We start from the raw sequence: 72,089 nt of genomic DNA on the forward strand, positions 1-72,089 counted from the left end.
GCGTTTGACAATCTATAATCAAATGATCAATATCAGCCAGCAGCGATACCGAATTAATGCAGTCCACAACTGTCAGCGCATCAGATTGGACAAGAATCCTATCCACCTTGACGTACCAACATGTATACAAAATTTTATTACTAATGAAATGAAGTAAGTTTAGCAAATATCTCATAGAACGGCAAGTTAACTTGTCTAATAGAATGACAAGTTTAGCAAATATCTCATAGAACGACAAGTTAACTTGTCTAATGTCACATTTAAGTTAAGTTTTTAAGGCAGCAGCCCTTTTAGTACACATGTCATATCAATCGTTAATCCATAAATATTTAGAAACAAGTATGTTTTTAGTGATTGCAATAGTGACACATGCAATTTCTTGTATACCAAAGTAACAAAATTAATTAAAATTAAAATGGAGAAAAAAAACAGATAATCTTTAAGTGTATTAAGTATAATAAAGCATAAATTCCCAACATATTAACACAATTTGATTCAAAGATTACTAAGAACAACTAGTCTTTTCAAGGTGTAACCTTTATGTTCACCTCATACATGTTGTTAGAATGATCAAGCTAATAAAATTTGAAGTATCACTTACTACATGATGTTAGTGTATAATTAATTTAAAAAAGCCTTAATGTAACAAATATTTAAGATGACTTTTGCATATGTGAACTTTGTTTGTTCTCATTACATATCATTTGTACGTCCATTAAGATCTACAAACTACATTATATTTTTAGTGATTGTGATAACGATATATATAACTTCTTGTATATTAACGAAATTAATTAAAATTAATAAAATGGACAATACATTGCCAAATAATCTTTAGTTATTAAGTACATTTATGCCTTGTTAACATAAGATTAATTTATAAAATTATTTTATGCTATTAGGAAGATCCTAAAGTCCCACATTGGTTGAAGATAGAGCATTGAAAGAGTATATATAGAGGGACACTCCTCACCTTACTAACCGGTTTTGTATGGATGAGTTTGGTCAAACTCTAATATGGTATCAGAGCCTATCGATCGGACTATGGGCCGCCCACCGTTAATATCCACACACCAAGCCCAAAAGAATGCCGGGCGTGAGAGGGTGTATTAGGAAGATCCTAAAGTCCCACATTGGTTGGAGATAGAGCATTGAAAGAGTATATATAGAGGGACACTCCTCACCTTACTAACCAGTTTTGTATGGATGAGTTAGGTCAAACTCTAATATATGCTTAAAATATTTGAGATGACTTTCGTTGGACTTTTTGTAGCACAACACTCTAACCAACTAAACTAATAGGTCACACTATATTCTCTTTTGGTACATATTTTACATCAATCCTAAACCCATAAATATCTAGAAACAACTACCTTTAAAGTGATTACAATAGCTAAGGGTATAATCATCTCCATCAATTTGGTTTGGTTTGATTTTTAGTAATTTTTTAAATGGAACCAAACCAAACTAATTGATTTGATTCAATTTGGTTTGGTTGACCGGGTTACACTATTTTTTCAAACATTATATCCATTAGTGTATTTTCCACTATCGTATTTTTTGGTGTATTTTATGATATTATTTTAAAATAATATATTTTATGTAATTTATTTCATGCTCTAGTTTTTCAAACAAATTACAAGTTGTTCTTAATCTATATGAAACAGTGACATAATTTTTATTGCATAATGAAATAAGTTTACTATCAAATATAAAAGTTGGCACATGACATCAGAAGGTTGGGAAGGAATTTGAAAGCTTAGCAAATAAAACATCACAATAACAACAAAAAGTTTTAATATATATAAATTAACATGTTTCACACCATACACACATCAAAATCATTTTGTAACAAAACTAGAAAGAATTTTGTTGAAGAAGAAGAAACAAAAAAGGTTTAAAAAAATAAAAAACTAACGAAGAGAACTTGAACACAAAGAAGATGACAATAACATATCATAACGACTTTAGAGAGAGCAACATCAGTGGCGAGCGGAAAGAGCATCATAATTTTTGTGACTTATGGTTTCTACTTTACATGTTTTTGGAGTTTGGTTCTATATGTGTGTTTTTCTAAAAGGAAAGAAATATAAACAAAGATAGAGAATGGTTTAAATGATACAAAATTTGGGCTTAATAATGGATTAAATAAAATATTTAAAGCGTTATTATAGTCTTTAGTTCGAATCATCGGTTTGGTGGTTCCTAAAAATAAAAACCCAGAACTGGTTTGGTTTGATTTTGGAACCTAGCCGGAAACAATAAGTTTTTTTCAGTTTGGTTTGGTTTAGATTGTCAGTTTAATTGGTTTTTTCTGATCCGCTTACACTACTACAATAATGACAATTGCAATTTTTTGTATACACAATACGCAATAGCTTCTCACAATTTGAATCAAAGAATGCATACTATCACAAAATAATATTTTAGAAAACACCTTGATGTTACGAACATTTCATATTACTTTAGTAGATGAAAACTCTTTTGGTTCACATTGCAAATTATTCATAAAGTAAAATATGGCACATGCAGGTCTCGAACCTGCGACCTTTGCATTATTAGCATAATGCTCTAATTAGTGTTTTAAACCTGGATCGATCATTGCCCGATCAAGCAATTGGGTCACTGAGTTACTAGTCAAACCTGCGACTTTCTTATTATTAGCATGATGCTCTGACCAACTAAGTTAATGGTCCACATGTAAACATGGTGTTTAGTTTATTAATCACAGTGTTAGTAAACAAAACATCATTTCATAAATATGGATTCATTTAAAAATCATGGACAATTAATTTTGGGGCAAAAATTCTCAATAGCTTAACTCAATTTAAATCAAACAATACAAAGAGCAGTGTGACATTTTAACTTGTCTAATATCACATTTAAGTTATGTTTTGAAGGTAGGAACCTTTTGGTACACATTTCATATCAGCCATTAATCCATAAATCTTTAGAAACAACTACTTTTTAGTGATTGCAATAGTGACACATGTAATTTCTTGCATACCATAGTAACATAATTAAGTAAAATTAGTAAAATGGAGAAAAAAATCAAATAATCCTTAAGTATAATAAGTACAATGTAGCAAATATTTTAGATAATGTTTGTGTAAATTAAAAATGGCCCATGCAGGTCTCGAACCTGCGACCTTCGCGTTATTAGCACGACGCTCTAACCAACTGAGCTAATGGGCCATACATTGTCATACAAGTAATCAACTTATTTAAGCACGGTGTTACTAAACCAAACTAAATTTCATAAATATGAATCAATAGAAAAATCATAATTTGCTAGCACTGGTGCAGAAATTATCAATAGCTTAACACAGTTTGAATAAAAAAATACAAAAAGCGATTAATGGCGTAAACATGCGACATTTTGGTCCACCGTATGCATGTTGTTAGAATGAGCAAACTAATTAAGCGCATATCATTGCAAGCTATATGTTGTCAAAATAAGATTTGTTTGAGGAATTTAACAAATACCTCGTGCTATAGAAGAATTAACATGTCAAGAATCACATTTAAGTTGAATTTTGTACTTGTGATCCCTTTTGTGACACATTCACACAAATCCAAAATCCATAAAGCTCTAGAAATAACTACCTTTAATGTGATTACAGTAGTGAAAAATGCAATTTCTTATATACCAAATGCTCAATAACTTCACACAACTTAACTCAAAGAATGCACAGTATCACAAACTAATGTTTTAGAAAACACCTTGATGTTACAAACATTTCAAATCACTTTCGTAAATGCAAACTAAAGCGTTATATTTGTAAAGGATCTGACAAGGGTGGGAGCTTTGCAGCTCCCAGGAGGGGTGACGACCATATGTCGCCCTTTAGGAGGCATCGCCTCGCCTCATGGACCTTCCACTCACCCAAATAGGGGAAACATGGAAAATATGTTTCTCGAGAGAAGTCAAAGTCTGTATTTGTGAGGGCGGTGATCCTTCCCAAGGAAACCCTAGGCCTAAAGACCTCTATAAATACCTTACCCTAGCAGGATAAAGTAGGCATCATAACTTAGATACTCAAACCTATACACTATACTTGCATACAGAGCCTTTCACATCACGTAAGAAAGTCCTATAAAATCACCATAAAGTAGTAACACCACCATACAAGGCTTCTTGCCGTCGAAAGCAAGCCCTTACCATCCTAAATTGTTATAAACCTACTAATGCATATGAGTATCCACTACCCTTGTAGGGATACCATGCACACTTGTATTTTTTGACTAGTACCGTAGCATCCATCGTGGCCCCTAGTAAAACTAACATAGACCACACCTCTTTCATTCTCGTTGATAAGTGTCAAAATGTCGTTATTTTGAGTATATATTTGTGGCACTTATCGATTCTATTATTTTGGTTTTTATAATGAAATCCCAACTTTTGTGTAAATATTTGTATACTTAAGTTTTGATTCGTTTAATGTATCATTTGATAATTTTTCTTTTGTTTTATAGGTATGTTGAAGGCGCGGCTTCGAATACGCAGTTTTGAAGCAATAAGGAGAAAATTTTGCAAAAGCTCGCTAAGCCAAGTTGTAGCACGCTTAGAGATTCAATAATAGAGGCAACACATTCTTCATAAGCTCGCTTAGCGCGATTAACTTGCTAAGCAAAATCTCTTTTACTGTACTAGATATTTAGTGTAATAAAGTGTAGCTCGCTTAGCCAGACTAACTCACTTAGCGAGCCTGTAAAGATTTTGTTTATATGTTCTTAATTTGTAACATATTAAGTTATGGTTTTTGGGGTTTTTTATCCAAACTCCATCAACTTCATTCTTTGGTAGATTAGGTTAGAAAACAACTATGAAATTTGCATTTGGTTGATTGAAGATGGATTGATCGTTGATCGGAGCTGACAAACCGGGAGATTTTCAATTTATTTCTCTTCTTCTTTGTGTATTTACTTGTAGTTGGGTTTTGTTTATGTATTTACTTTGAACTCATGTATATTTGTCGCCTATGGTGTTTTACAAGTCTGTCTTGATTGTTGTCTGGGATTTTTGCTCTGTGCTAGGGTTTTGGGTTGTTATAGACATATATTGCTCGAATCCTTATCTAAGGTGATTATCTGTTAGTTTATGAACTCTAGAGATAAATTTAGAGCTAACGATCTTTATGGGTGTCAAAGCTTAATGTTCTGTGTTAGTTGTGTTAGTTGAGAGATCATCGATACAGTTGATATGAATGTTTGTTGTGTTGTTGAGGTTGGCTGAGAGATCGTCGTCGAGATGATATAGTAGTTCTCTCTCCTTTGGGTTAGAAGTGACTTAGGATGTGAGCGATGTTGGATGACATTGATGAGTATTGTAGGTTGAGTGTAACTGGTCGATGAGTTTAAGTTTGTGAGAAGTAGATTATATGCATGTTTGATAAGTCTTTTTGTTTCCAAGAATGAATTCTTTTTGTGTTGATATTTACTTTTTTGTTTTCATACTTTAATCCATTCAAATTCGAGCTCGAAAACATCAAAATCGTTGAATGACATTCTAACAACCATATTTGCGGACACGATAAATTCCTGGATAAATATTTCTAAATTTTTTGTTGCTTGCCGCTATTCCGCTTCAATAAAATGGTGCCGTTGTCGGGGATGGTTAGGGAAAGAGTTAGTTAGAGAATAAGCTCATTGTGAATTTTGACTTTCAGTTGTAGTTTTGGGTCTCATTGCCTTTCTCGTTGGAGTTGTTGCTCTTTTTTTTAATTTCATCATTGTATTGTACTTATAATACCTCCACTAGTATCGTGTCACTTTGAATTTGTTTCTAGTTTCCACTTTCCACCAAAAAGCCCTACTATCACTTACAGTAGTAATATAATTTGTAGGAGACCTGACTGAAAAATTTACTTTGTTGATCCTTTAATAGGGGTACATGTTGAAGTGTACATAATTTTGATTCACATTTGGAAAACATTTTAAAAATGGGTTTCTTTTTAGCTTTCAAAGAAGTTTTCCCGATTCTGTCAATTTGTTAATTTTACAAGAAATCATGTTTTGGGAAATCCTGTTATCTTCTTTATTTTCTTTTCCTGATACATAACCAAGAATGCTTTATTCTTGGTTATCTTTAATGACAAAAAGAAACTATCAAGGCTGGTAATGATGCATTGTCAAGTCCAAAACCAAAAACATTAAACAGAGGTTTGTATTGTAATTTTTCTTCCTACTTATGATCCAATTGGATACTACTCTAAATTATTGGTTTTCTTTTATTTAAAGTTTTTAAAATTATGTTGTTATGGAAATTTATCTTGTACTAAATTCATGAAGAGATGTTCAATTTGTGTTCTATGGTATTTTTTTTATTTACTAATTTTACTATTGTCAATGTTTACAAATATCAACACTGAAAAGAAGAGAACCAATTATACTAAATTAATATAGAGATGTTCAATTTTTGTTCTACAATAATTTTTTATTTACTAATTTTACTATTGTCAATGTTTGCAAGTATCGGCACTGAAAAAAAGAGATCCAATTGAATCTATTAACCTTTGGTTTTGAGTTGTTTCTTGTCATGTCACTTATGTTATGGAATTACAATACTTCCATCAATACAATGTCCCTTTAAATTAATTTCCACTACAATACATGAAGTTGAGCTGTTTATTCTATATGAAATTCTAACAAATTCAAATAAAGATTTAGGACACATGAAATTTTTGACAAAAAAAGTGTGGTAAGGTACTGCTAATTACTATTAGGACATATGAATTTACATTTTTTTTTGACAGATATGAATTTACATTTGAGAGTTGCATAAAGGATACACATTATGACAAACTAAACTTTAAAATACTTGACAATTTATTAGTAGATTTTGGATCCACATATTTAGTAGCAAGAGTGAAAATATCACTCTGTTTACTGCAATCGAGTAATACATAAGTCAAATTACTTGTTTCGTATTTATGATTGTGTTTCATGATTGGACCATGAACAATGCCAATACAATCTTGTTTTAAAATTTCCAATTAGTATGTCCAACATAAAATTGCCTCTTATCCATTTGTCTAAGAATTTGACACACATTCCTCTAGTAACCTGGTAGCATTTATGTAAAAACCCGAACTTGATAGATTTGTGAATAAACTCAAGCTCATGTTCACTTCTATATTACCTAAATTACATCACTTTGACCACTATAACCCTATATGTGAAACCTTTAAGATAGTTCACTAGAAGAGACCTCACAATTGTTCTATATAATCTACTTCATATGTCTTGGCTGATGCGTGTAATGAATTTATAGTCTAAAAAGTTCCTTGCAGAATCAGTTTTACTACATAATTCTAATTCTGGAGTTTTGGGACATAGTTTATTGTTTGCAATTAAACTAAGAAAGATGTATTGGTCATAAGATAATAGGTTGATTAAATTGAATTGGGACTGAACAGGTAACTTCATTTATTTTATCAAAGTTATACTTGTTCTTCTGCATAGTAATTCGATCTTGCGAAGCTTAATAGGGTATTTATAAGGTAAGAAAATAAAATTACACTTATGGTCCCTAAATTACAAAAAAAAATGTTAATACTCGTGCCCACAAAATCTCGCAAAAAATGGGGCGGAACAGAGCGGTCATATTAGAGAGTGCAGGCCTAAACACTTGGTCTGTTCTGCACTAAAGTGCGAGTTTAATGGGCATGCCCAACATGTCAGACTAGTTTTGCAACCCATAGTTTTACGTAAGAATCAACAACATGCTTGTTAGCCAAATCACCCAAGAAACATATGACACCAACACTTTCTACCATAGTTAAAACACCCTAACATCACAACACCAAAATATCTAACAAACATATGGATACCAAACACTAGAACAATCAATTCATCATTTCTCCAACAAAGCATTCACACCAATATCGCCATTCAATCGATCAAGCCGTTCACCAATAACTTCATCAACCCAAACAACTCAATCCAACAACAACGACATGGGCAACGAACTTAGTTACGACAACACGTCAATGCAGACACAAGACTATGTGAAATTACAATAACTTATTAGAGAATCTGGTGATGGTGATGTTTCAGGGACCTGGGATTAAACACCTGAGGTGAATCAACAAAAGACCTGTACGAGAAAGGGTACATAAGGGGTGGGAAACCTGTGATATATGTGATCAAACAAGTAATCGTCATTAGTGTAAAAAATATTCTCGTATATAATCTGTTTTAAATTAAATATTATTAACTTTTATTCAATTTTTTAAATTAATTAATTGGATTAAAATAAAATAAAAAGTATACAACACATAAGAGCCAGATGAATTGACGTCTTTTTTTAAAAGCATTACATAAGCGTCAATTGGATTGATTTGACCTTTAAGAGGCGTCAATTCAATTGGCTTGGTCTTGACCTCTAATTTGTTCAATGTAGACGCCAATCCAATTGGCTTGTGCTCTACGTTGCAATTTTTTTTTTGAAATATGAGTAGTTTTAAAATTAATGGAGAAAAATGATTATTTAAAATAATTGTTGAAAACCATGGTTATTTTGAAAAAAAAATCATCATTTATAACTTTTATTTTTCTCACAGTTTCATTTGTTAGGTTAACATAAATTATTTATCTAACTTATTGATGCACCACTCTAGTTTATAACTTTTATTTTTCTCACAGTTTCATTTATAACTTTTATTTTTCTCTGAGTTTTGTTCTTCAATTTTTTTCCAAGAGCCCACTTTTTTTGTAATCTACATTGAATCATGAACTTCATTTTTAATGGATTTAAATCATTAATAATCATTTTAATTGTTGTATTTTCAGGTGTTTGTCTTGGCTAGTGACATTTTGAAGAATGTGGAGTATGATGCACTTTGCATTGTTTTCAATAAATTTCATTCACTTGTGCAATTTAAACCAACAGTTGTTCAATAAATCCATTTATTTTCAATTGGTTGGTCTTTTCATCTTATTAGGAGCATTATTGGTTTTATCATTAACTTGGTATGACTTGCTAGCCTGATTTAGAAATTTATTCCCTGTCTTCAAGGGGTTTTAATGACACTTATGAGATGCATAAGCTCTAGATCAATAATGCAGCCTCGGATTTTCCTTGCTCCACAAATTATTGAAACCAATTTTCTTTTTAAGCTAATGTCACGATTCTGGTATATTATTTTCTTTGTTCGGAAATCCGAAAATCTGTTTCTACGAATATAGTGGTATTATTTAATTCTTATGTTTGTTTCATGGTTTGAAAACTAATTTTCAAATATGATGTATTATCGGGAATAAAAAACTTTCATTTTGGTATACTTTTATCCTAAAAGTAATGAGTGGATATAAAAAATTAAATAGCAACTTGTATATTTAACTTTTACAAATAATCTTAGAAATGCAGTGAATATTAACCAACTACATTTTATGAAAGTTTTTGTGATTAAGATAATATTTGTATTTGTGATTAAGATGATATTTGTATTTGTGATTAAGAGGAGACAATATTTGAAAATTAATTTTGAAGAAAAATACAATTGGGTTTATTTTGCGCGAGTCTGTTTTTTTTTTAATAGAAGTCACTATAAATGTAAAATGACACTCATTCAAATTTAGTTAAACTTTTAATTTCACGGGTCACTAACACCATAATACTTAATTTTTTTGAAGTGACCAAACCTTATCAAATGATCTAAGATATGAATGAATTACCCGTGTTGACGTATCTTTTTAGTAAAACTTTTTTTTAAATGGTTAATTTCATACTACTAATATCTTATTAGTAAAATGAGTTTTTTAAATGGTTAATTTTCATTTTATACATGCAATTTGGTCAAATATTTTTACTTCACATTTTTCGTATCGTTCATAAAATACTGCACTACAAATAATGCACCCGGGCGACAGCACGGGTCTCTGACTAGTTCATATCTAAAGATATAGAGTTTGGTTTGTTAGTTGAGTTGTAATTGAGCATTTAATATTTTGATTATTATATTAATTACTAGGATTAGTGATTGAGAAAAAATGAGAGAGATTATCATATTTAGGGAGTCCTAAATAGAATGACACGTGTAGAATTAAGAAGAGAGCATTGAACAAGAGTTGTTCATCTAAAACACTTTGTACTGATTCTATTGAGCGTTGTTAATTTCCTTTCTTTGGTTGAAATTCCTCAGACGTAGATTCCTTTCTTTGTTAATTTCCTTTCTTTGTTAATTTCCATCATATTTCAGTTGAGTTTTATAGATGTGATTCCTTTTTATACACATTTACATCAATAATAAATCCATAATTCTCTAGAAACAATTAGGATTAGAATTAACAAATAATATCACTATTATGAATAGAGGTGAGTGTAGTTTGACTTAGGGGTGTGCAAAAAAATCGGTTATCCTTAACCAATTTGATATCCAAATTATTCCACTTTTTAAAACCCAATTCAAATGCTAAAATATAAAATTGAGTATCCATTTTATTATCCAAATATAAACCAGTACCCATAATAATAATAATGTGGTTTAGTTATTGGATACCCACATTTCATTATGTATTAAATTTATATATTTGTTTTTTTTCTTCATGATTCATCATATAAATATGAAAGTTAAATTTCTCTAATAACATATTAGTAAGTTATGAGTTTAAAATATAACTTTAATTTTACTGTCTAAAATTAATTTCTATACTTTACATTCCTATGTTTAATGATTAACTTTTCTAAATCAAAATGAACAACTTTAATTTAAAAAAACTAAACTTTACAACATAAACAAAATCGCGGTGCTACAATAATTTTGTTAAACGTAACATAATTATTATATAGAATTTGTTACGTTTAAAAAAAATGGTTTTCCAATAAAAATCAGTTTTGTTAAACGTAACATAAACTAATTTTGTTAAACAGATAAAATCAGCTATAAATTTTTTGTTATAAACCATTTTAAAATTAGTTATAAACGTAACGAAATGGTTTTCCAATAAAAATGATAAAATAATTAAACTGATATTAAAATTGAATTTTTTTATTAAACTTTTTAAAAACTGGTTTCTTTAAAAAAAATGGTTTTGAGAGAAACCGGTTTTATTCCGTTTTTTTTTAAAGCCGATTTTTTATGAAAAATCGGTTTAGAACTGAACCGATCTACATGTAAACCAGTTATAAAAAAATAAACCAGTTTTAAAGAAATGGTTTTAAGATCCAAACCAAACCATATATATGATTTAATTTGGTTTGATTATTGATCCATGCACACCCTTAGTTTGACTTAGACAGGCCATAATCACAAACTTAACGATGTACTTTAACCCAATAGCTTAAGGTTTGGGAATTGCTTATTCACTAATTGGGCTCAAAATAAAAACTTTAAAAAGTCAGCTCCATGTAGGATGGTCCTGTGTACCTTATAAATAATCTCAAAATGTGTGTTGGATATGAAAATCAGTCAGGTAACTTTACTCAATACTAGCATTTAATCCTTTGAGGAAGCTGCTCCTGGATAGTTTTGTATTCTAATGTTTTGGGTAATGGGTAAGTTTCTGCATTAAGTCGCTGAGCACTTTGCAGTGATTGTTTATGACTCTTAAAACAATGTGCCTCTTTACCAAGGCAAAACTCATTTATGGCATCACTGAATGAAGTTTTATTATACAGTAATAAAAAATGGGTCATGCTAACATGTGCCCTAAGGACACATGTTAAGGATACTAAAATTCGAAAAAGTAAGTGTAATAAAGTCTAATTTAAATTTTCAAAACATTGAATACACGTTAGCTTTTCCCATAAAAAATACTACCAAACATGTTGCCTCTTTCCAAAGGCATATATTTCATTTATGGCATCACTTAAAAGAAGTTTTTTTAGTATACAGATTTGAGCACAATTGTTTTTTTTTTTTTTTCCTTGATTCATTCTCAATCTTCTCAACTACATCAATCAACAAATTGAAAAGAAAACTTTCCAATTTGGACATAGACTAAAACACAACACATTTTTTTTATCAAGCATTGAAAAAATATTCATGTTTGCCTCAAGTGTGTAAAGTCATCTACATAACAATTACAGATACACAGTTGCCAACAAGTGAAATGCCAAACAGTTCCAGCATTCTGATTCTTAACACATTGCAACACCATGAGATAGTCCTATGATGGCCAGTTCGGAATATTCGCTGTAGCTTCATTAACCATTTTTACAAGGGTCACCTAGAAAACGAAAGCCAACTTGTAAAACTCTCTACATAGTAATCTCAATTCTTAAATTTCACAATCATTCTTAACAAGAAAAGCTCGAGGGAAACAAAAAGTAAAGGGAATTCGAAAAAATAACCGAACTAACACAAAGGGAGATGAAACATACCACACTTTCTGGAACACCGGGTGGTGGCAATGTCAGATTTTTGGGAGGAGCAACACCATCGTAGGATCTTTTATCAAACCTCCATTCTCCAATCTTCCCATAGGTCAGTTCGCCCTGAATATTTTAAGCTATTAGATTAAAAAGAGGCTTACATGTAGTGTTGCTTTATTAAGAATTTAATTATAGATGAGTACCTTCATATTATAGTCGCAGCCATAAGTGTAGTGAATTATGTACTTGTTGCCAAGTTCTTTGTCCCATGGAGGCTAACAAATAATAAACAAAGAAAATGTTTGTAAATTTGAAGACCATGTAAGCCTGTCTTCAAATACATTATTGTTCAAACACTATTCTATGGGATTTCTATAGAACACAGAATGCAAATCATGTTATAAACCGGGCCAAAATGCTTCTTAAGCATCTATGAAGCACTGACAGCAACAAGACACTGACATGTCAACACCGATAACAATTAGGAAAAATCAAAGTAATTGAATGTAATCACACCTTCAATATGAAGTATCTGTACTACATAGTTAATCACTTATTGTGATATATAGGTTTAAATAAATTCTTCCAAAAAAGGCTTCTAGAATAATCTCCACTCACCGTACTTACTATACTTACACCAAGGCCCTTGCAGGCCACTGAAATCCGTTGACTAAATGGATGTACAAGACTAACTGTGTTTTACTTAATGTCTTGCGTTATGAACTGATTATGAACTGATGATCCTAGAATAGTAGTTCTTAATTGGAGAGTGTTGTAAGCTTTAATCAAAAGTTCTCACTGCTATCATATATTGCTTATTGCTACATGAGAACGGTTCTTGGCTGGCCAAAATAGTCTTACATTATTTGGGAATCGAGGCTAAGGTAGTTTATATATGGGAATCGAGGCTAAGGTAGTTTATATGCAACACTTACACTCCTCAACCCAACGAGGCACCTTTTCTAAAGGACAATACCACGCAGCCGCAGTGGCGCGGATTTGAGGTCAACCGGAACAAGAACCTTACTAACACACAAAAATATACTAAAAAGAGAACCTTATTGAACCTGAATCATAAAGTCTTTGTGTAATATGTTACGAACATCATGAAGAGCAGATGCAACGGCGTAAGCATACCTAAACCAATGATACAAAATAGCATAAAAAGTCAATCAAGTTTTTGTGAGGCTAAGAAAGGATAATACGAATTCGAGAAGAGAAAGAAAATCACATTTCAAGCACCCATCCAAAAGCTTTATCAGTTTCCGGATCTTTTTTCATCGCCAACGAAACATTCATCCAAGTAGGAGCAATCTTCTTAAGCGATTCCTATCATATTCGCAAATCAAATTAAACTTTTTTCCTCAAATCAACAATATCCATAATCACCACAAGAAACTAAACAACACATACCTTGCCAACAATAACTGGTGAATTCCCAATTGGATCTATATTAGTCACAGGTCCATTTTCCTCGGAGTAGTACTTCCTTAGCACATTCTCGTATTTCTTAGGCTCAATATAAAAGAAAGGGAACGCAGCTCCCATTCCATTTCTGGCTAAATTCGGTATAGGTTTCATAATTATATGATCCGGCTCCGACATCAATATGTAACTGATATTACAAAACAAAACACATTAATAAAAGTCAAAACCAAAATCCTAGAAAAGCAAATGAAATTTAAAGTCAAACATATCATACTCTTCTTTGATATCTGCCTGTTGAAGCCATTGTACAAATGCCCATGGTCTATTAAGAACTATGTAACCCTGCCATACACAACACTCATATTTAACAATTTCTTCCCTAAAAACAAGTTCATCCTATGAAACACAGACACCAGAAACACGACACCTGACACCGACGCTAACACAGTGGTAATAATTTGAAATAAAAGAATAAATTGAACATAATCGTAAGTGTTAATGTCGGTTTCGAACACATTGATACAGAGTTACAAACACAACTTTTTCCAGTGGTGTTAGTGCTACATAGAGTTAAACATGCATCATATATACAACAAAATAATCAAAAAATCAAATTGAACCAAACCCAGAAAACAGATTCAAACCAATGAAAACAAAGAACAAAAACCAAAACCTGATCCATTCCAGAAGGCAAAGGCTGAGCAACAAAAGTAGGGATCTCATCCATAAACTGATCAGCTTTCCCAGAATGCAAAATCCTGGTAAATCCACCCATATCAGAATCTGAATCTTCCTTAAACTTCTTGAACCAATAATACATAACCCTACACTGCCAAGTATTGTAAACAGAATCAGAAGCAGTAACAGCAGTATGAAACAATCTCTTAGAAGATTTTTGTTTCTCCAATGGCATCTTGATTATTGGGTCAATGGTGATTGAAGGACGACGTGAAGGACCACCAGGAAATTCTTGTTTCAAAGGAGCATTTCCTGAGATGATTATGTTGTATGTTATGAGTGTGACTGAAAATGTTATGAGGATTGTGAAGAACATGTTTCCACAACCCATTTTTTTGGTTCTTTGTTGTTCTTCTTCTTCTAGTTTTGATTCATGAGAAGAAGAAGAAAGAAGATGATGAATTATGAGGCGGCTATGTGTTTTCTAACTGCTATATTGTCTGTATCCAGATGTTGAAAGTGGAAACTCTTAAAAAGTCTTCTACACTTTCTTTTTATATTAATGTTTTCATTAAGACTAATTAATAAAAAACATGCAATTTGTGTTTTTTTTTATGGGTCTAGTTTGTCATTGTTTTTTGTTTTGAATAATAATGTTTTTTTTTCTTGTCATGTTTAATTGGATAGGTTAACTTGAGTATATGTCATGATTGATGTTTTTAAAAACCATGATTAAATAAGTTATTGGTCCTTATAAATATTGCGGTTTTTATTTTTAGTCTCTCTTTATCTTTAGGCAAGGTTTTTGATTAAAAAATCTTTGCCAAAGTTTCAGAGGAACTAAAAATGAAACTATAATATTTATAGAGATCAAAAACTTATTTAATCCTAAAATAGTGAACACTATATTTAGATAATATTTATATTTTTAGATCTCTTTGATTGAATTTATTTTGTAATTAGTTTTCTTTTTCTTTTTTTCTTTTTTATCTCAGGAGGTGAGAAAAGATGAATAATGAGGATATTAATATTCAGTTTAAATATGTTGTGTATATAAAATAGCCATTGGAATTAGAGAAAGAAATTTAGGAAAAGAAAGAAGACAATATTAGTGTCACTAGCATTTAGAGAAAGAAATTTAGGAAAAGAAAGAAGAAAATATTAGTGTTAGCTATTTATATGCTATGTTAATAATTTGAGTGAGTATTGATTTGTACTAAATTATATAATTTTGATAATTTAGATTGATTTGTGCTAGAACTAGATTTTATCAGAAAGTATGAATTTAGACTTTGTTGTGGTAGTTCTGAGTTTCAGATGTGGTGGATAAGGGGTTGACCTGCAAGTTTAGCACTTTAACGTTTAAATTAGTATGAGAGTGAAAAGTTGTGTTTGAATGAGAAATGATTTGAATAACTATGAATTGGCGTGCTTTCTTTTTTAAATAGGGGAAATAGTTGGTAATTGCACGCATGTGAAATAATGCGAAATGCGACCAATTGTTGGATAAATAGGGGCGGATAACATGACATTCACGTGAGGGATTGTCTGCTACGTGCAGAGAAAAGGTATATATATTCTACGTTTAGTAACTTGCTGCTTCATCATTAGGCATTCGTCTTCTAGGCTATGCGTATGGCCCAAAACAATTTCTCCTCTCCCAAACTCTTGCTTCTTCTTTGCAAGGCGAGGGTTTGCGACACACAACATCACTCGTCCATAAGATCCGTGGAGGTGGAAGTCCTAGAAGGGACGTTTTCGTTCTTGGGATAGGCACATTAAATGACTTTCTAATAAGACATAATATAATGTTGGGAGTGACTCACAAGTCTGTTAGATAGTAATGGTGTTTCTCCTTTATTAGAGTACTCAAGTGCTTTAGAACCGTTTCTGAGAAGATCTCAAATGTTGGTGGTGTGAGGCAGATTGTACAGTCCTCGATGCCTAAATAGAGTATAAAAAGTTTTTTGTGATGGGAAACTAACACACAATAACAGACCAATACGCGGCGGAAATACTGGTATATTATTCAAAGAAACTAATCTTATTTTTAAGACACGACTAAGTTATTTAAAATTCAAAGGAAATTATCATTCTATTTTGTGGTTAACGTTTGACAAGCGTAAATCCATTGGTAAGCCTTAGGTTTGGTGTTCCCGATAAACACAAAATTATTGATAAAAACCAAAGAATTTCATATAGATTTAATGGCTTATAAATAAGAACTTTACTTTCCAAGAATAATATTGGTTCAAGTTCCGGTATAGTACAATCCAAAGAGGTACTTATATCAAATAACCATTCAAACTGAAATATCCCTTAAACTCAAATAGAAACCTTGTATCAAATAGGTACTTTTGATTTCAAAACTGCTTTTTCGGTAAAAACTCATGAAGAAACCATATCAGTTCAACAAGAATTTCAAAGTATTCCTCTTCTATCTAAAATTTCTCTCAAAAAATATATAGAAAAGGTTATAGATATATTTATTTGGCATCTATTCAAGTTGTTTTTAAACCTCTTGTCCATAAAGATTTTGATGCACACGTTTATCCCGCTCTAAGAAATAATGGGCTTAAGAGATATAAATCATCTCTTTTAGATATGATTCAAATCAATATTTGCAATGGGTCGCTTCAAATTTGATTCATAGATATGCATTCATGAAGAAAACTCAATAAACGATAGCAAAAAAAACATAAGACAAGCAACAACATAACTATATTTGGATTCTCCATGTAATGTATTAAGGACATGAAACTTTAGTCTCCCCTTGGGGATATACATCTTCAGTCTCCCCCTTTTTTATGCTTGGCAAGCTTTCACTTGGAATTGAGTCGAGTTCGAGCCAAAAGCAAAAACCTAGTGCTCCCCCTGAAACATTGCACACAAACCAAACATAAAACACATAAAACAATTCTAGACTCACGTTACAACTTCTCCCCCTTTGACAACATCATAAAGAGATAGATCAAAGTGAGTCTTAAAACCAAATAACCAACCACAAACAAAAAATATTCATATGAAAATATGAGCCAAAAGGCCAAAAAGAATACACAACATCAAAGATCAGATACAAAACACGAAGATAGATATGCTACATGCAACAAAATGAAAAATAGACATGCAACACTAACATTCAACATTATACAATTAAGTGGTCAAAATTATTATATAAAAGAATGCATTAACAACATAAATAATGCATGAACAAGTATACAAATGCTCAAATGCACATAATTAGCAACACACATTTTAAAAGACTTAAATGCAAAGAAGACCAATCATAAGAATGCTAGACATGAATGCGTGAAATAAAGAAGGTAATAAGAAAAACAATGAACATATTCATAACAAACACTCAATGATATAAAAATGTATACAAGAGTTATAGAAACATACCAATGTAGTCGACAAAACTATAATTTGCTATAAAACAGAATTCTTATTCTATTTAAATCACGACGAATCTAAGATTCCCAAATACCTAAAGATCTTGTGAAAAGGTTCTGATGACAATGTTTTTGTAACATCCCTTTTTTCAACACGGTCTCTAAGAAAATGATGTCGGGTCTCAATGTGCTTGATTCATGAATGAAGTACTTGATTCTTAGTGAAGCTTATCGCACTAGTACTATCACACTTAATCGAAAGGCAACCAAGTTTTAAATCATTATCTAACAATTGTTACATTAGCCATAAGACTTATGCACAACAGCTACCAACATCTATGTATTCAGCCTCGGCGGTATAAAGAGCATTGTTCTGTTGTTTCTTACTGTGCCAAGAAACTAAACAACTTTCAAATAAGTGATAGATACCACTAGTAATTGAAATTTCTGGTACAGGCAAAACATGTTAATACTAATGTCATTACATCAGAACAATGTCAAGACAAATGTTACGACATCTGTCTCCAAACTGAACAGACTCATCAAGCTGTGTTTGATACAGAAATAAAAATTGCATAATGATAAATAAAATAGAAAGTTGTTAACCTAGTTGAGTGCAACATCACCTACTCTAGGGGCTACCAAGCCATGAAGGAAATCCACTATCAGCAGTATTAGTTCAAAGCTAAACAGTCTCAGTTTACAACTTCTCGCCTAATCACTACTCAGTGCAACTTCTACCTAGAAATCGACATCTAGATATAATAAATCACCATTCCTCTTCCTAAATCACCTCAATAATACCTAACAGTCCCAATCCCAGTGACTGCATCAAGAAATAACTCAACAAGAAGATTACTCTTCCAAAACAAAACTCAACTCTCTTGCTTCAAAGCTTCAAGAGTGAGAACAACACTCAACTCATTACCTAAAGGATTCTGAGTGAGAACATTATGTCTACCACAAGTATCAAAAGATACAAGGGTGACTTACACCTACACGAGAGACTCTCAAACCTGCAACTCTAAGTTCCCATAATTTACAAATTATGAAAAGTTCAAATTACATTAGGTCAGATCTTGAAAATTTCCGCCTTACCTTGATTATGCGAGAATGCTTCAACCTTGATAATGGAATCTCCTTCTTCTCACTCTTGCTCTGCTAGGTCTTTCTTCTCCTCTCTAACAAATTTTCTCCTAATTTCACGTATCTGAGTTTTTCTATCCCTCTCTTCTAATTATATTATAATTTTTGTTTTTATTTTAGTCCAATTATCCTTTTACTCCCCTCACCTCTTAACATCACATCCATCTCTCTTATTACTTAATACTCCAATTACTACCCTGCCTCATATTTCTTATTTCTCTTTGATTTTAAATAATTAACTAAATTATTAACTTCTCCCACTTTCCTAAAATGATTAAATAAATCAAGTAAATCATATAAATTCACCAAACACACATAAAATAAATACTAAAATAAATTAAAATTCAATTAAACAATTAATTGAAAATTTGGGGCGTTACACTTGGAAGGTTGGTTTCTCCAGAGACGTAGCTTGACGTCAGCCGTTGATTTTTTGAACTTGTCGAACTGCTTTGTCCAATGTTTTGGCGAGGAGCTTTTTGATCATCAGGGTAGTGATTTCCCGACTTCCGTTCCATTTTGGAGTGGGTACTTACCTTCAATAGATTCGGGGTATGCCTCTGATAAACCTGGCCTAATGGTCGACTTTCCTCGGATCGGGAACTATGGCTAAGCGCGAACGATGTTCCTTAATAGACTCGTATGATCTTTCCTTTATAATAGGAACTCTGAGCGGTGTCCAGAAATTGCTATTGACTGATCTTCTTGTAACTAAAGTCTTGGGTATCTTTCTTCGGGTATGCTCGTCGGACTTTTGCTCTTTGATTTGATATGAGGAGACCCGATGCATCAAGTGGAAATCATATAGTACCCACAAGATGCACCCCAAAATTGGATCAACGCCCATTGTTAACTATGAACTTGTTGTATTCGGGAGCTATTAATTATGAACACTCGGTATCCTTCTGACGTCTCCTCTATAATCACCCCAACAATGGTGGGAAGTATGGGCGTAGTCAGGTCAAACGGTGGATTACGAATCTTCAGTTCTACCTTCAAAGAAAATACATTCGGGCCCTGGTGTAACCCTAAATCTGGATCTGAGATTTTCCTTTCGCTATTGTGCAAATTTCTCAAGGAAATAAGAGATCTTAACTATGACAAATGGAAAAGGAGATAGAGGTTAACTAAATTAACTGTGACAAATCTCCATGTTTGCTTCAGAAAGCTCTCGATTATGAGATATGAGGAAGCTGTGAATGGTGAAACTGAACGATGAACGTGGATACCCATAAATCGTTTGAATCAGAAGTTGAATGCATTTCTGATTTGGTAACCTAAGGAGGCTATGAACTAGTAAATCAAAGACTTGGATATGAATTGCAAGATTCCAGATCTATAGCTTCTACATTTTTCTCGATGGTGTTCATGAAACGAATGTAATTTTTGCAGAAATCGGAAGTCGATTCCCTCCTATGACGCAATTGTCCTATTTGAGAACCAAAAATGGATGATCTAGCTCCACGAAAGAATAAAAAATGAGGGCAGTTGGATAACTGGTGGTCTTGAACGGTGGCTCTGATCTCCTTCACGGTGGCGTTAGGCAGACTTGTATGGTTAGTACTTCAGTGTCCAAGTTAGTTTAAGATTCAAGATGAGTATCAGGGCCGACCCAAACTATTTAGAGGCCCTGTGCCAATTTTAAACCTTAGACTTCTAATAAATAGAAGACAATATTTTTCTTAAAAATCTATCTTATAAATTAAGATATATAAGGGAAATATAAATATATTCAATTGCTTTTCTAATTCTTCGATGTGAGACTATTTTGTAGTAATTTGAGTCTACCATATTTATGTTAGCTAATATAGTGTAGCTTGCTCTTAGTTGTATGCAATAGATAATATATATATATATATATATATATATATATATATATATATATATATATATATATATATATATATATATATATATATATATATATATATATATATATATATATATATATATATATATAATTATTAATGAAAGTAAGAACAAGATCAAAGTATAGTATTTTTATTCACCACAAATTTTTACTTATCAAATTGTGTTTGCATATATTTGTTGTTCATGATAATTTAACATAAACAAAAATTAAAAGTAATTTACATTTTTTACATATTAATTGCAACACTAAAATTAAAACTTGTAAGAAAGACAAAATTTTTGTTGATATAAGATGATAGTTTTGAAAATACTTATTTTGTATAAATAAGACTGAATTTATAGTTTTTTTTTCTTCTTAAAATACTACTTAATCGAGTTCACTTTAATAATATTCAAATTTTAAAACTCAAAACACTATCAGGTAAAGGAGTATTAATTATGTGAGCAAATAATTAGTCTTTATTTTCAATTATTTTATTTATTGGTGCAAACCAAATGCATATCATAGAAAAGCATATGGCCTTGTATGTAAATATTTCTCAAGAAACCCATAGATTAGAGAAATTAGTTACTGATTAAATATCAAGAAGTATTAAAATAAGACATTATGTTGTTATTACCATTTGAAATAGAGTATGGTGTGACATTTGTCAATATACCATGTACTAATATGACATTTGTCAATATAGTTTGTAGATTTAATTATGTCCCACATTGGAAGGTGGAAAAATATTATATAAGTAAGTTTGGATATAAATTTGAATGGTAAGCTAGTTGTAAGAGTAGGTAACAAAACTTAAAACTTAAATCCACTCTCTAGCCTAGCATCAGTTATATATAGCCGTGTAAATAAAGCATATAATTAAATAGAATAAAATAGCTAAAATATATGATTCTTTACTTAAGATTTTTTGAGGCCCTTTTAACTATGAGGCCCTGTGTTGTGGCTCTGTTTGCACAGGCACATGGCCAGGCCTGATGAATATAATAAAAGTGGAGATCGGAGATTGTTCATTACTCTTCACATGTGAACTATTTTTATACCTTTGATCAAATAGCGTGAATTTGAGATGGATGGACCTTGGTCAATTTAGACTCTGACCTGTCCAAAATAGTTCCTGTATGAAACAAAGATTTAACTTAAACGACCATTTTGTTATAACTTTTAAACTTGAAAGACTATATTTAATATATATTTGTTTATGCATTTATGCAAATGAAAATGAAGTCGTAAGAAAATTCTCAAGTGAAATACAAACAATATTATTCAAGAACAAATGAAAGATACTCAGTATCGAGAATATATTAAATTTGAAAATTAGGAAAATGGTGAATAAAGAAAAATTAATAAAACTTTTGTTTTGTGATTGTCTTTAACAGAGATTGTCAATTTGATTTAAATTGTAACATTTTGAGTTTAAGTAAATTCATTATGTTCAAGTAAATGTTTAATATATAAATAAATACTATTAATTCACCGAATTCTCTCATGTTCTTCCTCTACTTCATAATCCGTGTTGTACTTAGCATTGTTGAAATACATTATGTACAAAAGCATAATAAAATTTCACTATTTTTTAAAAGTTTTTCATATAATTCTTCTTCAAAATATTACTTTTTATGTTTATTGTACTATGTGCATTTTTCACTGAGAGTACATTCTTTCCATGAAGGCATAAAGGATTCAATAACATTGTTAGTGAAATTAGAACATGCACACCACATTTACTAAAATTTTTTGGCATGGTAATGACATAATCTTTTTTATATTCTAAACTTAAGATGAATTTTTTTCTTGAGTTTCCTAAAATATGTTATGTGTGTGCTTTTCATTAGTTTATTGCACATATAAAGACATAATACAAATAAATCCATAATCACCTTAAACATAATTAGTTATCCACATTAGATCCGAACGACACTTGTGTAATTAAGTACTCTTACAATTTTAATTTTGGTGTTCTAGAGACAACTATGATCAAAAGCAATTTTCACACAAGTAAAACAATCACTATAGCAATGTTGGATTTAACATATTGGCGAGGAATATTCAACGGCAATTAATAACACTAGGATATATGATGAAATTGACTTAGAAAATTCAAAATTGTGACTATACGAAAAAAAACAAAAATGAAGAAAACAAAAGCGATTCATGCACAAACAAACCTTAAAAGAGATGGTGTTATGTGAAAGGCAGAATATTCTAGAAAAAGAAAAAAACAACAGCTTATAATTGTTTCATAAAAAAGAATAAGGCAGTTCACATCCTTAAAAAATGTAAATAATTTATGAGTGCAACAACATACGAATATAATTAACTTTTTTGGTTACACCTATATACTTAAAATGTATTTGTAAGGAACATCAACAACAAATCCTATTAGATTTGTAGGGTGGATATTACCACCTTTCTATATTGTACCTACAATTTAGCCTAATTTAAGAAAAAAAATATCAAAACAAAAGTATAATTTCCACATGTGTAATTAAGGTTTTTTAGCACAAATTTACCTAAACATAAACACGACAATGTGGTTTTAACACAAAAATCGCTACCACGTTCATTTCACGGAATCTTCGGACTTTTCCCAACTCAATAATTCATTAACATCCTCAACTTCTTTCTCTTCTTCAAATTCTTTTTCATCCTTAGGAATTTAACTTATTTTATATTTCATTATAAAATTCACACTCATTCAATCACATCACAAAATAAAGAGTTTTATTAATTATTGTTCAGTAACCAAAATTTCCTATTATTCATTTCCTATGGATAATGGGATTCCCAGACAATCTTCTATAAGATACAAACTAAAAAATACAATATGTTGCTTTACGGGAAATATCCATCATCATGATTCTTCGTTTGAAGAAGGAGACAGATCTTATAACAAATTACACATTCCAAAAACACCAATTTCACCTACAAGTTCATCAAGTTCTCCATGCTCATGGTTCAAGAAATCTCCCCCTAGTAATGTAAGTGATTATTCACGTGTTAGGGGAAAAAGCTTAAGGACACGTGTGGGTCGCAAACACGGTCATCATCGTCAATCCCATTCCGCGGATTTTAGCTATGACCCTTTAAGTTATGCACTCAATTTTGAAAATGAAAATGCCCAAGATGATATCCCAATAAAAGATTTTAGCTCTCGACTGCCTCAATCGCCTCCTTCTTCTTCATCAACGACTAATTACTCTGATAAGCTTCCAAAAGAGATAGTTGGATATAGTTGATCAACACCATACACATAGGTAGATAGTATATGTTGGCATCATTATACCAAAATACTTGACAATGTTATGTTGGCATCATTATTTCTATTTACATGAATGTATCTCCTTATACCAAAATTTTATATTGATAATTTTTCACTTATTTGATAAATATTATGAAATCGTAATGTTTAGGACTTTGTATTAAAATCAAAATCTCTCTAAGAAATAAAAGAGAAATATAAATCACCAAATTGATATTTAAGAATAAAAATGAGTTTCAAAAGAAAGAACTATTGGTGTAGCAACATCATTTTTTGATTATTGAAGAGTGGTTCACATAAGTAGTGGTAGACAGAAAAATTATTAAAACAAAAAATCGCATATATATAATTTAACCCATTTGATTTATAATGAGACAAATGCAAAAACTTTGTAGAAAATGATTGACTTTTTCTAAGCCTCTAAACTAGAGAATAATATATTGTTCATGTTAACTTTTTTTTAAGCCTAAAAACTAGAGAATAATATATTGTTCATGTTAAATAGTTTCATAAGTTTGAAGTATAAGGAGGGGACTTACATTTCAGTTAAGTTACTTTAAGTAACTCCTTAATAAGATATCAAGAACGTTTGATAATGAAAGTTTAAAGTTATTTCTATTGATATCTTATGAGAATCTTGTTAGATATTTTGAGTTTATATCACAAGTATAGTCCTTAATAGTATTGTGTCTTTGCAAACAACTAAAGGTGATATTCTTGATGAGAAGGTGAGAAAAAAAGACATGATGTTATTCATTTTAAATATGAGGTACTTGTCAGTGAATATATAGGAGAATTAATAAAAAGTAACTAAAGGATGATAAGAGAAGAGTAAAAACTCATCAAAACGTCAAAGAAGTAAGTAAGGTATCATTATTGTCACAAAACATGGAACATATAAAAACAATTGTTTTTAAAGCAAAAAGTCGACCATCATCTCCTTTTGAGAAAACACCATGTTATTTCTCTATTTCCAATTCCAACGTGCAAATTAGATTACATGTAGACAACTACAAATCTCTTTCCCAGATAAACAACAAGTACAAAATTGCAGCGCATAAGATTATGCATTAGTGACAAAATCACTAGACACACCTAGCCAGTGAATAATATCACACCAAAGAGAACCAAAAAATAATTCAAAGAAAAATGGTTAGAAGATTCATCCAATTTATATCCACCTATACATTGTAACAAGTCCAAATTAACCAAGACTCGATGAATAAAATTAACGTTAGTCAACAACTTGTTTAGGAAAAATATCAAAGCAAAGATAGAAACATTCAAAGGTAATAGTTTATGTCATATAATCTCCATATGTTCTATGAAAAATAGTTGACCCGAATGAGTTAGGAAATGACATATCTCAAAAATTGAATACCCTTTAATTGGATTAAGATTCCATCTCCAAGTGTCTTTAATATCTACTTGCAAAAAATAATTTTCTAACAGCATACAACAGTCCCAAACATGTTCCTCTTCTCACGATTCCATCAGCACCCCCCCCCCAACCTAAACATATGTACTATTGAAACATTCTTCAACAATTTTTTTTATAAAGTTTGCTAATTATGACACAAAGAAACTCTCCTTCCAACCACCAATATTTCTTCATGGAATTTTTCTAACCATTACCTACCTTTCTACTACCATAAGCTTCAAACCATCGAACCACGCTCATACCAAAACCTCTTCGAAGATAATCAAATCTCTCCACCTCAACGATATTTTTGTCACCATTCCCTTAATTCTATTGTCCTCCATACCATAATTTTCTACCAACACCTTAAACCAAAATCCTTCTTGATTCAAAAGCATTCATCACTACCACTTCCTTAATAAAGAAAATTAAACTCTTTTTCTCTCGCCAAACCCTAAACTGCTTTGATCTCGATAAAAACATACCATATCCCAATTAACCTAATAAAAATTCCTAACTTTCTCACTCTCCCCAAAAAAAAAAAAACATTTAAGAATAGATTCAATGGAAGAAATAATACATGTTGGATCCTTGAAGAATGAAAGAAAATAAGCCTCTAGCAAGGACAAGACAAATTTAAACATAACAAGGTGACCACCTATAGAAATATGTATACTTTTCCAACCCGATAATTTATTATGATTTCTATTAACCAATAAATTCCTTAAATGCAATGAGAACTACCCCCCAATTAATAGGCACAAATAGAATAAAGAAATCTGTCCAATTCTACAAGTTAAGTGCAAAAGTGGAATCTGTCAACCAAGACTAATTAACATCAACACCAACCAACATACATTTGTGGAAATTTACCTTAAGCCTTGAAATTAATATATCCAAAGAGTATCACTGTAGCTTTAGTAAATATAATATTATCCCAATTCTTCTCACCAATAATTAAAGTGTCATTTGCAAACTAAAAATGAAAAATGCATAACAACCCTTCAGGCCCTTCATTAATCATAAAACCATTATACAACCAGATATCAACTAAAGCTTGCAACATAACATGTAACCCTTCAGCTGTTAGCAAGAGCAAAAATGATGATAGAGGGTCCCCCTATTGAACCTCTTACCAAGGCGAAACACATTCGTTGGGCTACTATCAACCAAAACAAAAGTAGTTGTTGAACTAACGCAATCCACAAACCACTTTCCATTTTATCAGAAAATCCATTTCAATCATCATTATTTCTAAATAATTTCATTCCATCGAATCATAAACTTTTTCAAAGTTCACTTTAAACATACTCATCTACTTCTTTGATATATTGACATCATCAACCAATTCATTAGCAATAATAATTCCATTCAATATTTGTCTTCCTTTTACAAAATCTGATTGAGATTCTGAAATCACTTTTCCAATGATAAATTCCAATCTATTTGTTAACATCTTCACAAAAAGTTTATACATGCAGCCAACTAAACAGATGGGTCTAGATTCATTCAATTTCTATGAATTATCAAATTTAGGTATTAAAGCTATAAATGTATAATTTTCTCCTTTAACCAACCTATTTTGAATATTTTTTAGCAAAAATCTCATAAAACTGATTTTTAAATCACCCAAAAATTCTTAATATAGCCAAAGTTGACTACATCAAACCTTTGACTCTTGAAACTATCATAACTTCACATTTACTTTTTCACATGCTCCTATTCTTCACTAAAAGGTTTATATAACTAAAGAGTTTACTCATAACTAATAAACTTAAAATGAAGACTCTCAATATCAGGCATGTCAAGATCTACCTACTAAAGGTTGTCAAGTGAGGATATGGAGTAGGAAAACAATCTAGAGGGGGTGAATAGAACAAAAACAAATTTCGATTGATTTTTCAAAAATAGAATATATTGCGTGCGGAAGTTTTAAAAAGATAAATATGCGAATTATACTTTGATCGGATTTTGATCACGTCGACAAATTCACAATTTAAAAAACTAACATATTGTTTAACAATGAGTAATTGAACTATTGTATATTACGCAAGATGTGTCCTATATGATATTTCGATTATGGTCAGATTCTAACAGCACATGTTTCTCATAATTTAATCACCACTGAATCTCAATTAGTCACCAATTATAACAAAACCTAACCTTACGTAATAAAACGCTACCAATTGAATAAATGATAAACAACGCTAAGAATTCAAAACCTAAACATGCAATGTCCTACGAAAATTAAATGCGGGAGTTAGAGAGATAGAGAGTACGATGGAATTTATAGTGCTTCGACATTCGTCCTCGCTTTTATCAAAAATCAGGATAAAATCTACCAGTTTATTAGAATAGACTATTGAATTTTTCTTTTCTTACAACATTTTTCTTTCTAAGTAGTGGCTTTTTGGTGCGTTAGTTTATGGTAAAAATTTAACAAAGGTATTTTGAATATTATAGAAAGTTGAGGGGTTACCAGGTTTAAATAGGAGTGGCGGGACAAAATTTCTTAAAATACAAACTGGACTTTACACATCAGCCCATCACAAGGCCCATAACTCCCACTTTTAGGCAACATGCTCCCTTTGATCAACTTCTCCCACACCACTATGTTGCATAATTAACTTCCATATTATTATAAAAATTTCATTGGCCTCTCTTTTTGTGTTCTTGAAAGAAAAAAATTATAGCAAATATAAACACAATTTTAATTAATCAATTGGTTATAGAGAAAATAAAATAAAATAAGTTAAATGTAGTTTGTAATTAATTTTATCTTAAAAATAAAATAAAAATTAATTTTTATTTATTTATAATTTAGGGGAAAAAATACATTTTTATAGAACGGAAGGAGTATGTTATATAATTTTTTTTACATTATCTATATTATTTTTGTTAATTTTTTAATTAACATTTTTTTTAAAGCAATTGAAGAAGTTGTTTACCACCCCACTAAAATGCCATAAAAAGAGGCTCAAATGAAAATTTTAACGCAGTTCTCCTAATTTTTTTATGTTTCTTTCTCATAATATGTGCACAAAATTAATGCTAACATTTAGTTTTAGGAGATTTTTTTGTTACAAAATCTAAAGAAAACATAACTAAATTATTATATGGACCAAGAAGTTCCAGCAGAGTCAGCTATAAGAATGATCTTGAAAGCATCATTAGAAGAAAAAAAAAATATGCGTGTAAAATAATTTTACATTGTCAATCAATCACGACTATGTTAAATGTCAAGTTACACTGCTATTATTAAAAATAAATAATATGATATGGTTGATTGATGAATCTCAATTGAAAGACAATGTAAAATTATTTTATACTGTCAGTGCACTATCTTTAACTTTTTATTAGGAGTACCGCTACTTAAATTTTTTTTATGGGGCTAATAAGCTTAACAATGAGGGGATGAAGGCGGTTAAGTAAGATTTTGGTGACAATTTTATAAATAATGTTGCACAAGTTAATCGGTATCAAGTATTTAAAGGTGGTTAGAGAGTCCACTTTGGGAATGAGATCAATGAGGGTGTTTGAAACTGCAAGATCAAAATAGCTTGTGGCAAAAGCAATTTTTACCATCATCTCCAACAATGTGACAATATTGTTTGAAGAAGATGCATTAAAATCCTTCTAGGCTAGGAGCTCTAAAATGTTTCATGGATTTTAAGGTCAAAGTAAATTCTTCCTTAGTCACATGAAGAGTATGAGAGGAAAACCCATCAGTATCCATATGGGGGTGAGAGGTAGTAGGCAACAAGCTTCTTTGTGTGCGAGGAAAGTTGCCAAAAAAGAACGACTTTGGTAGTCTTAAGATAAAACAAGATAAATAAAAGGTGTAAGAGAGTTGAGCCATTCTAAATATTTACACATTGATATTTGAGAGCGGGTATGAACATCAACATCAACCCCAATCAAAGCAAAATTACCAACCAACAACTTTACGAGTATAAGAGACCTCTCTCTCTTCATGAGACTTTTGCGGATTTTATAAAATTTTCAAGGGAAAATTTTAGTGGCCCTAAGAGATGGGAAGAGACATAAAAAGTAAATGAGAGTTGCCCGATTATAAAAGTGAGAAAGATGAGAAAATGTTGTGAGCAATGTGTTGGATAACAAAATGATCTCTCGTATAAAGGTCTCTTGAAAGTCTTATTTCGTGTATCTTATTTCTCTTTCGCAAATTATAGTGAGTGTGAAAGAAATAATTGTTCTTGTCTCAAAATGTAACCCATTGCTTACGAGATTTCTTCAACAAATGGATTTCTTCTTTAAAGAATATGTGATTATATTTTTCGTTAAAGAAATTTTTTTAATTGGATGTGTGATATTACAAATCAATCCTCTTGTTGTCGCCTGGTCAGGAGTGTATTTTGTGGCCCAAAAACAATACAGCCTAAAGGATTAGATAGTTGGCCACGATTATTCCCAAAAAATAGAAGCGTCCAAAGAAAGAAGGTAGACCGGATTCATATTCATATTACAAAACAAAGTATGTCATACATAGGTCTCAAAGGTAAATATAAAGAAAGTTACAATATAGAAAATAAATTCAATGACACTAATATGTATTCACATTTGATTGGAAATATATCTTGAGTGGAATTAAACTTTATTTATCACGAAGTTGTGCGAGTACAAAAAATAGGTCCAAATAGCTCGAAGTGTGTTTGTGCACTTAGACGAACATATGGTATTTCGTGTGATTGTTTAATTTCGAAGAAGATGAAATTGGTAGACCCATATGTATGGATGAGCTACACATGCATTAGAAAAGACACAAGATTGATGATGATGGTGTGATCAAGGCTCCATATATATATATATATATATATATATATATATATATATATATATATATATATATATATATATATATATAGAGAGAGAGAGAGAGAGAGATTGAGAGGTGATTCAAGAGAGATTTTCAAAAGTTAATTATAACATGAAATTACATATCAAGAGTCGTTGTGGAAGATATCCGATCCAAAAACCACAAATATGAAACCATCCGCTGGTAAAAACTTAGGGTGCTCTTAATTAGGTAAAACCAACTGAGTTACAATTCAACCAAGCGGTCTCCATCTTATTTCAAACATGTCGATACACTTTATCCAAATTATCCAATTTCATAATCAAAAAATAATTCAATTAAAGGTGCTTGCATCACCATACCATCGACTTCACCACCTTTATAAAAAATGACACACATTAAAGAGAAACATGATTTTATGCACAAACATTGTTCGAATAATAGATGTTAAAGGTGATGGTAATTGCGGTTGTCGCACTATTTTATCTTTGCTAGGTAAGGGACAGGAGAATCACACTTGTTCGTCAACATCTTATCAAAGAGTTGAAGGCCCACAGTCATACATGTGGCTATATGAGAAAAAGAACGATATGATGAAATTCGCTATTAGAAAGATCCTAAAGTCGCACATTGATTGGAGATAGAGCATTGAGAAAGGTTATATAGAGTGGCACTCATCACCGTACAAGTCGGTTTTATAAGGATGAGTTAGGTCAAACTCTAATGTGGTATCAGAGCATATCTATTGGACCATGTGCCACCTCACCGTTATTATCCGTGCACCAAGCTCAAAAAAGTGTTGGGCGTGAGGGGTGTGTTAGGAAGATCCTAAAGTCCCACATTGGGTTGAGATAGAGCATTGAGATATTTTATATAGAGTGACACCCCTCACCTTACAAGTTAGTTTTATAAGGATGAGTTAGGTCAAACTCTAATATCTGCGACGCTCTTATTCCTTGTTTTAACGGTGTAGCATCAAAGGAAAAATGGATGTGTTTCTCAAATACGTGTCATCTACTAGCAAATGTATATAGCTGAATGTGTATTGATCTGACAAGATATGCTTTTTCGGTTCGAGTGGACCATTTTTATAAGGATGAGTTAGGTCAAACTCTAATATCTGCGACGCTCTTATTCCTTGTTTTAACGGTGTAGCATCAAAGGAAAAATGGATGTGTTTCTCAAATACGTGTCATCTACTAGCAAATGTATATAGCTGAATGTGTATTGATCTGACAAGATATGCTTTTTCGGTTCGAGTGGACCATTTCAAAATTCAGACGAATGCATTATTTTTATTGGATGACTTTCCAAATCACAACATTTTGTTCATGTTTATTTGAAACCAAGATGTTTTATACCACGAACACCGCTTGAGTGGACATCTCATTTAAAAAAAAAACATCAAAAAGAAAATTTAGAATCTTAAAGAAACTGAGTTAAAATATTCTATTACTTCATTTCAATGGACACCATCATTTCGTTCCAGGCAAATGACAAGACACGTACTAGTAGTTTCATTTTGAAAAAGTGTTGGCAAAAACATTCAAAATACAATTATTGTAGTATTCTTCAACTTCACTCCTCAAATTTCTATATCAAACAAAGATCACAAAAGACAGATATTACTCATTTCGCACAACACAACAGAAAATAGACAAAATTACTTGTCTTCTTATTTAGGTTTTGTCATTTTTCAAGTATTTTGAGTTTATTATTGAAGAACATTGACAACAAAATTAAAATAGTACTAGTAAGAAGCAAAAGCATATACCATTTCTTATTTCTACACCACCCCCTCAATATTATACACATACATAAAATTCAGACATTAAAGTGTGTACAAAATTCATAATCCTATAGTATACACAATTTCTAATGAAACTTCCTAATTATGTAACATCATACACGTATTAAATCCATCAACAGGTCTTCAAAAATCAATCACATTCAAGGATTAGATTATGAAACTTGCTTCATTTACGTTTAACAAATCAACTTTTTAGTGCATTTATCATCCCTAATATAAAAACAAAACTAGTTTTGAGACCTTTTGCGCTTGCTCTTCAAGACAGTAGAAGATGAAGGATTGCTGTGCCAATTTCTCTTCCTTTGATTGATAAACCAGTTGTTAATCTGCTTTAATTGTAACCCAGTTTCTTGCACCAACCTTGCCTTATCTTCCTCCTGAAAAACACACAACTCATTCGGTTAATTAAGCGTTAATTAAGGATTTGTTTATAAGCTATTTCTACGATCGAGTATGAAATAAAGTTAACTTACCGTTGGATAAGGCCATTTAGAGTGTGATTGCCACCAAGCCTTAAGGACAGAGGTTGTGTCACCGGGAAGTTTCCCGGCTCGTCTCTTGCGTAAAATTTCCTCTCTTATGTCGACAATTTTCTCCTTGTAACCCTGTAATGTATGATAAAAATAAAAGAAGATCAACCATATGAATAAAAAGTTATGAAAACAAGGGTGTAGATGAAAATTCGATAACAACTCTTACATGTTTCAATTCATGCTTTAGCTCTTGCCTTACGCGCTCCATTAAAGACCTTTCATTCTCTGTTGGTATAAGAGGGCCAAATCCCATGTTATCTCCGCCACCATCAAAACTACCATCAAACATATTTGCGTCGCTGTCTACTTGTTCATCTTCGTCATCAGACATTGTTGCCCCCGTACCTTCTCCAGGTGAAACTCCTGTTCGTTCATCATGTAACATAACATGTGAGAAATATTATCGATTCATACTTGTTAAGCATGCTTTCAGGCTTCATCAGACCTTAAAGTTAAAAATAAGTTTGATAGATAATAGGTCAGAGAAGCCTAAAGTTTTCAACACTAGTGGCAACCGTTACTAAAAGTAGACAATAGTTTTGTACCTGTTAGACTTTGTAAGGATTGTTCTATCTCCCAACAAGCCATTACTGCTTCCATGGCATGGACACGGACATGTTGTTGCAATTGTTCTTTGAAGGAACACAGCAATAAAACATAGTGTGACTGTAACAACAACAAGAATGAAATATCAAGATCGCAATTCGCAACTGAATCATATCATTCATATGTAGTAAACTTCTATAGTGCAGCCAGTTTTGTCCACCAACACAAAATATAGAGAAAACATTATATCACAATCAATATGCAAAATTGGATTCTATGCAGTCAATTCACACATATATCATATATGCATTCAAGGTATTAGTGACCGTCCGATCAAGATCTGATGGTTCAGAAAATACAGATATAATTTTTGAATTATAATTTAAAATACCAAACTTAAATCTGAACCGTCCGATTGATCAAGATGTCCAACAAATAGTTGATAGAAATATCAAATGTGAAAACTCATTAATCACAATTTTCATGAACTCTACATATCAAATCTACATATACAGTTAAACAGCTACAAATTATGGTTTACCGCACCCAAATTGTGTTTTTTTTTTTTTTTATATAAAAGAACAACATTAAAGTTTGTAATTTCTATTAATTATTTTGTTATTTAGACACACGAAAATCAACACTATACGAAGAAAATGAGTGTGAAAGTCTGACTAAAAATCCAATGTGTGAGAAAAACTAATACAGTAGTATTAAAGTCAGAAAATGCGGTTTTGATGTGAGATTTTGTTTGAAAAGTCATTTCTCAAATGAAATGGAACAAGAAATCTGGCAACATTTTTTCTTTTTATTGAAAATTTGAACATAAGTCATAAGAAAAAGAGTGAGAAAAGAAAGGCATAGATACACGTATGTACACTAGTAATTATAAATTTATAATTAAAATTAAATCCAAAACCACAAAAAAAAAAATTATCCAATCGAATTTTAAGCCAATTATAAGAAAGAAGAAAAAAGAAAAAAAGATAAATATGAAAGAAATTTGAGGCTGAAAAACAAAAGAAAAAGAATATACCATGAAGTGGTCGAGTTCTTTGTCATCTACACCGACGATGTTCTGTCCGAAGGCGGCATATTTCTCGACCACATTCTGAGACTGTGCCAGCTGAGCATCAATCCTCGGCAACTGGTCCACCGGCGTCGCAATCCTCAAACACGCCACATGTGCCGACAACAACTGTTCATACAACGGATGCGACATAATCTCCGCCTTCCATCTCCCCGTCTGCCAGTCTCCGACCACCGCAACATCTCCTTTACCGTCGCCTTTCAAATCATCTAAATCGTGTACATCGGTGACGTCGTCGATGACTTCACCGTGGGGCCGATGGAGAATCGACTGGGAAAGCCATTGGCCGGAGTTTTGAACGGAGTCGGAAGCCGTTTGGAGGTTAAGAAAATTAGAAGCTCCGTTACCGTGACCGTTAACGTTGCCGTTATCGTTGGTGGTGTTGTCGTTGTTAACGTCGTTATTGTTGTTGTTGTTATTGTTGTCGGTGTAGTGGGTACGAAGGATGGCGTTGTTGAGCCAGTTAGGTGTGGTTTGGAGTTGGTTTGGGTCGGAATCAGGTTTGGAGTTAGGGTCGGGTGAGTCTGGTAAGATGGAACGAAAAGTGTTGTTGTTAGATTGGTCTGTGAAATGGTGGATTGGTAACTCTTGTGAAAGATGCTGGTTGTGATAAGCCATAAAATTGTGTTTGTGTTTATGTTTATGTTTTATGTGTTTCAACAAAAGAGAGAAAGTGTGTGTTTGTGATGTTTGGTTTGGTTTGGTGTGGTGAAGTAGTTTGTGATGTTTTATTGTGGGACTAGAAAATGAAGATAAAATATTGTTTTTTTTTTTTTTTGGAGAGAGAGAGAAGACAAGACAATGGAAGATGAAGAAGAGGAGGGTAGAGTGAAGGGAAGGGAGGGAAGAAGGGACGTTGTTGTGATCGGAAAATAAATCCAAATAAAGTATGTGTGATGTGTATAAAGTGGATATATAAATAATGAAATATATATTTATTTTTTTGTATTTTATTAAATTAAATTATTGTAAATTGAATTCTTGATTAATTAATTGGAAAAGGTAGATTGTAGAAAGAATGAGACAGGCTCATATTTGTCTTTCATGAAGGGTTGGTTTCATTTTATTTTTTATTAGTTTATGTTGTCTGGTACTTTTTATTTTTTTAGATTAATTGGTATGAAGTAAAAAGGTGTATATGAATTTTTTTTCTTAATATTTTACACGTATATTAAAATTATTGGCAAAAGTATAAATTGTGATGCATTTGATGTTGATTTTAACATTTTTTATCTTTACTTTTTAATTCTTGATTCTTTTTTTCTTTTGAATAGACATGGGTCATTTAAAATTCAATCAGTCTAAAAATAAATAAAATGTAACTAATAAAATAAGTGAGCATGCCTAAGAGCAAATCCTCTATTTATATTAGTTTTAGCCCTAAGTTGCATTGTTTTCCTCTTCTTATTACCGGATAATTCTTAACTTTGGCTCTGAAATTGCCTACTTGATATCATCTATATAAAGTTGACTATTTAAGTCATATTTCAGTTTATATACATTGAACATATCTTACAAATATTTTACAAATTATTTTGTGAGATATTGGATCGAACTCTAGTATGACCGAAGGGTAGCTTCTTGGTTCGACAGGGTTAAGCATGAAGTCGAAGGTTGTTCAAATGCTTGTGTCGAAGATGCTAGGGTTGCTAGCATGTTAAATTAGGTTTTAGTGTTTAAACCCTAATTTGTTAAGTTAGCTTGTTTATTAAGTTGGCTTGTGTAATGGGCCTTCTGAAAAAAGCCCATTAGTTAGTATGTTAGGTTTTATTATAAATAGCATACTAGTCTCTCATCATTGTTAAGCTGCAAATCCTAATTTAGGGTGGAGAGGTTATTTGTTAGAATTCTTCTTTACCCACTTCCCTATGGGAGTCACCCCCAGCGAAAACCCAAAACTGCCCCTGCTTCGGAGATGCATCTCCGAAGTTTTTTTTTTTTGAATTTTTTTTGACTTCGGAAATGCATCTCCGAAAACACCAAAAAAGTGGTGTTTTCGGAGATACATTTCCGAAGTCAAAAAAAATTCAAAAACCGTGAATATTTTCGGAAGTTCATTTCCGAAAATATTGCTGCATATACAAATTTCCCTCCTTCACTATTTCATCATTTTTCTCCAAAACTTCCCCAAACCCTCTCCAAAACCCAATCAATCTCCATCCATTTTTCGTCCTAAAATCAAGTTTCAAACCGTTGATCACGTTAAAGGGAGCATAGAAAGCTACAATTTCAGGTAAACATCACTCATTTATTCCCCTATTTCACTACATTGATTGAAGAAATTTGTGCTGAAACTAATATGGTTCGGAAGTTCATTTCCGAAATATATTACCTAACAAATTTCGGAAATGAACTTCCGAAATATGCCCTGGCAGTAAAAAAAAACTGTTTTGGCCAACTTTTGCTAATTTTTTCATTTGTTAGGTATGGTGCATCCGGACAACATTGTGCAAGACGATCCAGTAGTTGTCAGCGTTAACAACGATCCGGTTATCGACGTTAATCCTATGATCAATGCGGTTGATGTTCGGCAAGAATTTACAAATGATCGGAGCTTCGGTAGTCGCGAACAATTGATTGAGTGGGTTCGGAACGAAGCTAGTAAACTTGGATTTGGAATTGTTATTTTAAGGTCGGACAACGGAAATAGTAGGCGGAAAGCTTTCGTTGTTTTGAATTGCGAACGGGGTGGGAGTTACGTACAATCAAACCGGGTGCTAAAACACGACGACACGGGATCGAGAAAGTGCGGGTGCCCTTTTAAGTTGCGTGCTACTCGGAGGGTTGATGATTTGTGGCGGTTAACCGTAATTTGTGGAATTCATAATCATGGCTTGGATGTCAAGTTACACGGACATCCAATGGCGTGTCGTTTGTCCCGCGAAGAGAGGAATGTGATATCGGACTTAACGATAGTCAAAGTGGCGCCTCACAACATACTTGCCGATTTGAAGCGTAAGAAACCGGATAGCGTTTCAAATATCAGAAAAGTTTACAATGAACGACACAATCTCAAAGTTTTGAATATGGGCCCTCGGTCGGAAATGCAGCAACTTTTGAAACTACTAGGTGATAACAATTATGTTTCAAGCTTCCGAACCTCCGAGGACAAAGTTACGGTGCGTGATATTTTTTAGACTCATCCCGAAAGTATCAAATTATTCAACACATTTCCAACCGTTCTAGTCATGGATTCGACGTACAAGACAAACAAATATAGGCTTCCTCTTCTAGAGATAGTTGGTGTGACCTCGACGGACAAGACTTATTCGGTCGGGTTTGCTTTTTTGGAGTGTGAAAAAGAAGACAACTTTACATGGGCCTTGGGAATTTGCAAGTCTTTGTTAGTTGATCAAGAGGTTATGCCAAACGTCATTGTCACCGACTGGGACAATGCTTTGATGAATGCGGTTGATACCGTCTTCCCGACATCGACCGTGTTACTTTGTCGGTATCACATAACTTGCAACGTGAGAAGTAAGTTGAAACCCGCGGTTGGGACAAAAGATAGGCCGAATGAAAACGGTAAAGTTATCAAAGCCGGTGTTGTGGTTGAGAGGATAATGGCGGCATGGAGGGAAATTTTGGATGCACACTCCGAAGAGGTGTATACCGAGAAATTGGTACACTTTAGGTCTTTGTGTGGTTCCATTAAGACATTTTGTCATTACGTCGAATCCACCATTCTTGACAAAGTTAGAGAAAAAGTCGTGTGCGCTTGGACAAATCGAGTTAGACATCTTGGTTGCACCACGACTAACCGAGTTGAATCCGCACATGCGGTCTTCAAGAGGTGGTTGGGTGATAGCAAGGGAGATTTGTGTCGGGGATGGGACACCGTCAACCAAATGCTCCAAAATCAACACAATGAAATTCAAACACCGTTCGGTCGGAGCAAGACGGTTATGGAACACCGGTATAAGGGCCAAATTCTATTCTCCCAATTGATTTACAACATATCCCGGACGGGTTTGAATTTTTTGTTTCATGAAGCGAAGCGGTCTGAGACCACGGGGTCGGATAGTTCTTTATGTGGGTGTACCATTAGAACTACATACGGCCTTCCATGTGCTTGTATACTTTCAAAAAAGAAGAAGTTGAATTCACCAATACGCATGGATGAGGTAGCCGACCATTGGAAGAAACTTCGTTTTGATGATTTTGACCCGCCGAAGGAAAATGACTCCAAAATCACCATCTCCGACGAGTTAGAAGTGATAATGGAGAAGTTTGCTAAAGCGGATGACACCACCAAAATGCACATAAAAGAACAATTGCGAAAAATTGCATTTCCGGAGACCACCGATTTGAAACCGCCATCTCAACTGGTTAAAACGAAAGGTGCACCGAAAAAGTCCAAAGTTACACAAGAAGACACATCAACAAAACGATCTCCATCCTACTTTGAACATGTTGATGCATCATTCCCGGATTCACCGACACCGAAGTCCAAGTGTAGTGGTAACAAAGGAGCCCGTATTTCGAAGCCACCTCTCACACCGCCGATCAAAAAATCACCGATTGTCTACATTGATGAGATGCCACTATTTATGCACAAATATATCGATAACATCGTTGATGTTGGAGGCGACGGCAATTGTGGATATCGGGCCGTTGCGGGTTTGCTCGGTAAAGGGGAAAATAATCACACTTTAGTCCGACGGGAACTCATTGCGGAGTTGACTTCGTATCGGGACATCTACGGCCGACTATATGAAAATCAAGAAAAGTTTGTGAAAATTCATGATTCACTTGTTCCATCACTTACCGGTATCGCTCCGATTTCGAAGTGGATGTCATTCCCCGAGATGGGTCATCTAATAGCAAGTGCATATGATATGGTGTGTGTCGATTTGACGAGGTTTGGACTAAGTGATACTTTCTTTCCACTTCATAGTCGACCGCCGTTGGATGCGTCAAGCCGCATCATATGCATCGGGTATCTACGATCGCGGCACTTCGTCCAAGTGTTTTTGAAACCGGGGTGTCCTATACCAGCTACTTCTTGTCAATGGACGGCACATCGTTCAAATGAGGCGGAAACTTGGCCGAATCCGTTCGTTTCGAGAATGGCGGAGTCTGAAGAAATGATGAGCCAAGAACGCGAGCAAAATAGAGAGCAGTCGAAGAACGTACCTATTTTGGACTTAGGATCCACCGATTGGTTCAGTGAGTTTTAGTTTGTTCCGGATCGTTTTTTGTTTGTAATGATCATTTTTGTATGTATTGTTGTTTATCATGTAAAATCGGACCGATTCAATACATATATAATATAGGGTTAAATAAGTTTTTGGTCCCTATAAAATTACCAAATTTCGTTTTAAGTCCCTTCAAAATTTTCCTTCAAATTTCAGTCCCTACAAAATTTTCCTTCAAACGTACCTATTTTGGACTTAGGATCCACCGATTGGTTCAGTGAGTTTTAGTTTGTTCCGGATCGTTTTTTGTTTGTAATGACCATTTTTGTATGTATTGTTGTTTATCATGTAAAATCGGACCGATTCAATACATATATAATATAGGGTTAAATAAGTTTTTGGTCCCTATAAAATTACCAAATTTCGTTTTAAGTCCCTTCAAAATTTTCCTTCAAATTTCAGTCCCTACAAAATTTTCCGTCTAAAAAAATGGTCCCTGACGTTAAAAGCCACTAACGGCTGCTGATGTGTCAAGACAGGTGGAAATTTTTTAAACCAATTGTTAATTGTTTTAATCCAGCGTGTTTTTAAACCAATTGTTAATCCACCCTTATCTTTAACGTTGTCTTCTTCATCTGGTCCCTCTTCTTCTCTCTCGTGGTCCCTCTTCTCTCAACCCTTTCGTTGCCTTTTCATTCAAGTGGTCCCAACAACGACAACTCCTGGTTTTGAGTGCTCCGGTCCCAAAAAACGACAAGGTAAGTCCCACTTTCTCATTCTATTGTTTAATAATTGCGAATTTCTGTCTTGAATATTGTTTAGGGTTGGTTGTTCCTTGCATGCCATATACCATTGTTTAGGGTTTTATTTTGTTGTCAAGTCACTGTCTGATATACCATTGGTTTACGTGAAATGTGTAGGGAATGGGGTTATTTAAGGTTGTCTTTTTTACCAATGGAAAATTTGTAAGAGATGAAGGGGTATCATATGAAGGGGGCGATGTTTTTGCTATAGCTGGTCAGGACCCAGATTTCTGGTCATATTTTGAAGCATGTGATTTACTTAAGTCTTTGGATGCTTCATTTATAAAGGAAAATGTGAAAATGTGGTGGAAGTCCAAACATGGCTCACTTGAAAATGATCTAAAACCACTTGTTAATGATGAGGATGCAACATTGTTAGCTATGTGTGCTGAGGAGACAAAGTCTGATATTGAGATATATACTGAGCCAAAAGAAAAAGAAAACGTTAATGTGGAGGAAAGTGAAGATGGTGAATCAAGTGAAGACTCTTTGGATGGCATACATTTTGATGATAGTGAAGAGGAGAGGATGAATGATATTGATGAAGATGTAGGTGAAGAGATCAACAATGGTGCAGGTGGAGTAGAAAATGGTGCAGGTGGAGTAGAAAATGGTGCAGGTGGGATACATACAGGAATGATGACAGCAGAGATGGAAAGGGAACATTTAATTGATGATGAATACTTAACAGATGAGCTTGATAGTGGGGCAGATGATGATAGTGATGATGGTAGGCCTTCAGTGATAAGGTTTAGGGATGATGAAAAACTTAGAAAGGAGTTTAAGTTCAAGGTTGGAATGGAATTTTCATCTCTGAAGCAATTTAAAAAGGCTGTACTGGAACACAATGTGTTGAATGGTAGGGAAGTTAAGTTTGCCAAAAATGATGGGGAAAGGTGCAGGGTTATTTGTAAGGATAAACAACAATGTGGTTACACTGTTTTATGCAGTAGAGTTTTGAGAACTGAATCTTTCAGGATTAAGACTTTAATTCAGAAGCACAAATGTGGAAGAAAGTTCTTCAACAAGAATGCTAATGCTGATTGGGTGTCTAGAATAATTGTGGACAAGTTGAAGAACAATTCATGTATGAAATTGAATGAGATTGTTTCTGATGTTAGATTGAGGTTTGCCACAGAAATTACTGGATGTAGGGCTTTCAAAGCAAGGCAAATAGCTAGAAGGGTTGTTGAAGGTGACTCAGCCAAGCAGTATAGTATGTTATGGTCATATGGAGCTGAATTGAGAAGGGCATGTATAGGTAATACATTTAAGTTGAACATTTCTGGTTTGCCACCTAAGTTTGAAAGGTGCTACATGTGCTTTGATGGTACAAAGAGAGCATTCAAGAATGGTTGTAGACCTTTCATAGGATTGGATGGTTGTCACTTAAAGAACAAATATGGTGGAATATTGTCTATAGCTGTTAGTAGGGATGCTAATGATCAGTATCTTCCACTTGCCTTTGGTGTTGTGGAGACTGAGTGTAGGGACTCTTGGAGCTGGTTTATGAGGTTGCTTCTTGAAGACATAGGTTCTGATAATAAGTGTTGCTTCATTTCTGATCAGCAAAAGGTGTTATTTGTTAATCTTTCTTTCCTTATATGTGATTATATGTGATTTTAGATATTAACTTAGGTCTTTATATGCAGGGATTGGTGAATGTATTTGAGAAAGACTATCCTGAATTTGAGCACAGATTTTGCTTAAGACATTTGTATGTTAACTTCAAGAAGAAGTTTGGGGGTGGTACACTCTATAGAGATCTAATAATGGCTGCAGCAAAGGCAACCTATTTTGAAGATCATGAGGCTAAGATGAATCAAATTAAAGAGGCAAATCCAGATGCCTATGAATGGATGAATGCTATTCCCAAGAATAAGTGGTGTAAGCATGCCTTTCCCTTCTACTCTAAGTGTGATGTTCTTATGAACAACCTAAGTGAATCTTTTAATGCTACTATTTTGATGCAAAGGGATAAACCTATACTTACCATGTTTGAATGGATTAGGAACTATCTAATGGGTAGGTTTGCCACTCTTAGGGAGAAGGTAGAGAATTACAAAGGAGTGATTATGTCTAAGCCACTTAGAAGGTTAGATAGGGAGATAGAAAAAAGTGCTAGTTGGCTGCCCACTTATGGAGGTAGATTAACATTTCAGGTTACTCATGTAATGTTCACAGATAGTTTTGTTGTGGACTTGGCAAAACATACCTGTTCTTGTAATTTTTGGGACTTGGTAGGGATCCCATGTAGACATGCTGTTGCAGCCATACATAGGAAGGTAGATAACCCCATTAACTATGTACACAAGTGTTATCATAAGTCTACCTATGTATCATGTTACAATGAAGTTATCAGTCCTATTAATGGCCAAAACAAATGGCCAAAGACCACTGACCCTGAAATCTTGCCACCTAGTTATAAGAGAGGTCCTGGCAGACCAAAGAAATTGAGAAGAAGAGAGGCTGATGAAGAAATTCAAACAAGGTGGCAAAGGACTAACACAAGTCATAGGTGCAAGATTTGCTTTGAATATGGACATAACAAAAGGACTTGTAAGAAAAACAAACAGCTAGCAGTTATTGTTGGTGAAGTACCAAGAGATGTACCAAGAGATGTACCAAGAGATGTACCAACAGATGTACCAACAGGTGTTGCACCCACACAAGGAAGCCAAACACCTAATGTGGGAACTTCTGGAGTCAAAAAAAGGGTAAGTAATTGAACTAAATTGGTTACAGTTATTTTGGTTGATTTTCTTACAATTACATTGGTTGCAGGCTTCTGTGCAAGTAGGAGGGAAATCAAAGAAGTCAAAGTCTACTGCAAATGTAGGAGGGAAATCAAAGAAGTCAAAGTCTACTGCAAATGTAGGAGGGAAATCAAAGAAGTCAAAGTCTACTGCAAATGTAGGAGGTTCTGTGCAAACTAATGATGTGCCACAACATGAAGCTGTAAGTGAGAATCAAGCTGAAGATGTGCAAGCTGAAGATGTGCCTCATAGCAATGAGAATCAAGCTGAAGATGTGCAAGCTAATGATGTGCAAGCTAATGATGTGCCACAACATGAAGCTGTAAGTGAGAATCAAGCTGAAGATGTGCAAGCTGAAGATGTGCCTCCTAGCAATAAAGCTGTAAGTGAGAATCAAGCTAATGATGTGCAAGCTAATGATGTGCCTCATAGCAATGAAGATGTGCCTCATTCACAAAACACTGTCAGTTCAGCTGAGGCAATGAAAAAGTATTGTGGAATTGATCCTGATGAATTGGAGGCCTTGTTAGATGATGAGGAAATACTTGATATTGCACCATTGAGAATTGATATTAGTCCTGTCAAGAGTAAAAGATCTGGTCCCAAGACCTTTATTGGGAAATGCCCCAAGGTTCCAAAACCTGTCAAACCATCCATTGCTCCAAAGGTGTCCAAAGCTGCCAACAAGCCAACTGTGTCAACTATGAGTGACCCTGTAAGTTTGTAACAAGTGGTGATATACCTTGGCATGCTGTGTTTATAAACCAATTTTAACTGTTTTTTGTCTTAACAGGTGAAGGCAATGATATCACCAAGGAAAAAGTCCAATCTTGCTGCATCTCCAATTAGAAAGAGTGATAGACTAAGGACTTTGAAGGCAAAAAATATACAGGGGCCTGGAAGGGATCAAAATGATCCACTTGAAATTCCTGATGAAGACTCTACTGTGAGCAGTGCTAGTGGTAGAAAGCCATGGGCTGACATCCAAAAGAGCATGACTCAGTGATCCAAAATTGTCCTACTGTTTTGTTATTTACTTTGAAACATTTGTGTGATGTATTATGAACCACTTTTGGATGTTTCTCTTTTGTTTTGAACTGAATCTAAGATGTATTATGAAGATGTATTATGAACCACTTTTGGATGTATCTCTTTTGTTTTGTACTGAACCTAAAATGTATTATGAACCACTCTTATGTTATCAGTTGCTTTGGTTTTTCATTTATGTGTATCATAACAAACTAAATTGAAACAAGAACTACATTGTATTTCATTAAACAAGAACATCAAACAATAACATCAAACAAATACATCAAACAATGAACATAACCAAACTACATTATCAATTGTTCACAAGCCTAAACAACTCAGTAATTACACTTGAACAAAAAATACAAATTAATCATAAAGGACACAACAAGAACCAACATCTTTATTTTTCCATGAAATTCCAATATTTTCAACTTGGCCTTTAAGTTCTTGTTCTTCTTCCTTGCATCCTCATACAATGACTTCATATATCCCACAGATTCCATGACATCAAACTCTGAATTCCTAATGGTAAGATCTTCATTTCCAGAAATTTCACCAACATCTTCAGCCCATATGAATAGATTACAAGTATCAACATTCTTCTAGTAAGGACATCTCCAAAACAACCTCCCCTTATTTGGCCCATTGTGACATTGATACATCACCATCCGAGCTTGACACCCACAAAACCTACCACCAAATCGCGATTTCACTGAAACAGACGACATAGGTGCAGATGAACGAAGAAGAACTAAAATGAAAGAACGAAGAAGAAGCACAAAGTGACACTGAATGAGGAATTAGGGCAAAAGAAGAAGAAGAGGAAATAGGTCACGATGGAGGCAGAAGATGAAGAAGAGGAATTAGGGCAAAGGAATGATGGGTGGTCCTTTTAATAACACGCTGGATTAAAACAATTAACAATTGGTTTAAAAAATTTCCACCTGTCTTGACACATCAGCAGCCGTTAGTGGCTTTTAACGTTAGGGACCATTTTTTTAGACGGAAAATTTTGTAGGGACTGAAATTTGAAGGAAAATTTTGAAGGGACTTAAAACGAAATTTGGTAATTTTATAGGGACCAAAAACTTATTTAACCCTATAATATAAGTATGTTTTATGTCATCTTTGTCTAATTTATGTTTATTGTGAATTCCATTTGTTCAATTTACACAACACACTAAGCAATCAACAAAATGCAAAATTTTGTTCTGTTTCTGCATAATTCGGAAATGAACTTCCGAAATATGCTAGTCTGCCTCCAATTTTCGGAAGTTCACTTCCGAAAAGTCCCCTGAGGCAGGATAAGGTTTGTTGGGCCATCATTGCTCCAATAAGTCTATAAATACAACACACTCTTCTTCATCCTCTTCACACCACAAAACACAAATGACACAAACCTACCCCCACCTAGCATTCATCTACTTTGAAACCGGCTACCCGATGCCGTTCCAATTTCGCTTCTCGCGCGACACGCCGTTCGCAGAGTTGATAACGTCGCTCAACACGCTTTTGCGCTATCCCGAGAATCGAAAGGTTGTCAAGCTCGAGTACCGCTCGCCATCGCTTAACGACGAGGGAGCCGTTGAATTCACACCTTTTGAGATCAAGAACGACGAAGATTTAGCAGTTATGTGGACAACGTTCGACCGATTTTCTTCAAAGGGCCCGATCGAGTTGGACGCGAAACTTCAAAGATCGGCGGACGACGTTATCAAAATGTTGACTCATCCCCACCTACCCGTGTTTAACAATATGTAACTTTAATCTTATGTAATGTGATCGATGTAATCTTCACCCGATTAAATAAAGCGAATCGTTCTTGTTTTTCATCTTTCTTCTGTCCAGACAATATTTCGGAAGTACATTTCCGAATTCCTCCAAGGGGTGAATTCGGAGATGAACTTCCGAAAGCACCACATTTTCTGAAAAATAACTTTATTTCGGAGATGCATCTCCGAAATCAATATTTTATATTAAAAAAACACTTTTTCGGAGATACATTTCCGAAAACACCTTTTTTTTCAAAAAAAGTACGTTTTTCGGAAATGAACTTCTGAAAGTAGGGGTATTGTGGTAAATTCACCGGAGGTGGCCAAGAAGGTTAGGAGGTGGGTGAAGAAATTTTCTATTTGTTATTCTTGTAAACTTGTAATCTTGTTTTAAGAGAAAGTGAAAGAATAACAGTTATAACCAATTCTTGTGTTCCTCTTCTTCCTTGTCCTTTATTCATCCCTTATTTTATACTTTGTTCGTGGCATTGAATTCACAACAAATTGGTGCGGTGAGCATGGAGAAGATGCCTTCAACAAAGTATGGGATTGAAAAGTTCACCGGAGTGAATGATTTCGGTCTGTGGCGCTTGAAGATGAAAGCCCTACTGGTTCAGCAGGGTTGTTTAGAAGCGTTGAAGGGAGAGGCAGCCATGAATGCAGAATTGACGGCAGCGAAGAAGACGAATATGATCGAGAAAGCACACAGCGCAATTTTGTTGAGCCTTGGTGATAAGGTTCTCCGGCAGGTATCAAAGGAGACGACGGCATCAGGGTTATGGGTGAAACTTGAAAGTTTGTTTATGACCAAATCGCTGGTAAATCGACTCTACCTGAAGCAAGCTTTGTATTCATTCAAGATGATTGAAGACAAAGTATTGGCTGAGCAGTTGGATATGTTCAACAAGCTGATTCTTGATCTTGAAAATATTGATGTGAAGATCGATGATGAAGATCAAGCGCTGTTACTATTGTGTTCTTTGCCTCGATCACATGCTCACTTCAAAGAAACTCTCTTGTATGGAAGGGAGTCCCTGACGTTTGAAGAAGTTCAATCAGCCTTGTACTCTAAGGACTTGAATGAACGAAAGGAGCATAAACCTTCGACTGTTGGCGAAGGTTTGGCCGTTAAAGGAAAACTCTTACGAAAGGATGGTAAGTTCGACAATAAGAAAGGCAAAAGCCAGTCAAAGTCTTACAGTGGCGAAGCATCTGGCATTTGATGCTACCATTGTAAGAAGGAGGGTCACACAAGAAAGGTGTGCCCTGAACTCCTGAAATATCATGGAGGTAAGGATAATGGCAACGCTGCCATTGTTCAAGATGATTTCGAATCATCTGATGTTCTTGTGGTTTCAAGCAGTGACTCTAAGAAGGATTGGATTATGGATTCAGGTTGCACTTGGCACATGACTCCAAACAAAGACTTGTTCGAGGAATTATGTGATCAAGATGGTGGATCAGTATTGCTGGGAAACAACAAGGCTTGCAAGATTGCAGGTGTTGGATCTGTGAGATTCAAGCTCCATGATGAGTCAATAAGGTTGTTGACTGAAGTCAGGTATGTTCCTGATTTGAAGAGAAATTTGCTTTCTCTTGGTGAACTCGACAAGAAAGGATATGTTTTCCAAGGAGAGAAAAGTATCCTAAGAGTCATGAAGGGTTCGAAGGAAGTCTTGAGAGGCGTGAAGAAACAAGGCTTGTATACCCTTGAGGCTGAAGTTGTAAGTGGTTCGACAAATGTTGCATCCACGAAACCTTTGTCGAAAACAGAAATCTGGCACATGAGATTGGGCCATGTCAGTGAAAGGGGTCTGGTCGAATTAGGGAAACAAAATCTGCTTGGTGGAGACAAAGTCGAAAAGCTGAAGTTTTGTGAACCCTGTGTACTTGGAAAATCTTACAGAGTGAAGTTCAACAAAGGCAAACAAAGAACACATGGATCCCTTGATTAAATCCATGCTGATCTTTGGGGGCCTACAAGGTGTCCATCACATTCAGGAGCAAGGTATTTTTTATCCATAGTAGATGATTATTCCAGAAAATTATGGGTATTCATCTAGAAGACTAAGGATGAAACTTTTGAGAATTTCAAAAGTTGGAAGACTCTGATTGAAAATCAGACTGGCAGAAAGGTCAAGGGGTTGAGAACCGACAATGGCCTGGAATTTTGCAATGAGGCATTCGACAGTTTTTGTGCTGCCTCTGGTATTGCAAGGCATAGAACTACTGCAGGTACTCCACAGCAAAATGGTTTGGCTGAAAGGTTTAATCGAACTATTTTGGAGAGAGTCAGATGCATGTTGACTAGTGCGGGGTTAACAAAGGTGTTCTGGGCTGAGGCTGTTTCGACAGCAACATATCTGATAAACAGATGTCCTTCGACAGTGTTAGATATAAAGACACCTGAAGAGGTTTGGTCGGGACATCCACCTGATCTCGACAAACTGAGAGTATTTGGCTGCGTAGCCTATGCTCACATTAGGCAAGACAAGGTCGAACCTAGAGCTCTGAAATGCATGTTCATGGGATACCCTGAAGGAGTCAATGCTTATAGGCTATGGTGCCTAGAGCCAGGTCACAGGAGGTGTATCACCAGTCGAGATGTAGTTTTCAATGAAGCTGAAATGGCTTTGAAGAAAACTGATGATGTTGTTCGAAGTACAGAAACATCTGACAAAGAGCTGGAACAGGTAGAGATTCCTGTTGAAGTGGAGCATGTTGATGCTGAATTGCATATCCCTGATGAAGTCGAAGAAGAAGTAGAAGATGCTGAGGAAGTTGAGGAAACTGAAGATGACTACCTATTGTCGAGAGATAGGTCGAGAAGAGTCATAAAGGCACCTCAGAGGCTTGGGTATGCAGACCTTATAGCTTATGCCTTAATCTCTGCAAGTGAGGTTCTAGACGAAGAACCTAGAGACTACAAGGAAGTTATGAAGAGTCGAAATAAGACTGAATGGCTGAAGGCCATGAATGATGAGATGAAATCTCTTCATGATAATCATACTTGGGAACTGATCAAGAAACCTGTTGGGGCAAGGTTAGTCAGCTGTAAATGGATTTTCAAAGTTAAGGAAGGAATTGAAGGAGTGACGTCGAAAAGATACAAGGCAAGGTTAGTTGCAAGGGGTTTCACTCAGAAAGAAGGTGTCGACTTCAATGATGTGTTTTCTCCTGTTGTGAAGCATAGGTCCATTCGAATGTTACTTGCCATGGTAGCACAGTTCGATCTTGAACTGGAACAGATGGATGTGAAGACTGCGTTCTTGTATGGTGATCTAGATGAAACGATCCTGATGAGGCAACCTGAAGGGTATGTCGAAAAGGGGAAGGAAGATTATGTGTACAAGTTAAAGAGATCTTTGTATGGGCTGAAACAATCTCCTCGATAGTGGAATAAGAGATTCGACAAGTTCATGGCACGCATAAGTTTCATTAGAAGTCAGTTCGACCACTGCGTTTACTTCAGATTTCGACCTGGTAATTCATTTGTTATTTTGTTGCTTTATGTGGATGATATTCTCATAGCAAGCAACAATGTTGAAAATGTGACGAGGGTGAAGGCTGAACTCAATAAGGAGTTCGATATGAAGGATCTGGGAGCTGCTTCCAGAATTCTTGGAATTGACATTCGAAGAGATAGAAAGAAGTCTAAGTTATGTTTATCTCAAGAGGCATACCTACGGAAAATTCTTGAAAATTTTGGTATGTCGAATTCGAAGCCAGTTGTGACTCCAACAAAACCTCAATTCAAGTTGAGTATTGATCAGTGTCCCAGTACTGATGTCGAAAGAGCCTATATGAATAGCATCCCATATGCTAATATAGTTGGTTCTTTGATGTATGCTATGGTCTGTACTAGACCCGACATAGCATATGCAGTAAGTCTTGTAAGCAGGTACATAGCGAATCCTGGAAAGGCTCACTGGCAAGCATTGAAGTGGATTTTAAGGTACATAAATGGGTCTCTGAATAGAGTCCTAATTTATGGTGGAGCCTTGGGTGAAGATAGTAAAGCAGTAATAAAAGGATATGTCGACTCTGATTATGCAGGTTGTATGGATTCTAGAAAATCTATTTCTGGATATGTTTTCAATATGTTTGGCACTGCAATTAGTTGGAAAGCAACACTTCAGAAGGTTGTTGCTCTATCAACCACTGAAGCGGAGTATATTACCCTAACTGAAGCTGTGAAAGAAGCATTGTGGCTTGAAGGTTTTGCGAAGGAGCTGAAACTTCAAGGTCGAGGTATCACTTTTAAATGTGGTAGTCAAAGTGCAATACACCTGTCGAAGAATTCAGCCTATCATGAGCGAACTAAGCACATTGATGTGAGGCTGCACTTCGTCAGAGGAGTAATCGAGCGTGGAGAAGTCCAAGTGCTGAAGGTTTCGACTAAAGACAATGTTGCTGATATGATCACCAAGACATTACCGAGTTGCAAGTTTTTCCACTGTATGCAGTTGCTAAAGCTGCATGAAGAAAGCTAGTTTGTTCCCTTGATGTTGTATAGTTAGATCCAAGGTGGAGATTTGTGAGATATTGGATTGAACTCTAGTATGGCCGAAGGGTAGCTTCTTGGTTCGACAGGGTTAAGCATGAAGTCGAAGGTTGTTCACATGCTTATGTCGAAGATGCTAGGGTTGTTAGCATGTTAAATTAGGTTTTAGTGTTTAAACCCTAATTTGTTAAGTTAGCTTGTTTATTAAGTTGGCTTGTGTAATGTGCCTTGTGGAAAAAGCCCATTAGTTAGTATGTTAGGTTTTATTATAAATAGCATACTAGTCTCTCATCATTGCTAAGCTGCAAATCCTAATTTAGGGTGAGAGAGGTTATTTGTTATTCTTGTAAACTTGTAATCTTGTTTTAAGAGAAAGTGAAAGAATAACAGTTATAACCAATTCTTGTGTTCCTCTTCTTCCTTGTCCTCTATTCATCCCTTATTTTATACTTTGTTCGTGGCATTGAATTCAAAACACTTTTAAATTCATTTAGGCAGTATTTGGTAAAAACAACGATCGACTGATAAGTTAACTGATAGCTTATAGTTTATGACAGATGGCTAATAACTGATAGCTTATAGTTGATGGTTGATGATTTATAGCTGATAAGATAATTGAAGTATTTGGTAAAATTAGCGGTTCAATTAGTTGATAAACTAAAATGACCTAAAAAACATTTAGGATCTGTTTGGCAAAAATAGCGGTTGACTGATAAGCTAGCTTATAGCTCATGACTGATGGCTGATGACATATGACTTATAGCTTATAGCGGATGATTGAGACTGATAGCTTATAAGCTCATTGAAGTGTTTGGTAAAATTAACGGTTCAATTAACTTATAAATGTAAAATAACATAAAAGATATTTAATATTGTTCTTTCCGGTTGAACAGGTGGCCAACAACGGTATGCTTGATCTTCGGTGATGGTTGAGAGAAAAAAGTGGGGTTGTACCTGCAAGGCACTCCGATGCCAAAGTAAGTGAAGGAACAAGGAGGTACAACCGAAAGTATAAGATTTTGGGTGAGAGAAAATGAATTACCTTGCCCTCTAGAGGTAGAGGGTTGTTTATAATGGTCTCTTGGGAATGGATCCCTCATTTTCGTGGGCTTAGGCGCTATTCGCAGCCCAGAATGTAGGAGATCTTTAGATTAGGTCTTGTCAAGTCTTCCCGGAGGAACTAGCCGTTGCCGAGCACGGGATATCCGCATGCTCGGTTGGTAATCAGTTTTGTCCGATAGAGAAGGGGAGTGCCCTTGCCTGTGGACAACGCGCGTTGGGTCAATGTCTATTGGGTCAAAAGGTGGATTGGGCCAATTAGAGCAATTGGGCCGATCCAGAACAAATATATAATTATTTTATTTTAAATTAAAATAAATTATAAGGGTTAAAAATGGATTTTAATTAAAATAATAAGGATAAAAAAGGAAGAATATATATAATAAGCTATAAGACATAACGTAAAACGCTATTTGAAATAGCGTCTGAAAAATAAGCTATAAACTAGTAAAATAAGTATAAGTTCGTGATGAAAAGACCGTTACCAAACGGGTCTAAATTATCATATGAGCTTATAAGACATAAGACATAAGCTATAAGCTCGAAAACATGTCGTACCAAACAGAGTCTTAATATATAATTATTTTATTTTAGATTAAATTATAAAGGATGGTAGTAGTTTTATTTATAATAATAAGGGCAGAATAGGAAGAAAAAATGATAAGCTATAATTTATAAGTTAAAACGCTATTTGAAATAGCGTCTGAAAAATAAGCTATAAGCTCGTGATAAAAAGGTAGTTACCAAACAGTCTTTTATTGTCATATGAACTTATAAGCTATAAGACATAAGCTATAAGTTCAAAAATTGTCTTACCAAAGAGAGTCTTAGTTACGCTAACCAATGGACCTTTTGTCTTTGGATTTCAAGTATTCATCACTTTTTTTCCTTTTACAAATGATAAAACAAAAGGAGAAAAATTAATAAAAAATTATCTATGAAAATATAGATTCATTGGCATCACCTAGAAAAAAAATCATAATTATAATAAAAGGCTCCGCAAAGGAATACACCACTTCATTTACAAGACACAGTTTGTTCCTAGCGCACCCCAACTACCAGCAAATAGTCAAAAAGGTAGAGCCAATGTTGATAACATGTTTAATTCAATCATATAAATTATTTTCTTGGAAGAATAGGGGGTCTAAAAACCATTATATTTTTAAAAATGAGTAGCAAATTGCAGTTAAAAGAATTGATATAAAGTCGTCAAAGGAAAAACTTGACTTTCTCGGGTGTAGAAATATAATACACCCACTTTCATGAATTATTGTTTGTTGTATTCTAAATAAATTATTTTTTATTTTATTAAATCAAATTATTGTTTAGAGTGGATATAAATAATAAATTCAAATAAAGTATGTGTTGTATGTATAAAGTGGATATAAATAATAAGGAATATATTTATTTTGTGTATTTTATTAAATTAAATTATTGTAAATTAAATTCTATTGATTAATTAATTCAAAAAGGTAGATTGTAGAAAGAATGAGACAGGCTCATTTTTGTCTTTCATGAAGGGTTGGTTTTATTTTATTTTTTATAGTTTATGTTGTGTCATACAATATTTTTTATTTATAATTTATACGTATTTTGAAACTATCCAAAAATAAATAAATTGTGATGAATTTGATGTTAACATTAACATTTTTTTATCTTTATCTTTTAATTCTTAACTCTTTATATTTCTAAAAAAAATGTACATGGGTCATTTAGAATTCAGTCAGCCTAAAAATAAATAAAAATAATTTTATTTTTATTCTCTCAAAATGATTTCTTTAATAAATGATTTATCTAATATTTTTCATCTATATTCGTGCTCTCGGAGAAGAAGCTATCTCTCAGAAATGGTAAGCAATATAAATTAAAATACACATTGCAAGCAGGAACCATGGAGTTTATGTATTCTTTAGAATTACACCAAGTATAAACACTTTAGTGATAAAAATATTCTACTCACTACAATTCATTCTCGAAGATACATGCAAGGCGGAAATCATCTTCCACTACCTTTGCATACTCCTTAACTAATGAAATATTTTTAAGACACATCTTTAGCAGGTCATCCTCGTTCTTCTTCCAACCTTCACGGTTCTTTTTTAAATATACCTCTAACTTATTTACAGTATCATGGAAAGAATTCAATGTCTGCTTTGCCTCAGCAATAGCAATTTCATCTTTGGTTAGTGTTGTTTGTGGAAGGGCTAGAGCTTCTTCCTTCTTCTCCACCTCCTGAAAAAATGACTGGGATTTTTAGAATGGAGAGTCAATGGAGAAGGTCATAACGGAGGAACATTCGATGCTAAGAACGTTAATGGTAAGTGTTTTAGGATATTAATGATCTAACATCGGTGGAGTATCGATCAAGGTGCCAATTGATATGGCATATTGTAAGTACAAAGTGCACCTAAGAGGGGGGTGAAATAGGTTCTTAAATTTTTTATCGGTTTTTAGCGATGATTGGATTATTTTTCTGGTTTATGGTGAGTTTATGAAAGTATTAAGATGTTGAAAAATAAATGACACAAGGATATATCATGGTTTCCCTCACAATTCGAGAGTACTCCAGTCCCCGTAAGAGATTTCACTATATTGGTAACTTGTACAAGACAAACCAAAACACCAAGAACAATCATCTTGGATTTCCACTAAGAGGACAATCCTCTCAAAGTGACTCTCTTGCTTCCAACAATCTTGGACAACAAGGTATTTCTAGTTTTACAAGACTTTGATTTAAAATATATAATGTATCAATCACTTGACTGATCTTCTCTACCAATCATGCAATTTATAAAGATAATAGGTGCTCAAATGTTGATGAATATGTTATGAATTTTCTGGACAAGTTAATGAAAATAATGCAGAAAATTCTGTGAAAGTTTGATAATCACAACACCTTATTTGAAATTTGAATGAATAAGAGTTTGTAAAAATTGCAATGGAAGAGGTGAATTCAAATATGAAAATATAGTGCCCATATAGTGCCTTAGGACCTTTTAGAAATGATGCAAATCAATGAAACTATTTTTTTTAAAAGGAGTAAGTTGGAAATTGCTCAAATCTAAAACAAAAATATTTTTGGCTCTTTTTTCTCAGGAAATCGATTTCCATATGTGGTAAATCGATTTCCATGAAGCGTTGTGAACATTTTTGAAAAAATTTGTTCAAGAAATTGATTTACCCATATAGGAAGTCGATTTCCACAACCAAAAATGCAATTTTTCAGAAATGTGAAAATCTGAACACGTGGAGGAAATCGATTTACCCCCTGAGGGAATCGATTATCTGAAGCTTCTATGTAAAAAATATTTTCTTGTCAAGCCAAAACATATTTTCACTATATGAATAAAAAGGTTAATGCATGCATATGAATCATTGATATTTTGAGCACTTATTTATCAATATAAAAGTGTGTTTGTACCTATAATGCTTAAGCTCCATAGTCTTCAATAAAATCTTTGAAACTTGATAGTTGTTTTAAGACTTGGACACTAGAATGGCACATTGTGCTTCTAGACTTTTGCACATCCTTTCTTGAATCAATTGCATATTTGTTGACTTCATCAAAACAAGTAATTTGGAGAAGCTTGACTTCACAAATGTATGGTTTGGAAGAATTACAAGAGCATATCCACAATATTAGGATCAACAGGAAACATGTCCAAAATCTCGAAAAGGACAATCAACACGACTCTTTCATCAACGGGAATATTAGTTTACAAAGCCACAAAGAGGTTAAAGGCTTTGCAATTCTCCAAGAGTGAGTTTTTGAGCGAAGACGATGTCGACAATACATTAGCAGATATTATCAAGAGTTCGTGGGGAAGTTTGAAACAGTTTAACTCAACATGGGTTACAAATAGTGAATTATGGGTGACACATGGACGCGTTAGTGGGAACCTGGAGATTGGAAGTTAGGTGAAATCTAGCACTTCCCTAGTGGTTAGAACCATCGTCGACAGTTATTTGTAACTAGAATAAACAGCAGACTCATACATTGTAACAAAAGTCACAAAATTCCATACATTTTTTCCATACAACTGGAGTACCCGAGTCAAAGAGCAAAATAGTTCGCGAGAAACATGTATGTGTCTGCGTCCAATCTTTTCATCATTTTCTTGTTTCCTTAAATGAAACATTCACTCTTCCTGTTTTATTTTTTTAACCTTTTTTTAATGTCACTTATTGTATTTGATCTTCTTGTTATTTATCAAAGCTCGTCTTCATTTAAATTTTATCTTTATTGCCTGTTGCGGAGACATTGTCTTGGTTATCCAGATGATTGACTATCAAATGAACACTTCTTCATATTTTAACTTTGTTTTAGAATGTGTTGACTTCTAGAGTCTCTTTGTCCAGAGTTCAGAGTCTGCTTTGTCTAGAGTCCAGAGACTGCTTTCATTATCTTAAGATTTTGGACACTTAATGAAACTATTAGTGTACAAAATTATTCTATATATGTTGTTATCATCAAAACTTAAGAATTCTATATGTATAACGAAACTTGTCCCAACATGTATCCTCTTTTTAGTCGACATCCATCAAGAAACACGTCTTTATGTATTGCTTATTTTGATTTCTCAAAACCATATGAGAAGGGACAACACCATTGACGGAGCTCAAACTCTCAAAGAAATACACCAATTTCCTTTTCAATTAAATCTCTTTTTGAGACAAATCGTCCGTTTTATAAATGTAAGATCTAGAATCTACCAAGAAACGACTATGACGCTAGAACTTATAAAACATGTTTGAACATTAGTCAGGAAACTCGGGTTCTATAGTACATATGTTAGCATAACCCGCTGTATTGAGGGGCGTAACCAAGTATAACCAGTCTTTGAAATGGGTAATGCTCTCCGAGTAGACCTCGAACATTTTGGTACACTACGTGAGAGATATCACACATTGGCTCTGCACTGAGTCAGCAATGTTGTGTTGGGCTTTAAAGAGATGTAAAATTTTGATGTAAGCATAACTAACTAATACACGAAGAATTTGATTTAAGCTAATTTAACCAGATGCAATCGCAAAAGAGCGATTAATAAATGGTTAAGCACACCAACCTCAAAATCGTTAAAGAGGAGGAAACAACCTATCAAGGAGAATAAGCATTCGTGAAGAGGAACAACGCACCCTTCCTATTTATTACATATCCTCTTATCTTCCTTAGAATGAATGACCCCTAATCATCAAAAGGTCCCACTAATATGAAGTCAATGTCTAAACCTCCCTAACCAGCAAAATCAGAGGCAATATTTAACGTCTCTTAGTCCTTCCACGCCAGATTCCATAAGAAATAATGTTGATTAAGATAGGACTTTTATCGTTTCTGTTTTTAATTCCATCAATGTCCCATCAACACTGCTTTACTTTTGATTCTCTTATTGTCTTTGGTCTTGAAGTGTTAACCTTGCACCCCCATGCTATATCTCATCAAAATGCTTCATCATTGTGAGACGTAATTTCATCACTTTCATCGTCTACTAATAGTTCCTTACATAAAAAATAGCCAAATACTCTGAGATGAAGTTTAAGTTGTGTCGTACGCTTTTTAATATATTTGTGAAATTGGTTAGTGAAATACATATAAAATACGTGTTGTTGAAGTATGACTTAAAACCTTAAGCAATGAAGAGAAAGGAAACATGTTTTAAGATTGTAGAAACTTGAACTTAGCCCAAAGGGAGGGTGACGATGGAATTGGCGCGACGATGCAGAACGAGGCAGACAGTGAAGTTGGCATGACGGGAGGCTTGCGATGTGTCGGCAAAATGGTATGGCAAGAAGGCTAGTAGTTAATGGTGGCAACACGATAGTGGGTTCGGTTTCAACAGATGGGTTGTCCTGTCAGAGCTCGAGTCTCATTTTGTTGGTTCGCATGTATTTGAATTATGTGTTTTGCTTCAAGAATTCGTTTATTAATGATTCGTATTTTGGGCTTGTTATGGATCCGTTGGGTTTCGATAATTATAAATATGTATCTCCACAACTCTTGTCCTCATAACCTTTAAAATTTTAGAGTCAAAAACATATATAAGAGTTTGAGAACCCTAGTTGTAATCTTAGAGAAACGAGGGTAAATTCCTAAGAGTGTGGTCTTGAAATTTGGAAAACCCTTGGAGATATCTAATGGGGGTTGGGAAACACTTCTAAATACTTTGGGTTTGTCTAGTTCATATATAGAGAGAGTTTGAGAGATTGAGAAATACTTGGGTAGAAAATATGGTTCGTTCTTGAGAACTTTAGTGATTATTTTCTTGTAACTATTTTGTAATCTTTTGTAATAACTTTTGGAAGTATAATGAATCAGAGAGTTGCTCTCTCCTCCAAAGTAGATTGTTTGGTCGAAATAGGTAAACAGGTTATTATGTTTCTTGTATTTCATCTTTTTCTGTCAAATTAAGTTGTAGTCTCATTGAACATATAGTTGTTTTTGTTGAAGACCGTTTATTTTGGTTGTTATTGTTCGCTGTCCTCACACATCAATTTTTTTTTGGTGTGATTGAAACTTTAAATTTCATAACATGTGTGATTAATAACATACATTCAAGAGCACTTTGTATAGATGATCATACCTCTTAATTTGATGTACTGGATTCGAATCCAACTATAGACTATACATCTATAGTAGTATTAAATTCTTTTAAAGGACTTTATAGTTCTCGTCACGAAGATACCCGATTCATAAAAAAAAAATAACATGCATTTATTTTTTGTAGTTAATAAAATATTGATTAGGAAAAAATATTTTGCCTCCTTTCTTTCTTCAACCCTAGTTTTCTCTTTTTCTTCATCCATTAAAGAGCGGTGGATTTAGGGTCATTTTGTTTTATATAAAATCACCCCTATAAATTCTGTTTCGTTTCATTTTCATTCAAATAAGTAATTTCACATATATTTTTAGTTTTTTTCTTCGTGATTTCGTTGTTTTAGTGCGAAGTTGTGTTGGTCGCCTTCTTATTGCGGCAATATTTTGTTTTCCCGTCTTGATGCAGTGTTTGTTCGGTTCAGATTGACAGATTAGTTTCGATTCAGTGCATATTTAATCAATGACTTTGACATCGTCAATGTTGTAGACTCGGAGACATGGATATTCCGAACATTCCAATTTCGTCATATTTGTAGATTTTGTCACATTTATAGCCATTTTATCTTTATATGCTGTTAACGTGGTTGCTTTGAATTTGTTTGCAAATTCATTTTTTTCCAGTTTATAATGATTTTGAATTTGTATTATTCGATGTATTCCATCAATTTGAATGAATGAATGTTGTTTTGAGTAAAAAAAACATTGATTAGAGTATACTAATGATACAAGAAGAATGCTTTAAATATTTTTTTCAACACTCTCTCTAACACCTTTTTTTTGGTAAAATATGTGCATGCTTCTATTTTATTTGTAATAATTCGTTTGCAAATTTGAAAAACATGTGTTTTACTTAATATAAAAGTGAATGTTTGAGAAAATGTTAAAAATAGAATACTCATTACCCAAATTCAGTTCCATTGATATTTGTGTAAAGATAACAAATTTTTTTGTTATAAACTGGGTATCTTCTACGACAACGGAAAAAATTAATGCAGCAATGTTAAATCTTTTAGGGACAGTTTGCCACCTATTATAATCTTACAAGGTTAAGTCTGTGTTTGGAATTTATTAAAAACCACGATAGAAAATTACGGTAGATAAAAACTATCAATAGTAGCTTCTGAAAATCACGATGGGAGGACTCCAAACGTGCGATGGCGGCAGTAAACCGTGTTTCCAAACACACCATATATTTAATTCCAAAACCTTTGGTTACATTGAAAAACATCCAACCACCTCATCTAAATACTTTGACTTTTAAAAAATGAAATCTAATTACTTGCTTACCTCATGTTCATAAAGATATTATTAGAGATTATTTATTAGACAATATTGATATTTTTAATCTAAGTCTTGGTTTAGTTCCCTTGTGTATTTTTTTTATTGAATTCTCTTTTTGTTTTTTAAAAAAATATTACTAGACTATTTATTTATTTTTAAGTGAATAACATAATAAATAGTTATTGACATGTGGCAAAAAATAGGAGCAAGGACCACTTATATGGGACCAAGGGAAGCACGCGTCAAAGTTAGGCATGTGGGGTCGCTCCAAGGGAAGCTCATAGGGACCATTTATGTCTTTTGATTTCTCTTATACCTTACCTGCCTCCTCAATGACTCAATCTATGCCTCCTATTATTTTGCACCCCTTTTACATTACATACTAGAGTAAATTAACCAGTATGCTCGTAATAAATTGTTACTTTTGTTTTTTTTTTTATATACAGAACACAAATATAATAATTAAAAATATATTATATTTTATTAAATTACTTTTGTTAACATATTAAAATCAATATTATATTTATAGTAATTAAAAATAGCAATTGTTTTTATTTATTTATTTTAAAATAAATTCCACTTATTAAAACAACACTTATTTAAAAAAGTGTATCACTTTTAGTTTTTTCAACACATTAAGATAATCAATAAATATTTTGTTTTTTCTACTATTTTATAACATTTTTAATCATAATATTTTATTTCATCTATTTATTTTTATTATAAAATATTAAATTTTTTATTGACAAATTTATAATTAATAATAGATTAAAATCAATGTGTTTGCTATTCATATTATGTTGTAGGAATTATGTGTTAAATTCATCTTATACATATTTCAAAAGGTTCAATTGCTATTCGGTGCCACTACAATTATTTAGCAATATGTCAAATCGTATTTCATTTCTACACATAAATATTTGTTAATATAATTAAGTTCAAAGTAACTAAAACTGTATTGGTCGAGAATAAGAAAACCCTAAATCCTTAATGAAATTAGAATATTGACTTATGATATCTACACAATAATTTTATGATATATATGTCCTTATCCATAGAATTATTATTAATTAGACCACTTTAGTTTTAGTTAATTAAATCATGACCATAACACATTAAAAATTACATTTGTGACCAAAATTCTAACAATCTTTCACTGATCACATATGTTACTTTACACGCGTGTTGGACTTTATGAGATCAAAATTTGCCAATATATATTTCAAGCTGTGATAATTGCATCGAACTCTAATGGATCGAAGAGTAGCTTCTCGTTTGACAGGATTTATGCATGTTGTCGAAGTATGTTCACATGTTGGTGTTGAAGACCTACATACTGTAGTCGAAGTGTGTTCTAGTATGTGGGTGTCGAAATGCTAGGGTTGTTAGTATTTCAAATTGAGCATGTTTGTTATGTCCAATTGTTTAAGTTAGTTTGTACCCTAAGTTAGCTTATAATGGGTATTTGTGAAAAAAACTATTAGTTTAATATGTTAGGTTTACTATAAATAGCATACTAGTCTCACATCAATGTTTACTACAAATTCTAATTTATGGTGAGAGGGCTACTTGTTATTCTTGTAATCTTGAATAAAGAGAAAGTAAATAATAGCAGTTATAAACTATTATACTCTATTTTTGGCATCGTTTTCCTAACAAATTGGTGTGGTGAGCGTGGAGAAGATGACTTCAACTAAGTATGAGGTAAAGTTCACTAGTCCAGCATGGTTGCTTGGAAGCGTTGAAGGGAGTGACACCTATGGACAATGCGTTAACGGAAAAAGAAAAGACGACCATGATTAAGAAATGCCACATCACAATTTCATTGAGCCTTGGTGATAAGGTTCTTCGACAGGTATCAATGGAAATGACAGCTTCAACGTTATGGGTGAAACTTGAAAGTTTGTACATGACTAAATCGCTGGTATATCGATTCTACCTGAAGCAAGCTTTGTATTCAATCAAGATGGTTGAAGACAGAGTGTTTGTTGAGTAGTTGGATATGTTCAACAAGTTGATTATTGATCTTGAAAATATTGATATGAAGATCGATGATGAAGATCAAGCACTGTTGTTGTTGTGCGCTTTGCCTTGGTCACATGCTCACTTCAAAGAAACTCTCTTGTATGGAAGGGAGTCCCTGACCTTCGAATAAGTTTAATCAGCCTTGTATTATAATGACTTGAACGAACTAAAGGAGCATAAACCTTCGATGGTTGGTGAAAGTTTGGCCGTTAAGGAAAAATTTTTGCGAAAGAATGGTAAGTTCGACAGAAGAAAGGTAAAAGTCAGCAGAAGTCTTACAGTGGCGAAGCATCTGGTATTCGATGCTATCATTGTAAGAAGAATGATCACACAAGAAAGGTGTGCCCTAAACGCATGAAAGATCATGGAGGTAAGGATAATGACAACACAACCATTGTTCAAGATGATTTCGAATCATCTGATGTTCTTGTGGTTTCAAGTAGTGACTCGAGTAAGGAGTGGATTATGAATTCAGGTTGCACTTGGCACATGACTCCAAACAAAGACTTGTTCGAGGAATAATGTGATTAAGATGGTGGATTTGTATTGCTGTGAAACAACAAAGCTTGCAAGATTATACGTGTTGGATTTGTGAGATTCAAGCTCCATGATGAGTCAATAAAGTTGTTGACTAAAGTCAGGTATGTTCCTGATTTGAAGAGAAATTTGATTTCTCTTGGTGAATTCGACAAGAAAGAGTATGTTTTCTAAGGAGAGAAAAGTATCCTAAGAGTCGTGAATGGATCGAAGGAAGTTTTAAGAGGCGTGAAGAAACAATGCTAGTATACACTTGAGGCTGAAGTTGTAACGAAAAATGTTGCATCCATGAAACCTTTGTCGAAGACAAAAATTTGGCACATAAGATTGGGCCATGTCAGTGAAAGGGGTCTGGTCGAACTGGGAAAACAAAATCTGCTTGGTGGAGACAAAGTCTAAAATCTGAAGTTCAACAAAGGGAAACAAAGAACATGTGGATCCCTTGATTACATCCATGCTAATCTTTGGGGGCCTGCAAGCTGTCCATCACATTCAGGAGCGAAGTATTTTCTATCCATAGTAGATGATTATTCTAGAAATTATGGGTATTCATCCAGAAGACTAAGGATGAAACTTTTGAGAATTTCAAAAGTTGGAAGACTCTGGTCGAAAATTAGATTGGCAGAAAGGTCAAGAGGTTGAAAACAAATAATGACCTTGAATTTTGCAATGAGGCGTTCGACAGTTTTTGTACTGCATTTGGCATTGCAAAGGCACAGAACTACTGCAGATACTCCACAGCAAAATGGTTTGGCTGAAAGGTTTAATCGAACTATTTTGAAGAGAGTTAGATGCATGTTGACTAGTGCTGGGTTAAAGAAGGTGTTTTTGACTGAGGTTGTTTTGACAACAACATATTTGATAAACAGATGTCCTTCGACTGCGTTATATATGAAGACACCAAAAGAAGTTTGGTCGAGACGTCCACCAGATCTCGACAAACTGAGAGTATTTGGCTGCGTAGCCTATGCTCACAATAGGCAAGACAAGGTCGAACCTAGAGCTCTGAAATGCATGTTTATGGGATATCCTGAAGGATTCAAAGCTGATAGGCTATGGTGCCTAGATCCAGGTCACAAGAAGAGTATCACCAGTCGAGATATAGTTTTCAATGAAGCTGAAATAGCTTTTAATAAAATTGATGATGTTGGTCGAAGTGCGGAAATTTCTGACGAAGAGCTGGAATAGGTAGATATTCTTGTCGAGGTGGAGCATTTTGATGCTAAATTGCATATCCCAGATGAAGTCAAAGAAGAAGCAGAAGATGCCGAGGAAGTTGAGGAAACTGTCGATGACTACCTATTGTCAAGAGAAGGGTCGAGAAGAGTCATCAAGCCACCTCAAAGACATAAGTATGCATATCTTATAGCTTACTCCTTAATCTCTGCAAGTGAGGTTCTACAAGAAGAATATAGAGACTATAAGGAAGTTATGAGGAGTCGAAATAAGATTGGATGGCAGAAGCCTATGAATGATGAAATGAAATCTCTTCATGATAATCACACTTGGGAACTGATCAAGAAACCTATTGGAGCAAGGTTAGTCATTTGTAAATGGATTTTCAAAGTTAAGGAAAGAATTGAAGGAGTGGCTTCGAAAAGATACAAGGCAAGGCTGGTCGCAAGGGGTTTCACTCAAAAAGAATGTCTCAACTTCAATGATATATTCTCTCCTGTTGCGAAGCACGGATCTAGTCGAATGTTGCTTGCCATGGTGGCACAGTTCGATCTAGAATTGGAACAAATGGATGTAAAGACTGTGTTAACAATTGTAGTGATTAGGTGCGAATTTTGTAAAACCAGAGATTGTTTAGAACTTCAAACTAATACTATTGTAGTGGATTTCCTTCCTGGCTTAGATGCCCCCAAATGTAGGTGATGTTTCAATGAACTGCGTTAACAATTGACCTATGTTATTTACTTCGTGCAACTTACTTTAAATTGTTACTTGTGTTGTTACGATGTCGTGACATTGCATTAAACTTTCTGGAAGCCCTGACATCATATACGACATTTGTTTTTAAGTGCCATAATTGCAAATAGTGACATAGCTAAATGACATAGATTCATCATGAAATGTGTAGCATGAATATCCCCAGAACCTGGCCCGTACATGTTGATTTTCAATTGGTCCTACTTTACTTTAGTGAGATCATTCAGTAAATTTATTGTACAAAGTATAAATAGCTGAATATCAAACTTTATAAACCAAAAAAATATCCAAAACCAGAGTATGCATACATAATACCGAACATAGAACACAAAATTCATAAATGACTAACTCCCACTAAACTAAAGATTCCTCGAACCGTAAAACACCCGTGTGAGCAGTGTGCCCATAAAAGACCTTGGGTGGAAGGCCATTTGTAAGAGGATATGCTATCATGGAATTTTCCCCTAAGTGTTCTATGGAACATGTCCAGTTTGCACCTTTTCTTTAACAACTAGGAACTTGATGTAAATATGTTTTAACTTAGTCGAGCTCATATTATTGTTGGAACATAAGACAGTTGATTTATTGGCATAGTATAACTTAAGTGGTCTTTCAATCTCATTGTAATACGGTGGGAGAACTGACTTTTTAGAAATGTTGCGGATAGCAAGAGTTGCCACCGACTTTTATTTTATCCAATTGGAAAGGCTAAAAGAACAGAAAAAGACCTTAAAAGGATTTTGAGTTCGGGGGGTAAGTTATACAAAGGGAAGGTGTAAGCACCCTTTGTATCCATGGTTATCCATGGGCTCTTAATTGCTTAGCTCACTTTTATTTTCAAAATGTTTGAAGTGTGTGAAAAAAATGTTTGAATAAGAACTTTAACTTGTAAATAAGCGTAGTCTTTTTAACAAGATTCTTTGAAAAGAAGTGGGAAAAGATTTTGAATTTGGAATTTTAATTAGAATAGAGCAAGCAATCATGAGCACCTACCCTAAGTTAGAAAAATTGTTCTTTTAGCTTTTCAGTTTGAAAGGGCTATCCATACCATAGGAGGGTAGGAAGTCCTTTCATTGGATGTAAAGGGTCATCGAGGAAGTATCGTTCGCCATAAAACTCTCCATACCATATAGAGGGTAGGTAGTCTTTAGGAAAGGATAGAATAGTCATTTAGGCAACAGGCGAGGATACCTTAGCAATGGGACAATCATCTTTATTTCCGAGGCAGCATTAAGGGACTAGATCATTTTTTTGTTAGGCAACTTCGAAGGGACTATGATCTTATGATGATTTATGAACTGAGAGCGACATTTGCTTTAGGTATCCTCGTATTCGAGGGAATTGACTATTTTTTAAATCGAAAGGCAACAGACAACATAAGAAGGGTTACCATAAAGGTGTGTGTGTGCAATCAATCATGTGGTTAATTCAGATATTTTATCTTGTAAGTTAGTGAGACAAATCCGTTTTAACAAGGCTTGCACTCCCTAGGATTACTAACCACAGCAGAAAATAAAGCAGAATTAAATGTCCTACGCTATTACAATAAACACCTGTAGGGCGAAAAAATAAAGGCAGAAAAATAAAACCCTAAACTATTACATGGCTTTGGGGCAGATACATAATAGAGGAAGAATTGGGCGCGAAAATAAACCTAAGCTATTACAAGGCTTTGGGGCAGTTACAATAAAATTGACAGATCAAAAATTAAAATTGTTACAACCTCGGAGCATATACAAAAATATGAATAATTTAGACAAATAATAAAAAGGCAAGGCAAAAGACAAACCCTAAACGGGGAAAAGTTAACCATGGTTAATAAAAAAGAAACAGGTTAAAAAAACCTAATGGGTAAAATAAATCTACAGGGTTAAAAACTAAGCCTAGGTTAATGGGCAACACCTACCTCTTGGGTTATCTATGATTTTTGAAGTTGAGGTTAATTACTAAGCCTAATTGCACTAAATTAAAATAACGAAACAGTTAATAGACTAAATAAACCTAATTAGCCTAATTATTTAACCTAATTTACCTAATTATTTAATTAATTAATCCTAAATTAAATTATTTAACTATTGATCCTAAAATTAATTTAAAACTAAACCTAATTTAAATCATAAACCTAATTAAAAATATTAACTAATTATTCTAATTAATTCAAATTAATTACTAAAATAAAATAATTAATTTTATAAAAAAAAAGATTCTTAGAGTGATTTGAATTTTATGGTTTGAGAAAAAAAGATTAAGGTTTTAGTGAAAATTTAAATAATAAAACAATAAACCAATAATTAGAAAAATGAATTAAAGAAAAACCAGGATTTGATCTGATATGGTATGTCTGGAGGTCCATGGGATGCCAATGGAGTTTTCGAAGAGGCAAGAGCTTTATGACTTAACAATGGTAAACCCATATTCCTGCACCGCTCCTCTTTAGGCAAAGGAAGTACCTGCAAAAATAGGATAATAATAAGAATAAGAATAAGAATAGTAATAATAATAATATAATAATAATATAATAATAAGAATAATAACAGTATAGTAGTAATAATAACAATAATATAATAATAACAGAAACAATTAATAAAAATATTATTAATAATAATAATTATAATAAAAAAAAAGGTTAGTAATGATAATAGTTACAATAAAAATCAAAAGATATTATAAAAAGGGTTTGACCTCATATAATTTACAATTTACTCAAGAAATAAAGAAAGGTTCAGAAAGTTAGATCATGTCTAAAAGAGCAAAAATTTCCAAGGGTTAAAAAAAAACTTTATGATCGTAAAAACATAAATTTAAACTAAAATGTAGCAACAATGGCCAAAGCAATGATTTTAAAAAAAACAGGCCTCAGGTATTATCATTGGCCAAAAATATTGTAATTTTAGATAAAGTATTTGAAAAAAGGTTTTTAAAAAGGGAGTTGAAAGAAAGTGTTTCGAAAAATAAAGAGGATGTCAAAAACATAAGAATTTTGATAAAAGGTGGCCTCAAGTATCATCATTAGCCAATGGTCAAAGGCCAAAAACTAAAGTTAGTATAAAAACATACTTTAGGGGAATTAGGAATGGAATGAAGAATGGGGTTGAAGGTGTTAAAAAAATAAGGGTTTAATTGTGAGAGAGTGAATTGAAAAATTGGTCATTTGTTAGTTTTTTTTAAAAGTGTACAAAGTGACTCAATTTATAGTGTAAGGTTAGGTTAAAATAAAAAAGGAAAAAATAAATTAACATTAATACTATTGACATAACAAAATTATTTGTTTTGATTTTATCTAAAATTAGAGAGAATCAAATCAAATAAATTTTAATGCCAATTGACTTGGACCAAAAGTTAAGCAAAAAGTACTATTTTATTTTTGATTTTTTTTAGCTATAAAATGCATAAAATAATGAATTACATTTAATACTTAGTATTTAAAAAATAAATAAAAAAAACGAAAATTAGAATTAAAAACTTCTTTTTTTGGATTTTTTGAATATTTTATGATTTTTGGTGATTTTTTGACTAAAAAATGCATAAAAGTGAAAATTGACTATTTAAAAAAATGCTTATTTAATTAGTGCTAAAATTTAAATTAAAATAATAAAAAAATGCAATTTTTATGATTTTTGAATAAATGGAAATAAAGTTAGAATTAAAATTAGAAAACAAATAAAAAAGGAGAAATGTTAGAAGTGAGATTCAACCCCGGGACATCACTCTTATACCTTTTAGCCTCAAATCCTTACCGACTTGGCTATGTCACTTATTTGAAATAAAATGACATTTGCAAATATATGAGAGCAAATTTTGGGGTATGACACTCTTCCACAATTCGCAACATAATGACAAAGTTCTTCGACCAAATACCATGGTTAGATGCCTCAAAACATGATATAAATTATACTGCCATGGTGGATGAAGCAGAGAGTGTGTGTTGGGCACTGCGCCAAGAAACTACACCACCAATAAACATGTAGATATAGCTTGAAGTGGATCTTTTACTATCTTGGCATCCAACAAAAATATAGTCAGAATATATAGTGATCTCCAAGTGACCTTACCTCCGATATGTGAGCATGTAATCTTTTGTTCTCTTTAAGTACCATATAACCCTTTTGCCTGCTTTCCAATGACCCATTATTGGATTTCTCAAATATACGTCTAACATCCCAACTATGAATGCAATATCCATATGCGTATATACTTGGGCATACATCATACTCTCTACATCTGACACATAAGGAATCCTTTTCATTTCTTGAATTTATATTTTTCGAGTTGGAATTCTACATGGCTAAGCAAAAGTTGATTGGGTCAGCTTCCATCATACCATTGTTTTCCTCATGTTCTAGGAGAAAGACTATGTAATCATCTATAATAACATTTCTTCTTTCTCTAGTTGATCTCTGTAAAAGTATTAGTTCTTGTAACACTTGTTCTTAAGGATCTTCAATTTGTTCTTCATGAATTACCAAATCTTCTTGAGTAAGAGAAAATTCAACAATGTCATGCGGAGGTTCCATAATGGCTTCAACAAAAACAATTGTATGAATCGGGTATGGAATTGCTACCGATTCTTCCTCTAAAACAAAGTTTCCAACCTTATTCTCCCCCAACTCAATATCCTCAAATACTATGGATGTTTCCGTCTCAAAAATTAAATTAAATTTGGGATCATAAAATTTATAGCCCCTATATCTTTTAGAATAACCAATAAAGTAGTTGCTCACTGTTCGGGAGTGGAATTCCTTTTTGTTTGGCCTTATAGGCCTTTCCTCATATGAACATCTCCATACGTGAAAATGTTTCAAGCTAGGCTTTCGCCCATTCCAAAGCTCATAAGGTGTTTTGGCAGCTGTCTTGGTTGACACTCTATTTAAAATATAAGTTGCATGTGGGGTGTAGGAAGCCATTCCCAAGCGAATAAGAAAGTTGAAATAGAGAGGTGCAAAATAGAAGTTGAAATCCTAGCCGAATGAAGATGGGGACTTATAATATTTCTCTATAAAAGGTGGATAAGTCGACAAAGGTTGTTTCTTAGAATGAAGCAGTTACTATGGACGAATGTGATGTGGTAACCGTTCATCATTTCTGGTCAAGAAGCTGTGACTTTACCTGATGCTCGGGTCGGGAAGATGCTCGATGAGATGGCTCCTCGTCAACCAGGCGTGCTCGGAGGAACAACCTGTGGAGGGACGAAACGTCGCGCGTGGGTGGCACGCGCTGACGTGGCATAGGTAATAATGGCCTAGGGTCTAGGAGGCGGCGTTTGTCAGAAGAGGCGACGCTTCGCCTTCCGAGCCCTTTCCCTATAAAAGGGGGCGAATCCTCTCACTTGGAAGTTTCACTCTCTCTGTTTACCTGCTCGGCATCAGACAGGCGTTCCCCGGAAGATACTTTTCCAGATTGTTCACCATACCATTCGTCTACCGAGAAGCTCATCCGGTCATCGTTGCCATGTCTTCACGTAAGTTCGCTTCCCTCTTCGTTGCTTTATTCTTTTCCGTAGGGTTTGTGTGCTTTATTTTCGAGGTCGTCGTCGTAGACGTAGGCTGGAATCAACGAGCGATCGTTGTTTCCTCCTCGGGTTATCCAGGCGATGCCCGGGGGTTAGTATGGGTCGGCGGACTAGATGACGTGGCGTTGGGCCACCGTGTTTGTTCGGATGATTTTTCGTTGTCATGTCGCGTGCTTTCGCGAGTCCTCGGCTGACGGGCGTCTTTCCTCGATGGGGGTTTAGCCGGGGGCTCCGCCGCTCCTGCTCTACCCTTTCGCTTGCATTGCGGTGGAAGGGTGGATTTGATGAACTGTCGAATTCACTTTCTCCCTTCTGCGTGCAGGTGAATCTGATTCGAGCGCTAGCTCGGAGTCCGGCTCGGGATCTGGTTCGTCGTGGAGTAGCGAGTCGGATGCCTCGACGGCCACAAGTTCAGACGTCGAGATTATCGAGGATCAAAATGCGCCCTCTCTGGCCGACGACGACCATGTTGATTCACCCGGCCCGGACGCCGAGGGAGGGGTCTCCCCAATGCCCTTGTTTAGTTACGAATGCACGGTTGCGGCCGACTGGATAGCCGAGGAAGCCTTAACGGTCACTTCCCGATATACTGAGTCTCTAGAAGGGGTCTTTACAGAAATCGAGGTTTTGAGAGAGGGCGAAGCGCCGAATTACCAAGTGACGTGTCCGTCTCAGGACGAGCGCATATGTTCTCGGTTCAACGGGGATGGCTTCGCGATGTACGAGTACGTGTTCAAGGAGCTCGGCATCCGACTGCCCTTCTCCGACTTTCAGAAATCGATGATGGCGTTTCTAAATTTGGCGCCGTCCCAATTGCACCCCAATGCTTTTGCTTTTATGCGAGCATTCGAGATTGTTTGTGACTACTTGGGTATTGGCGCCACGACCGCATTGTTCGGCCGGTGCTTTCGTGTTCAAAGACAGGCGGCAGACGGGCGATATGGTTGGGTGTCGTTCAAGAATGCCGAGCGGAAGCTCTTCGGGATGTACACGGACTCTGTGAAAGGTTTCAAGGATCGATACTTTGTCGTTCGTCCGCTCAGCCCGGCGGCTTACCACGATGTGTCGGATTCTGTGGTCCTTCGTGACGACGACGGGGAGTTAGTGAGGGGTGAGGACGGGCAGGTAGCAAGGGAATTCTGTACGAGGTTCCCGTTTTTCTGGTGGAAAGGTCACTTCTCGTCTCCCCCTAAACATTACGTTTGGGAAGATGGGGACCTGGACGAGCAAGACGCAGAGTCCTATTCGGTCCTATGCAAATATGTGGACAGCTTTACTATGTCCCGGTGGGTGACGAGGAATGGGAGTCCCATATTGGACGAGAATGGTGTGCCGGTCGTGGAGCAGCGGCCTATTAATACCAAGGCTCTGCTATCTTGTCGGACTCCCGAGGAGACTCGGGCGTTGTTAGGTTGTGCCTATTCACCCTGCTTTCCTTTTTCTGTCCTGTGTTTTCGCTAACTCCTTTTATTTTTTCTTTGCAGATGCCATGCCGGAGAAGGAGGACCCAGTCCTGAAGATGGCCCTGGATGCAAAGAGGAATCAGAAGAAGAAGAATCGGGGCACTGGTGCTGCAGAGAACTCGGCCTCAGCAGGTTCTCCTCGGATGAAGGAGGACGAGAGGTCTTCCAAGAGACCTCGTGCTACCGAGGGGCGTCATGAGCCGTCGAGCTTAGGTCCCGAGCGTGGTTTTGTATTGCCTCCTTGCTACAAGGATGGAGGTTATTTTGAAAAGTTTCCCATGGTTACTTCTCCGGATGAAGCTCGTCGGATCGGTGAGATGGACTCTCCGTCCCTTCAGAAACAGCTGGCGTGCGACGCTGCCGCCGTGGTGAGGGTTTTGGGGATGGCCCAAATGTTAGCCAGTGGTGGCTCGGGCTCGTCCGAGGCCCTGAAAGAGGCGGAGGCGGCAAAGAAGACTGCCGAGGACAGGGTGAAGACCCTGGAGACCGACCGCAAGGAGTTGAAGAGAAAGATCGACGCGGTTCTCAAGCAGAAGGACGGAGAGATTGCGGCGGAGAAGAAAAAGCTCGCCGACCTTCAGCTTGAGTGGGCTCCCTCGGCTGACGAGTCGTCGGATGTGGCCGTTCTGCGGACTAGGGCTGAATTCGTGGAGAAGATAGATAGCCTGAAGATAAGCTTGGCCGACATGGCTGAAGTCAGTTTCGAGCGTGCTGTCCGTCAACTTAGGCTTCTAAACCCTGGTTTGAAGGAGGATAACGTCGGGCTTTCTTCGAAGATTGTGGACGGCGCGTTGGTGCCCGAGTCTCCAGAGAGTGAAGAATAGGTAGTGGTCCTGGGCCTGCGTGCCCTTCTTCTTCGGCCTGCGTGCCATTTTATCTTTTGTTGGTTAATGCCCGGATTACTTTGGGGGCCTGCGTGCCCGGTATTTTGATTGTAACTTTTGGACATCGTCGACCATGTTGGTCGGCAATTTAATGTTTTATAACTTTGCTTGCTTATATCTGTTTATCTGCACCTTCGGCGTTATCGTTGTATGCTCGTGTTTTGATAACTTTCCTGTTGTGCTCGTATGACGAGGTATTTCCTCCATACTTAGAATATTTTTCGATTGTTTTAGGTAACTGATGGCTTATGCTCGGAACGCCGGAGAGTTACTCATATACTTGTGATATTATCGGTTTTGTGGACTATGCTCGGCCTAGATTGATTGCCCGGGCGTGTTGAGTACGGCCCGGGTGCGCAGAGCAGGTGTGCGCTGTTAGCGAGTACGAGTCCATGATCATGGCCAAGTCCTCGCGGCGTGAACGGTCCCATCGCGAGCTGGGGTTCTGCCATGCAGGTACTTCCACGGAGGGTCTAGGTGTAGAGTCTTCCG

The 72,089-nt window shown here is 34.5% G+C and overlaps 3 protein-coding genes and 1 non-coding gene across 4 annotated transcripts; 1 reads left to right on the forward strand and 3 right to left on the reverse strand.

The window, feature by feature from the left end:
• Positions 1 to 3,121: 3,121 nt before the first annotated feature.
• On the reverse strand, positions 3,122 to 3,195 carry TRNAI-AAU (transfer RNA isoleucine (anticodon AAU)). Its single transcript has one exon. It is a non-coding gene; the product is annotated as a tRNA-Ile (tRNA).
• An 8,748-nt stretch (positions 3,196 to 11,943) lies between these two features.
• LOC131596288 (hydroxyproline O-arabinosyltransferase 1-like) lies at positions 11,944 to 14,949 on the reverse strand. Its single transcript, XM_058868898.1, has 8 exons — positions 14,418 to 14,949; positions 14,019 to 14,086; positions 13,730 to 13,931; positions 13,548 to 13,645; positions 13,384 to 13,453; positions 12,520 to 12,591; positions 12,326 to 12,439; positions 11,944 to 12,171 (listed from the first exon to the last, which is right to left on the reverse strand). Exons 1-8 carry the CDS (start codon positions 14,811 to 14,813, stop codon positions 12,112 to 12,114), a joined length of 1,080 nt encoding a protein of 359 aa, XP_058724881.1. The 5' UTR covers positions 14,814 to 14,949; the 3' UTR covers positions 11,944 to 12,111.
• Positions 14,950 to 23,604: 8,655 nt separating this feature from the next.
• Positions 23,605 to 24,072, forward strand: LOC131598467 (uncharacterized). The gene has a single exon (XM_058871063.1). The coding sequence runs from the start codon at positions 23,605 to 23,607 to the stop codon at positions 24,070 to 24,072; it is 468 nt and encodes a 155-aa protein (XP_058727046.1).
• Positions 24,073 to 32,079: 8,007 nt separating this feature from the next.
• On the reverse strand, positions 32,080 to 35,203 carry LOC131596289 (homeobox protein knotted-1-like 3). Its single transcript, XM_058868899.1, has 5 exons — positions 34,257 to 35,203; positions 33,220 to 33,340; positions 32,841 to 33,037; positions 32,615 to 32,746; positions 32,080 to 32,518 (listed from the first exon to the last, which is right to left on the reverse strand). The coding sequence occupies exons 1-5, from the start codon at positions 34,926 to 34,928 to the stop codon at positions 32,369 to 32,371; spliced, it is 1,272 nt and encodes a 423-aa protein (XP_058724882.1). The 5' UTR covers positions 34,929 to 35,203; the 3' UTR covers positions 32,080 to 32,368.
• Between the last annotated feature and the right edge of the window lie 36,886 nt (positions 35,204 to 72,089).

Source organism: Vicia villosa, linkage group LG4 (genome assembly GCF_029867415.1).
Source record: "Vicia villosa cultivar HV-30 ecotype Madison, WI linkage group LG4, Vvil1.0, whole genome shotgun sequence".
In the NCBI taxonomy this organism is placed as follows: domain Eukaryota; kingdom Viridiplantae; phylum Streptophyta; class Magnoliopsida; order Fabales; family Fabaceae; genus Vicia; species Vicia villosa.

Excerpts from the sequence above, each read along its gene's own strand:
- LOC131596288 (XM_058868898.1), bottom strand. The coding sequence starts at position 14,813 with ATGGGTTGTGGAAACATGTTCTTCACAATCCTCATAACATTTTCAGTC. Across the intron at positions 13,646-13,729 it reads CACCAGTTATTGTTGGCAAG|GAATCGCTTAAGAAGATTGC; the intron begins GTATGTGTTGTT and ends CGAATATGATAG. Across the intron at positions 13,454-13,547 it reads TTTGGATGGGTGCTTGAAAT|GTATGCTTACGCCGTTGCAT; the intron begins GTGATTTTCTTT and ends TCATTGGTTTAG.
- LOC131598467 (XM_058871063.1), top strand. The coding sequence starts at position 23,605 with ATGGATAATGGGATTCCCAGACAATCTTCTATAAGATACAAACTAAAA.
- LOC131596289 (XM_058868899.1), bottom strand. The coding sequence starts at position 34,928 with ATGGCTTATCACAACCAGCATCTTTCACAAGAGTTACCAATCCACCAT. Across the intron at positions 33,341-34,256 it reads AAGAACTCGACCACTTCATG|TCACACTATGTTTTATTGCT; the intron begins GTATATTCTTTT and ends TTGTTGTTACAG. Across the intron at positions 32,519-32,614 it reads CTAAATGGCCTTATCCAACG|GAGGAAGATAAGGCAAGGTT; the intron begins GTAAGTTAACTT and ends TGTGTTTTTCAG.